This window comes from Rhinolophus hipposideros (genome assembly GCF_964194185.1).
Source record: "Rhinolophus hipposideros genome assembly, chromosome: 5".
Classification (NCBI taxonomy): domain Eukaryota; kingdom Metazoa; phylum Chordata; class Mammalia; order Chiroptera; family Rhinolophidae; genus Rhinolophus; species Rhinolophus hipposideros.
In genome coordinates, this window is record NC_138051.1 from 30,521,419 (window position 1) to 30,592,877 (window position 71,459).

Consider the following 71,459-nt stretch of genomic DNA (forward strand, 5'->3'; position numbering starts at 1 on the left):
TCAATGTATTATGCTTTGAAAGATTAGGGAAGAAGGGGTGTGAGGTGGGGGCGGGGGGGCGTATCAGTGAGATTAATGCTGAGTTGAATTCGGGTCTTTGCTTCTTACAAGTTGGATCAGTTTCCATTCTTAACCCTTTTGCTGCGATGGTTGGATATATCCAAATGAATATTTCCATCCACTGACTGCGGATGGAAACTTCCAGAAAGGAAATTTAGGAAAGCAGATGTACATTTTTCTATATTTTTGTGTTTTTCAAGAATGACTAACAATAGGAAATTTTATACATAAAAATAATGTCATTTATATACAAAGCAGCCCAAATTGTTATTATTAATGCATAAAATAAGTCAAAATATCAACTTCTTGTTTTTTGTGTGAATTTCTGACACATTTTGTAAAAAGAACTTGAAATCAATTAATGCAGCAAAAGATTTAACTCTGTAATCTAGAAGTTCAATCATTCCCCTTCCAGTGTTCCTGGGCCTTTTCCCACAAGCGCCCTCAGCACAAACCCTTTTAATTCTGACTGACCCTATTCAGATCTAGTACTCACGTCACTGGTCGTAGTGGGGATCGGTAGTATGTGGATCTGAAGAGTAGAGAGTCTGTGTTCTTCCCCTTTTCGTAGAGCCAAGAAGTCTGCAGCAGTGAAGAAAGGAACAGATGTGGGAGGTACAGCACTCCCACATGGTGGTTGGGTAGAGGGGACAGGCTTACTGTGTGAACCCGTTTTTATATCTTTTCATCTAGAATACTTGGGTCCACTCTGAGAATAGCCTGGAGCAGAGGTGGCAGATTTCAAAGACGGACTTCTGGGGAAGTCATAATGCATAAAATAAGTGAGGCCCTGAGAACAGGTGTTGAAGAATAAAATCCCACCAAGTAAGTTTGAAAATTTAATTGGCTTTATTAAGCAATTCATGAATCAGGGAATATGCTATCTAGCAACTAGAAGGGTGCTCCTATGAGTTGTACAAAATGGAAGTTTTTTTATAGGCAGAAAAAGGATGGGACTAAGTTTAAAGAGTGAATAATTTCAAGCCAAGACACCTCCTTTTAGGGGAAGGGAAAGGGTCTTATCAGGTAGATTACCTCATTAGTGTTGATCAGGAAATTCCAGACTGGTTGAATATGCCACTTCTAGGAGTGGTTGAAACTGAAGTTCCATTAATTATTAAGTTTTATTTTGGTGCTGTGGCTTAGCAAAAGTGACTCAGATTTCACTTATGATTTTTCGTATTTAGGATTTTTTTACTTTATGATGGTGCAAAAGCGATCTGCATTCAGTAGAAACTGGTGGGGCTAAGTTTGATGTTCAATAGTGTTAAAAAAAGAAACAGCTGTCAAAAATGGAGTCACTTTTGGTGACCGTGTGAGATGATAGATATGATAATTAGTTTGATTGTAGTGATTATTTTACAATGCATATCAATGCTAGATATGGTTGTACATTTTAAATATAAACTATATATATTTCATATGTATATGACCAGGTATTTATTATATTATGTATTATATTATATTTATACTAAAATAAGACCGGGTCTTATATTAATTTTTGCTCCAAAAGATGCAGTGGAGCTGATTGTCCGGCTAGGTCTTATTTTTGGGGAAACACAGTATATGCTGTAATTCAATATTTTCAGTTTAGTCCTTTCACACACACACACACACACACACACACACACACACACACACACTCACAAACATACTTTCCTTCTTTAGCTGCTAGCATCTCTGTTCCCAATTTATTTCTAAATATTCAAAAGGAGAAGGGAGGGCTGTGAGAATTGTCTTTGAGAGGAATCATTCCCTCTGGAGTAAATGAGACAAAGGCTTTTGTGTTGCAGTCATCAATCTGATAGGCTTTAGTCTTGGACCAGAGTTTATGAGGATATTAAGGTGTATGTGTTACCGTAGTTAGGAAGAATAGTGCCACGAGGGAGAGAGGAGAAAAGGAAGGGGGAGGCAAGGTCAGCAGCTAAGGAGAAAGTACTACTATAATCTGGCCAGAATTGGATTTCAGTGGCTTAGAGAATCCAGGACGTCATTTATCACTTTCCATCTAACCATTTTAGTGGATTATAATAGATTATAATGCTATTAGCATGGCACTCAAAAAATATCTGTACCCCCTGTGTCACCATGACACTTCCAAGAGAGCCAATAAGGACAAAAACACCCCCCTCCTTGTTAGTAGAAGTTAGAAAACGTAGGAGAAAAAGGAAGGGTAGAAGGGGGTCCATGGTACCTACAGAAAAAGCTCATAGATAGCTGTGATTAACTGCTTCTGCCACTATCTGTTTTTACAACAACAGATGACAAGAAGTGGTCTGGAGAAAGGTAAGGATCTTAGTCAACAGACCTCCACTCATCTTAAGAGGTCACAACCTCCTGTGGAAGAGCATGTACCACCTTTTCCCGCCAAATCAATATGTAACTCCTTTACCCCACCCAGCAAACTATCAGTCCTCAGGATAAGGGGACCAGGGGCCTATGCCTTTCTCTCCCACCTTGGCTATGCCTGTTCTTTTCCCTGAGAAGGTATCACTAATAAACCCTGCATGCATATTAATCAGCTTGCTGACCTTTGAATCTTTACTTTGGCATAAGGAAGAACCAAGAGACTCCCGTATCATCCCGCCAGGAAGGAGTGGTCAGCAAGAACCTGTCTAGAAATGCCTACAATGCCATCCTTAAATCCTGAATATTTCAGCCTTTCATTTTTAGTGTAACAAACTGCCAAACCCCACTTCTCTTCGGGGCAGCTGCTCTTCTCCGAGGCTGCCCATTCTCGCCATCTCACCAAGGAGAGAATACTGTCCTTTCCTCATAAATCTACTAGCTTGGCTAACCCGATGTGTCCTCCAATTCTTTCCTGCAACTAACACCAAAAACCCATTTTCTGGCAACATACGCATGTTTATAAACTAGAGAAGAATTAAAAGAAGATAGAGGAAAAGATAATACCTCACGCAAGAACCAAAGCACAGTCTTCACAGACACCTGAAGTTTGAGTTCTTTATTATAAGAAATACATGAAAAATCTTGCAGTCAGGAAGATTGAGTGAATCTTAATGATCTAGTACATTCTTAATATTGTGATTTACTACAGTGATTCAAAAGTCTGGGAAGAAAATAAGAAAATTCCTTGTATAGTTTCTTGATCTTATTAGACCCAAACATAAAAAAGTTGCCAAATTATACAGATAGAGTTCCCATTTTACCGGTATATATTTCCAAATTTTTAATGCTTCCCCCAACAACTGACTTTTGGGGATCACAAAAAGCAGATACTTTTGAAACACTCCTTGTGATGAAGTGGGAAAAGCCCTGGATTAGTAGTAGCTAGTTGAAGTGGAATTTTGCCTCAGCTTTTCCACAAACTTCATGGTTTTCAGCAAATCCCTTAACTTTGGGCTCCTACGTATAACAACATCAGCATCACAAGGGTGCTGTAGTTTTAAAATGAGATAACTGAGATGAAAGAACTTTGAAATGTTTGAAGTGCTATAGAAATACACATAATGACTAAATTTCAGAGGCTAGGATCTGAGAGAGCTAAGCTGACCAGTATTATAAACGGAAGCAGGAGAGTTTACAGAAAAGTTTATTACAGAAAAGCCCAGTCTCATTATAGGTTTATGTCTCCATTTCTCTTTGATGCAATGTATGTAACAAAATAGGTTTATGGAGAAAAAAATAAGACATAAGCAGAGGAGACAGAGTCTGGGACAGCTCAAATGCATTACTCATTGCTATTTAAGGAGTAAGTTAAAGGCCAACCACTGAGCCATAATACCTGCAGGGTGGCCTCTATCTGTCAAAGTGCACAGGCACCTCCGGATCACCCTCACAGGCAATGACAACACGCCGAGTGCTGGCTAGGGCCCGGTATCTGCAGTTGGGGGCCCTGGAACTTCCTGTATCCTTGCAGTCTGTGACACTCACTACGCCCTCATGGCAGTTCATGTTGCCATTCTTGCACGGGATACTGGTGGTGCTGCAGATACTACGAATGTTCCAGATGTCTTCATGGATGAAGGTGTTGAATTGCTTGCAGTTATACGTGGTCATCCTCCGTCTTTGCATCATTAGGTTGCAGTAGCCATCATTGCCACCTGTCACTGAAGGGTCCACATGTTGCCGCAGGAATCGTTGGTACATGCGACCCTGGCCATAGGAGGGCTGCATCAGCCCCGGCAGGGTCAGCAGTAAGAGCAGAAGCAACGAAAGGGTCCTCTGGAGAGCCATCTCTACCCTGGAGGTGCCTAGAGAGAAACCAAGGGACAGGAGAAAGGAAGGTAACAATTGGGCACCAGAGAGAGGTGTTGAGAATGGCAAGCTGGTATTTCCTCAACTCTATAGTTTCCTCATACCTCCTTGTTATATATACCATCTCTTCACTCTTCTCTGCTCACAACTTCTCTCAATACTGCTTCTCCAAGAGTAAACAGTTTGCAAACATGATCTCTGAAAGCAAGAGTCTTTCTCTTTTATGCAGAGAAGTGGCTGTAGTCAGTACAATGACTCAGGGTAGAGACTGATTGGGTGGCTGTCCAGGTAGATATGGCCTTTATGGTTAGGGTGTGAAAAGAGAAAAAAGGCAGACCTAAATGAAATGGGACTTGTCTGTCTCTTGAGGGAATTCTCTAGTCATGTGATCTTTGGAGAGTGCTTGGTTCCCAGCAGACTCTGATTCCCAAAAGTTTGGATAGACTCAGGATATGTAAAAAAAAGTTTACGAACTGATTTTAATTCCTGATATGTGGGAATTGAAGAAGGTGCAGAAAAAAGTATAGAGTAACATTTAGGTTTAATCTTTCCTCTCAATGTATCTATTCTTTAAAAAAATTAAAAATGTTTTTCAATTACAGTTGACATATTAGTTTCAGGTGTACAACTTAGTGATTAGACATTTATACACCTTATGAAGTCAGTCTGGTACCTATTTGACACCATGCACAGTTATTACAATGCTATTGACTACAATCCTTATGCTGTAACTTTACATCCCTGTGACTATTTTTATAACTGGCAATTTGTACTTCTTAATTCCTTCACCTTTTTCACCTATGTGGCTATTCTTCCTTCTAATGGTATTAAAATCAGATCCTTTTGGAAATCATGTTAATCCTATAAAAAACAAAGTCAAAAACAGAATACTCAGCCACCGTGCTGGGAAGATAGTAAATATTGGTTAAATGAACAAATAAACAAAACGAGCGAGGTAATGAACACATGAAATGAAATAGGTATAGAGAATGAAGGTGTTTCTCAGGCTTGTGAAGTTGACTGACAAGAAAAGACTTGGGGGTGGCCGGTTAGCTCAGTTGGTTAGAGAACGGTGCTGGTAGCAGCAAGGTGCTGGTTCCATCCGCACATGGGCCACCGTGAGCTGCGCCCTCCTCAAAAAAACAAAACAAAACTATGAAACACTTAAAATATAAATCTAAGCAGCACAATCTCCACAAAAGAGGACTTGGATGGTGTCTTTTTTCCTTGCTGTTTCTATGCACAACCCGAAAAACTAGGCGCTGGTGATATATTCTATTGTCATGCATATATCCTTGATGCTCTATATTGTCAGTAGCTGTTGGTAGCTGTTGGTCTTCTCTAGTTGCAGAGTCATTTTGTTGGTACTTTTGGCAGTGGAAAATAAACGTGTTTTACAGACTTAAAAAATAAACAAACACAAATCTCCAGAGCTACAATCAAGAAAGCATTGCCTCATAGTTTCAGAATATTGCTTTTGTTGACTGAGTGAGGGAAGGAATCCAGACCTATCTGACCCTAAAATATGTGCTCTTTCCACCTCCTCTCTCATTTCACTCCCCAAATATTCGGGATATTAAAGACATTTATGTTCAGAGTTGCATCTCCTTAGCGACAGAGTTTAATCAGGGCTGGAGCAGGGTAGGAGTAGAGGTGGGAAATCATTCATCAATACTAACTAGCTAGATGCTGCCATCTGGCCGTCACTCCTGGGATTGGCATGAACTCATGAATCTACTTGATCCTGGCATTGAGGCAGGGCTGACTCACTAGAGCAAAGAAAAATCATCTCTTCTTCAACAGGAAGTGACCAACCCAAAATAGAAAGGACAATTTTTTGAAGGTCAGACAGGTCCATTTCTACATCTGCAATCCAAGGGCTGACCCCAGCTGATCTCCTGGTTTGATGTATAGGGGTACTACTGTCCTTTGTTTTAAAAAATGCTGCTTCATGATGGCAGATCACACTGAGTGACGGAAATGGCTGATAAAGGACCTACCTACCAGTATCAAACCTAACTTCATTATTTTAAATCTACCTCTATATTTAGAGCCACTTTTTGCTCATTCACAGAAAAATAGAAAGCTCTATGTCACATTTCAGTTCACACAGCTGTAGATATGAGATATGGAGTTAGGAAGAGACAGAAGTGGACGGGTTGTGGGAAGGCTAGCAGGGAGAAATGATGCTTGATTTACTTCTCACCTGTCATGCAGGGACTCTAGTCCTGCTCCCCGCAGAAGAAGGCTTTCCCACTGCACCACATTGATTCTCAACAAGAACTTCTTTTGGTACTGTGATCCCAGAGCTATGCCACACTAACTACCCTGTTTCTCTGAAAATAAGACCTAGTCGGACAATCAGTTCTAATGCGTCTTTTGGAGCAACAATTAATGTAAGACCCCGTATTATACTATATTATATTACATTACATTATTATATTATATTATATTATATTAAAGACCGGGCCTTATATTGTAGTAAAATAAGACCAGGTCTTATATTAATTTTTGCTCCAAAAGATGCATTAGAGCTGATTGTCCGGCTAGGTCTTATTTTGGGGGAAACATGGTATATGACCTTGGGGAAATTACTTAACCTCTCTCAGCATATTTCCTCATAAGTAAATGAGTATAATAATAATACTTACCTATTAGGGATGTTGTGAAGAATAAAATCCATGTTCGTGCTTATTACAATGCCTAGCATATGGTACGTGCTCAGTAATTGTTGGCAATCACCATTTTTACAATTTCCGTTTTTCTTGGTTTCCTTTGCTTCCTTCAATCTGGATAAAATAATGAGTAACTGCTCCTAGCTGCATATATTATTGATCCCTTGCCCTCTATTTTGTACAGTACCCATATTCCCACCCCTCAACCCCATTAGAAGGCTGTTTTTAAGCTGAACTACCTCCGCTACTAGAATTTATGCTGTGTCCCTAGAGAAAATTTTCCTCTCCACATTGCTTGAAATTTTCTTCTGTGCATGTCATCATTCTTCAAAGGACTTGATATTTTGAAGTTTTTCTTCCCAAAGTTAACAAAGCACAGCTGACCAGGACTTGCATTCCTCAAATGATTTTCTTGAGATAAAGACTGATGTGCCTGCCACTTGATATTTCATTCCAAACAGCTTTTGTTTGTGAGAGAACAAGAGACGCACAGCAAAAGGTACTACTTTCAGCTACCCAGCTGCTGACTCTATCAGCAGGTCAGGAAACACCCCCGTCAGATTGCCATGTCATTTCCTAGGAACGGCATTTGCCCTAACACCAGAGCAGGGCATGCAATGGTACTATTCTAAGCAGATGTTTGGAGAAGACACAAATTTTCATAGTTATGGCATGCTTAATATAATAATGGTCCATGCCTTTGACCTTCCCCACCAAAATCTTGAGTGTGGCGATGATTGGTACGGAAGTCACCTTGTCTAATAACAAGGAGATGGTACTGGCTGGAGAACCTGGGTCCAAATATCCTACCCAAAACTGGACATTTCTCACTTCCTAAAGGGTTTCTGAGATTTTAGAATGAGGCAAATTTTCTAGTAAGCGAGATTTGGGAAACTCTTCTCCCTACTTTCTTAGGAAATGACAGTGATTTCAATTTTGAAATAAATTAACTCAAAGTGAGGAGATTCATGTGCTGAGTGTGCACCAGTAACCTACTTCTCCACCCCTTCCTCCATAAATTTAAACACTTTCAGTGATGCAGGGCTCTCCCAAGTGGCACCTGGACACTGATCTATAACCTGGGTATTGAGGAATCAGGCCTTTTGACCCATTTCAGGGCAATGTAGGCAGCAGGAGAGGCCACCATCAGGAATATATAGTCATATATTCATAAGACAGCAAAACTAATGATTTATAACTGTAATTTATTAACAACTACTTTGTAAATAAGATATCCAGGCACCCATTGATAGAAATTAGGTAACAAAATTAACAACTAAACCTGTGAGTTGATTAGTGTATTTTACAAAGAGAGTGTTTGTTTACCTAAGTTTGTGTTTACTTGAAAACAAATGTAGTCAAAGGATAAGGAATAAGCTTGGAATCTTGCTATGAATTCCCTGAGACTTCACAGTTGCCAGACATCAGTTGATAAAGTAAAAGATTAAAGAGAAAATAATGTAATCAATTTTTGATCTTTATATAAAATAACCATGAGAATATCCTGGGAGAATTCCATTCAAAGCAACATCAAAACTACCTCCTGCCTAAGACAAGAGGTGGCTACCAGGAATGAATTTGGGTATTCATGCAGGATTACACACAGTATTTGTGTGTGTGTGTGTGTGTGTGTTTGTGTGTGTGTGTGTGTGTGTGAGAGAGAGAGAGAGAGAGAGAGAGAGAGAGAGAGACAGAGAGAGAGAGAGACAGAGAGACAGAGAGAGAGAGACAGAGAGAGAGACAGAGAGAGAGAGACAGGGAGAGAGAGACAGAGAGAAAGAGAGAGAGACAGAGAGAGAAAGAGAGAGAATGACAGAGAGAGAGACAGAGAGAGAGAGAGACAGAGAGAGAGAGAGACAGAGAAAGAGAGAGAGAGACAGAGAGACAGGGAGAGACAGAGAGAGAGAGACAGAGAGAGAGAGAGACAGAGAGAGAGAGGGAGGGAGAAAGTTTAATTAATCTGTTGGTATTTAGTCCTACACTCTTCTCCTCAAAGTTTAACATTTGTAAAATATTGGCTTATATGACAGCAAAATAATTTGGCCCTCCTGAAAATTCTGCCCCGAAGCCATGAGCCCTGGAATTCCCAGTTCTCTCTATGAGATGAATTTAACATCCTTACTTTCACAGAAAAGTAAAGTCCACCTCCCTGCTTACTAAGAAGGAATTAACTGATAGGGAAAAATGTATTTCTATTCCATCCAGTACTCTCAGGGCTCCGCTGAGTAAAGAAAATGGCCAAAATAGGCCAACAATCGCTGAGAAGACTTTGGTTCTTATTGATTTCAGAGACATTTTTATTTATTAATCATATTATAAAACAGGAAACATAAGATCCAGGTAGCTCATTTTTCTGGGCTCCTGGCAATGAATGTTGTCATCACTGTTCTAGAGTGGACAGGGGAAATGCAAGGGAAGGAGAGCAGAGCTAACTCTGGGCCAGTGGCCTACTGGTTATGGACGGAAAATGGATTCATCAAGGTGAACAGGCCAGCCATTTTCACAGCCAACAACAATGTTTCTGTACCCTCGCGTGGCTCTGTACCAGCAGGGAGGATGGGGGGACCCTCCTGTATGCTTGCAAGTGGTGACCTGAAAGCGTGATTTACTTATTCTAAAAGTTTCTTTGTAAGGCTCTCCATTTTTATCACAGATGGCCTTGATGTTGTTCTTGGTGTCATGAATAAAGGTGTTGATGTCTTTGCAGGGTTTCGTCAGGCGTCGTCTCGCCATCATGGTTTCACAGTATCTGTCATTCCGGCCACTTGGTTGGGCATCATAGTGCTGGTTCAGGAAGTGGTTGTACCTGTAGTTATTCTGAGCCAGGGTCGGTGGGATCAGACACAGACCCAGCATGAAGACCAACACCAGGGGACCCAGGCCCATCATCATCTCTTCCAACAAAGGCTCCTGCTAAGGGCAAAAGGAGGTGTGGTAGAGCAAATCTGGCTAAAAAAGGACAGGGACTTTTCTCTCTGACAGGGCATCAGCAGTCAGGTATCTTCAATCACCTAATTATATCTTTCTTTTCTCTTCCTTATTAATTTCACATTTCTTGTCAACCCATTCCTTTGGAAATTCGATCTAAGTTTCTTGAACATAACTTCCATCCCCAACCATTCTTTCGTATCCCTTAAGGATCACTGAGTACTTACCTTTTTCTATCAGTTGTAGCATTACAAAATCTATTCACACTGTTTAATCCATTTATTAATTAATTTAATAACAAACATTACATAAGCTCCTACTGGGTACAAGGCACTGGGCTAGGTCCTGGAACACACAGACCATTAAGACACACCAAACGCCTCCCTAAAAGGCAATGTGGCATCCTTAGGGAAGGGATGGGAGCTCGAGTTCACTGAGATGAGACAGTAAGACAGTAGGTGAGAGCTATAAAGAAGAGGAACTTTTAGGGAACCCTGAGCCCAGGGAAGGGTCAATCAGAGGATTGTTGAAGACAGGATTCCAGGTACTGAAATCAGTAAGTCAGCTGGCTGTGAGGAGAGCAGCTGAAAGCAGTTTTATTCTGAGGTGAAGGGAGACAGACCTAATTCCCCAAGAAGTAGGTGGTTCGTGGCCAAAGATGGAATTATTGTGTACTATTATATATAGAAAAAACAGAGAAGAGCATGGAAGAATCCATGTAATGCTTGGAAGTGGGTCTGAGGTCAAGTTTTACGGAAGACTGGAGGAAGAGGGATTCAAGCTTATTCTTAGGAGCTTCTCTCATTGGGAACAATGTGGATTATTCTTAGAGAATATTTTCTAGTTTCCCCTGTAGATGTACAAAGACTGTTACACAACAGGCAAATAATGTTACCAAGTGGAAAAAACAAAAACAAACAAAACAACTTCTTAGACCTTTTCATGAAATCAAAGTCCTTACAAATTGTTTTAATTTCTTAACGTCTTCCTCAAAAGAAGAAGAAGAAAAAAGAAGAGGATTGCTGTCATCGTCTCTCAAGTGCTATCAATCTCAAACTGTAAAACTCACACACCCCAGGGGTGGTGTGTCACAGATACTCAAACACACCCATAAAGTAAATATGGTGTTTCTTCCTGGAGCACGATTAAAAAATAAAATCAAACAAGTATAGATAATAACAAAGTAGAAAACAAATTTCTTATGAGCTTTTAAGATTTTATTTCTTCAGAAATTTGCAGATTTGAGAATTGAAAAATATTTGGTGTTTACAGCAGGTACCATGTTTCCCTGAAAATAAGACCTAGTCAGACAATCAACTCTAATGTGTCTTTTGGAGCAAAAATTAATATAAGACCCGGTCTTATTTTACTATAAGACCCGATATAATATAATATAATATAATATAATGTAATGTAATATAATATAATATAATATAATATAATATAATATAATACTGGATCTTATATTAATTTTTGCTCCAAAAGATGCATTATAGCTGATGGTCCGGCTAAGTCTTATTTTCGGGGAAACAGGGTAGTTTCTGACTATACTTTTAATTCGCTGGAGAAAAATCTTAAAACACATTCAGAGCCTTTAAAAACCATCAGAGTCCTACCCCATTGTATCAAATATATGTGAATGTCCCCACATCCAATAATAAAAATAACTTTTTACTATAAACTTGAAACTGATTTTTATAATTTTGCTTTTCAAATTGTCTATGAGTAACTCATTTACTTTATAATTGGCTATGATTTCTTGGCAATCATCACACATACTGAGAAATTCTTACAATTGGAGAAAAATTTGACCTTCAAATTATTCTTAAATGTAATTCATATAAATCGTAAATATAAAAACACATGGTATATTTTCATAGACATTAAATTAATTATGAATTTTTATTTTGCGCTTTTCTTGTGTGTAAGTCAATAAACATTATTTTCATATCCAATTCTTTATAGCCCTTAAAGATGCCACAGGTCCTAGCACTAAGCCTGTAGTGTTACTAAACAGCCCTGGGAGTGTGACTGTAAATCTAGAAAGACAAGGGAATCCAGGGTTCTGATGGTACATGAGAAGGCATGTAACAGAACGAGCAATGTGAGCTCTTTCTCAACAGCATTTGGCATTGATCCACCCTGTCTGTTTCATAATAACTATAGACAAAATTGGCACATTGCGGAAGAATACCAAATTATACACTAAGAAAATTTTGGGTCATTCCACAATACTGAAATAAATAGCAGCTGAAAAAGTTGCCATTTAGCACACAGATTATAATTTGTAATAAAATCAAGCAGAAGTGTTGTCTTGGGAGTTTAGTAAAAATGTGGTACATGATTGTAGAGGGGAGAGCCACCACTAAAAGAAAAACGAGTATTCATACATGGCCACTGCTTCAACACAGCTGCTGGCTTGCCATGCACCCCATTTACCAAAGTCTTTACATTTACATTATGCTCTTTAGTCTTTTGGGTGTGTTTTCTCTTTCTAGTTTTTTGGAAGATCTCATCAAAATTTTATTGATTTGGATTCAATTAGGTCTCTTGCTCTGCAATGGACAAATATTGCCTTAACGTCAAAGGTAACTGTAGAATCACGGGCTCCCAAGATCGAATAGGACCTCAGAGGTCACAGAGTCAACACCTCTCTGCCTGGGATCAGAATCCCAGAGTTCAAAATTAGGAAGAACCAAGAGCTGGTAGTACTCAAAAGAGTCATTAGGTGGCAGTGATGGATAGAAATGTTGCCAATGTCTTCCATACTGTAGAGGACACACAGGGTCCTTGTAAAAGGTGCCAGCACCATACAGGTTGTGGAGATATTGTTGTTCACAGAAGGGAGTCTGAAGTGGCAGGCCTGTCTAGAGTCTCTGTCCAAACACTTTATGCTTTAGATATTAAGACCCAGGCCTTCCCAGTAGAGACAAGTGTCAAAGCAAAAGTCACAAGTTCAGGATCTGCCCACAGGAACAGAGCAAAATAGATACCGTATTTCCCCCCAAAATAAGAACTGACCGGAAAATAAGCCCTAGCATGATTTTTTAGGATGCTCATAATAGTACAAGCCCTACCCCCAAAATAAGCCCCAGTTAAGATCGTCAGCCAGATGGACGCATTTAGTACGTCCGTTGCAACACACGATGGACGTATTGAATTATAAAATAATAACATTAATACATAATTAATATAAATAAATAATATTTTTGACATTAATACTTAAAATAAATGAAAATATAAATTATAATTAAGTAAATACCCAAGCCGGCGCCTCTGGATGAGAGGTAAACGCTTATGTAAACAGATGAACTCCAGACTTACTGGCGAATGACCAATCAGAGTACAGACACAATGCACGAATAATGTGCGCACTTGATAACTAACGGACATGGTTGTATTTAATATGAATCTTCATAATTCAATACATCCTGTATTGTAACGGACGTACTTAATGCACTCATGTGAAATAAAGAAACGTTTTCTGAATTTTGGTGCCTGCAATTAATTTTTCGTCCGCTTTTGTGTGGACTATCATACTTAACTGTCCTTGTTTTTGTTGCCACTCTTGTCTCGTAAGCCTTCAATTAACACTTGATATAATGGTAGATTTAAAGGGAATGATATTTTGACCCCCACACAAGATGAGTGCAAAAAGAAAGAGCTATTCCGTGGAGTACAAGAAAGGAATCGTGGAGGATTCCCAGGGCAAGAATCTTACGACTTTCTGCAAAGAGAAGAAGTTGGATCTCCGAATGGTCCGAAAATGGCGAGCAGAGACCATAACCTCAGTCAACAGGTGGACGAGGGAAATGCTAAGAAGTGCAAGTGAGGATCAGGTCGGTAACCATTATTTCCTGAGCTGAAAAAATACGACATCCCCTGAAAATAAGCTCTAACGTATCTTTTGGAGCAAAAATTAATGTAAGACCACGTCTTATTTTGGGGGAAATACGGTACCTATTGTCAGTTTTCATGGGTACTATTTCCAAGTCTTTATACATGTACTCTTGGACAATTACCTGTTTACTTGTCAGTGTTTCCCACTGGTGTATAAGCAGAGTCCATATTATTCACTTTGAATCACACTGCCTGCCTCATAGTAGACCCTCAATAACTTTTTTAAAAAAATAATTGACTTTATTTTCCTCTCCAGACCTAAGTTTATTCATTTATAAAATGAGAAAGTTGTTAACTCTAAATTCTGAAATTCCATAGTTCTCATTAAGCGTAAGAGAATCGTGTCTAGTTTCACTTGCAAAAGTAGAGTGACTGTAGAATTACAGAGACAAGTTTGTATAAGTTTAGTTGGTGGCACAGGGCACCAGGTGGAAGATGATAGGATGACCTGTGGCCCAGTCTCACTGAGATGCATCATTTCTTAAGGCTCAGCATGTAAGCCAAGCCCATGGACCACCTCTAGTTAAGGCACTGGACTGACACTGCACAGGGGCTTCACATCCTACACAGCCACTTGCTGGTTGGAGGCTGAACCCTCACATCCCAGTCTGGAGAGGTAAAGGAGGATTTTTGGTTCTAATTTGTAGAATTTGCACATTCCTTCCGTAACAACTTAGCTAAATTTTGCTCAGGCTTTTTATAATCTTGACCCCCTAAGTCATGCAGAAACCAAATCCCAGCCAGTACACAGCATGGCCACCAGTATCTAACATCTGCTCCCCTACTCACATCCTCATCCATGTATTCAGTTATAAATTTCCAAAATAAAGAGGTACAATGGAATTGGGAGAAAACAAGTACGAGACAGATTATTTGTAGTGCAGAAGTGAATCTGCCTAGGCCAGGCGTGCACAGCCTCACATCTGGTGGTCAAAGTCATTCACACATATCCTCCCATATACAAGCACATAACTGTCAGTCAGCTTTTTGTCAGTGCAATTCGTCCCAACTGTTCTTTATATGAACTTTATCCTCTATCTCAAACCAAGCCCTTAGTCTTCACAAGAATCAATATTCTCTTGCTGTCTCCACTGACAATGTTTTATACTCACGAGATCCATCCAACTTTACACACCAGGGAGCTAACTTGACAGTCTCTGACGAGTAACTGTGGTTATAATTTCCATAAATGTAGTTTCACACTTTTTATATATTCTAGGGCAATGCCCCCCAAAGCGAAAGCATAACACTCTTTATCTCCTTTCCTTCTTTCTTCCCTTCGACCTGCAAGTGTACCTTCTTTTGATCTTGGGATGTGTACCACTTTGCTCTCACAGAGCAATCAAAACTTTTTTAAGGAAAAAAATTAGTAAGGAAGGTTAGAAGAAAACAGCTAAAAGCATACTTTCTGTTTCTTTCCTTGTTCCATCACATATATTGCCTGTGCTCAAGGGGGCTCCAATGCTCTTCAGCAAATGGCTTCCCCGGGTTTTTGAAGATTTTATCACAGTTCAGGAATCCCTCTGAAACCTCCACTTACTCCTGGTCTCACTAAATGTCCCTTTATCCACATATAGGCTAGCCCAAAAGAAATCTGTTTTCATTTTAAACTTTAGAATTTGATTCATTTTCTCCTTAATTCATTAGCTTGGGCCCAGAGGCTTTAAAAAGGAGGGAAATGGCCTCATTGCAATGGATAGATGGCTAGAAATAATATATATATATATATATTATTTATAGGATATATAAATAATGTTATATATATATAAACAAATAGAACAATAGATTATGCAGGGGTGAGAATAATCTTACAAAAATCTGGAAATTTCCCTCCAACTGAAGGTGGCTTCCAGCTGTTTGTTCCAGGAGATGGGTTCCAGCTGCGTGAACCTAGAGGCCCCTATGGTTCTGATTATATAGTGATCAGATGAACTGGGTGGGAAGACTAGTTCCAAAGATCCTCAATCCTGGCAGAGATAGGAAAACCAAGGACACTTCTCTTGGACAAACAAAGAAAGTCATTCACCTTTTCCCTGGGTATGACTGGGTCAAATATTCACCCACTGGAATGGATTAGTGGATAAACATGGCCCATTGTCCCAAAGCTGCTCTTTTTCTGATGTGCGTGGTTCTTACTCTTACCCATGACAAGACCGAGGTTTCGTTGTTCACACACAAAGATCTGGCTCCAGAGGATGTTCCTGATCTCTGGACCAACTCCAAGAACTGCCTTGAAAGAAACCTGCAGAGCAAATGTGGTCTCCTAGCAGGATGCTGTTCCAGTGTACTTTGTATTTACCCACATAATTTGGTTTAATGAAAGGATGCCATGCCAATAAGTAGGTTATTCCATAGATTTCACAGAACCAGGAAAGCACTTTTAGAGAAGGTTATTAGTATCCTGACAGCTATTAGTACCCTGCCCCTGACCTCAACCTCCCAGCTACTAACTAACCCTCTGAAATATCCTTGCCATATTTCCTGGACTTCTCCTTCCTTTCATCCTTAGCTGTGCACTAGAGACTAACCCTGAGCACTCAGTCTTCTATTGCTTGTAGCTCAGTTGCAAAACTGATGATCTCCATCATCATTGCAATACTGATAACCATCACTCCTTTGGTGGTTAATTGATCTTCTGTCTCTCCATTAGATAGAACCCTTTGAGAGAAGAATAATTGTCTTATTCATCTCTACAGTCTTAGTTTCTAAAACAGTGATTGACTTCTAGGGCCCAAGGTCTTTTTGTTATCCCTCATGGTTTAGCAATGCTCTCTCTCTGATCTCACTGTGGAGACTCCAACCATGCAAAGTCTCCTGGCTTTTCTTAACCTTTTCACTGCGTTAATTGACTTCCAGTTTGTTCTCTAAAATGTGTCAAAAATCCACACAAAATAATTACAGTATTTATATTTTTAAGTAGATACAGTTAAGGTGCTACATTTATTAAAATAAATAATTACTTTAAAGTATAAAAATGTCCTATTATTATTCATTCTTGAAAAACACAAAAATATAGAAAAATGTATATCTGCTTTCCTAAACTTCCTTTCTGGAACACTGAGCTCGTGGGGTAAAATCAAACGCCGCAATCAGCAGCGAAAATGTTAAGGCTCACCAACACAATTGGGTTTGGTAGGAGTTACCAAACAAGGCAGGACTGATTCCCAGGTAGAACAGGGTGGCTTCCAAGGGTCCCAGGAACGCTCTGCTTTTAGCTTACTGATAAATCCTGAAAGCCCACTGCTTATCTTCGTTTTTGAGGTATTGGTCCCTGTCCCAGTGCAAAAATCCCTAGGCGAGATTAACGCTTTAGACAGCTATCAGTGAGTCATACACCCTTGGGCATGTGCTCTACAGTCTATGTTAAGAACAGCTTTTGGTAACTGGAAGGGCCTGAGGCTTTGAGGAAGAAAAATGGGCAGCATGGAGAACCTGAAAAAGAACAAACTTCACCTGCTTTTCAGTTGTGTTGGGACACAGTACTGCCTGAGCTTCACGTTTTACCCCTGTCCTCTCCTTTCTGCCCTGCATCCCCAACCGAATCCTGAGCTAAAAGGGAAAAAGTTGGAGGTAGTGAGAAGAGTACCAAGCAAAGTGCCACAAATTGCCTTTCCCTTAGTACCTGGTGCCTCAGGGTTACTGAGGTCTTTGGAAGGGAAGGGACAGGCCTGTCTCTGATCAGTTGTTCTGCCAAACATCCAAGTTCAAAGTCTTTTTGGAGCAAAAAGAAATAACAGGACATCGGGACCATAGAGTGAGGCCTCTGTCGGGATGGTTTTTTCCTGAGAGCACAGCCGCTAGAAGCTTTCTGTCCCCCTCCTCCTCCGATATCTTATCTGAGCAGTTTTCCTGCGAGCACAGCAGTTAGAGGCTTTCCCGTCAAAACAGTATTGAGAGATCACAGCTGTTAAGGACAGACCTCCCCGACACCCTGGCCAGATTTAACCAATCCCTAGGGCTGCAATAGCAATGGCGCGAATCCTCCCAAACCCGGAGCCCTAACCTTATAAAACAAAGCGCCCGACCCCAGTAAGTGCTCAGTCTTTGGGAACAATCCCGCTGAGCACACCGGCGTAATAAAGCTGTGTTCTCCCTGATCTCTGTGTGCTGCTTAAATCTCTCGGTCTCCGCCGTTTTCTGCAACACCTCTACTGGCATCTAGCAGAGTGCCCAAATGCTCATTTTCCTTTTGTGGGCAGACAAACTATTTGAGAGCAGTGCCTATTGTAAGTTAATCACATATCACTTTTTAAAGAGACACTGAAGTGAGTTCTAAAAAGCTATCAACCAGTTATTTGTTAGGGAAGACAGCTGCCAGGACCATTGCAACACCCCACGATTGCCTCAGCAGTCCCAAAAGATGGAATAAGCAGTCAACTCCCACAGCCTGTGGGGATCAAAATGACTTGATCAACACAACCCTTCTCTGATAAATGACCTAAAAGCAGAGATAAAGTACCCCATTCCAACATCGCACACACACACACACCCCACACACACACACACACACACACCACACACACCCCACACACGTGCATGCACACACACCACATACACACACACACACACACACACACACCACACACGCACAGTCCCATGGCCTGAAACACTAGTTCAAGCACCAACTCACACAAACAGATCAGTCTCTGATTTTAGAGTTGTGCAGTGGTGCTGAGTAGCAGCTTCCAGCCTCTGAACACAGCCACATCCCTTCTCTGCCTCTAGGATTTCACTGGACAACCTTGGGAGAATTCACAACCTGTCTACATAGTTGACAATGCAAAGAGTCAGGGTGAATGGGGAATGGTTGCTTTCATTCTAATTGTTTTTATTCTCAGCTTGGCACAATGAAGTTATGATGAAACAGAAAATAAAGTTTTTTTGGGGGAAAAAGTTTTGTAATTTCATTAAAATGCATCTTAGTGCTTACTCCTTTGTATTTCAAAATACAAAGAATTATAGTCTATGATTAATGAACATTATATCTTTGTCAGTAATTTTAATAGGTGTGAAGCAATTGCCAATTGAAAAACATACTCATATATTTTTAAAATGTTCTGACAGCTTCAACTTGAAAGTTATTCCCCTTCTTCAGAAATGTTTTTCTATGTCTCTACTTCAAGCCAATAGTTTCCTTGCACACAGATACAGGAAGCATGGGTTCTCCTTCTAAGGACTCTCATGCTGGTGTACTTTCCCCTTATACAAAGTACATGTTTACTTCTGTCCTAAAGACTAATTGTAAAATTAGGTAATGGAGGGAAGGGGTTAGTTTTTAAGTTCCTTTATAATTCTTACATATTTTAGGTCTATAAGCATGAAACTTATTTAGTAACAGAAGTACTGGTTAAAAGAGAAGGAAACTCACATGATAAGAAGGATCATGCCTCCACCTCCGGGAAGGGGAAATACTATTGACAGAGGGAGAATGAGGACAAAATCCTGCTGACATGGCTCCATTTCCAAAAAAACAACAATTAATCATTCACTTTTCAACAAACTCTGGGCTTTGTGCCCATTCTCTGTTTCCCAGCTATTTCAAAATGTTCTTCTGAGAATAACTGTTTACAGAGATTGTTCTTTGCTCAAATGCAGTATAATGAATACTCCTAAAGAAGGGTTTTGCTGGCCTGCTTTGGTCCACTTTCTTAGTCCTCTACTTTAATTTATGAATCACACTGGAAAATGCTTCCAGCAATAACTGGACAAGCCTCTTACCTTTGCCTGCTTATAACCTGGCATCTGCACTTTTGACAATAGCCAGAGTCATTCCTCTTTTCCTGGAATGGTTTTCCCCATTCTCTCTGCCAAATGAGAGTTCTTCTCCTCATTACTAGAGTTTTTTTTTTTAATAAGTGTCCTGTTATAATACATGGCCACTCGATACAATCATAGAATGAGAAAGAGAGGGACCTCAGAGACCATCTGTTAACTCCTCATTTTACAGATGTGCAATCTGAAGAATAGAGAAAGAGAACATGCATTGCTCAAGGAACATCTAGCATTCCTAGGACTGGAAGCTTCCCAATGCACCGCATAGCTTTCATACTCTATACTAGTAATTCTAGAAAATCAAAGCTAATTTTAAAAGTGCTCATGAAAATTGCTGTTTAAGAGAAAACTACTGAATATTGAATATTTCCATAAATTCCAAAAATGCTTTTACTCCCCCTTTATCTGTTAAAAAAATTTTGCTTGAAATAAAGTGTCTGTAACACAATTATCCTCTGCACTAACTAGTTAGTAGCTGTATAGCTAAGTAGCTCTTTGAATACTTGAGGCTACTTCTAGGAAGTTGGTCATGTGCTGTTCAGATAATTGTATCACTTGGGTTTCTGGTGGTTACATTTATGATTTGATTATAAGGTTCTTAATGACACAGAGGGAAGGTCTTGGCTCATTTTAGATTTCCCTAATCCCTAGAATGGTGCTGAAACTGTTTTTACTGTCCTTCCTAAATAAAGATGTCCTGTTATGCCCATGTGCTGTTATCACTTGATGTGTTGTCTCAGAGCGAGAAAGCTGAGGATCCCAATGTTCCACTAAGAAAGCTTCAAGAAGAGGCTGTTGGCAGTGTCTGCAAGAACTTCACACACTGGCTGAGGGTGGGTGAAGGGTGAGGAGACAGCGGCGAGCAGACAGAAAATGAAAACACCAGTCCCCAAATGTCAGTTCCGCTTGCAAAAACTGGACAAGGCCTGCCTGGTAAATCTGCCGCTCAATCTGGGTACCCAGCAAAGAATCCTTACTAGTTTGAGCTAGTGCAGGCCTCCCCGGGGTCTCCCTGGGCTTCGCCAACGCGGTGATCCCCTCCAAGCTTACGTTCTAGGCAACAGGCATTCGTGCTGCCATCTCTGCCCAGCTGCAGAAAGTAAACATGGGGTGTGAATGTAGAATCGCTAACTCCACAAGCACAGCACTTTTATCTTCCTTCCCATTTCTCAGCTCCTCCGGTCCGGTTCCAAAAACTTCTCTCGGAGGAGCCCCCCCAACAGCCTCCGCGAAGAAGAGAATCCCTCGGCCCAAACACCCCTGGTAAAGCTACAGACGAGGAGAAGGGGGAGCCCAAATGTGAACCCGCCTAGGAACAAAGCTGCAGAAACGCGCAGGACAGGGGAAAGAGAAGTTTTTGTTTCTCACCCGCTTCTTCTCCTCTGTATGATGGTGGGGAGCTGGTAGAACACGCAACAATGATGTTTGGAGTCCTGCTTTGGATCTGCGTCGGGTGAACGTGAGTCCACTGGCGAGATGCGGGTGCGGCGAGGAGGGTGGGGTCGGCGGGCTAGGTCCTGGGTAGTTGGGGCCGCACCCTGTTTCTCAGAGGAGACCCCTAGCGCCTGGACCCGCCTCCCGAGCAGGCTCCACAGCAGCCCCCGCCCCAGCCACAGGGGCGGGTCCCTGTTTAGGGCCTGGCGCGCGTCGCGCCAGTGCAGACTGGAGACAGCCTGGACCCAGCGGCCTCGAAGACGCGGCCTGCCGGGACAACCCGCCGACCGCGCCACAACCGCCCCGGAGCCAAGGCACGACCCGGGCCCCTGCTCCCAGGAGCTACCAGGCCCCGAAAGTCCACGAGGCCAGGCGATTCCGTCCCTCACAGGCCGTCAGCCTCATCTGCCCTGCGGTTGTGAAGTGTGTCTCTTTTGCAGAACAGTTCGGAACGCGTGAAAGTTTGCACGGAACTTTTGGGAAAATTCCCAAAGGGGGCGCAAAAGAAATTCAGAAAGTTAGGGCTTGTCTGGGATTTGAACTGGGCACCTCTATCACACTCAAAGCGAGAGTCCTACCCCTAGACCAACGAGCCACAGCAAGCCACCCTCCACCCCTGTTTACCCTGGATTTCATTTTCCGGTCAGCAATTGGCCGCCAGGCTATTCTAGAGTTTTGTTTTTAGTTGTGAAATTACTTTTTGCCTTGCCTCGTTCTTCCTTCCAGCTTCACGAAGTCTCACGTCTAACTCTAGCTCAGGCCTCGCTTATTCTCCCAGATCTACGTCCCGGACCCTTCCGGACGCTAGATGGGGTGAGGAGAGGCAGCTTTTTCAGACGTCAGACCACATTTCTGAGTTCCACCAGACCCCGCCCGCACGGGTGTAGCCACGTGCTCGAATCTTGAGGGAACCGGATTGTTGGCCGAGGGCCGGAGCGCGGTTCGGTTGCAACACTGTAGGGTCCTGAGCCCCAGGACAGACGCACAGGAAGTGTGTCGGTCTCCTGCTACCAGCACCTCGCGCGAGCAGAAGCTCCTAGGGCAGGACTGGTCGGCAACAAAATACCGGGAGCTGGAGTCAGGTGGAGGTGAGCCAGTCTGGCGCGTTTGGGGCTATTCCAGGCCCCTTGCAGTTTTCCTGAATGAGAGTCAAGTTTTCCATCTCCCCAAATTTGCTTCAATTGTTTGCTGGGTCCGGAATTCTCTCCCCAGTCTCATCCCAATTCACGTCAAATCCTGTCCCTCCCGATCCGGCTCGAAATCTTTTCATGCAACTCTAAAAATATATCAACAGCTAAATACATTTTTAGACCTCTTTTTGCATGGATGTGTGTATAGTGTGGGTCAGACACTCGGGCTGAAAGACCCAGGTGAGGGGTTTGTTCCGCAAATTAGTCCCGAAGGCCGCAGAACACGCACGAGGACGTACATTTATACAATAGTCTATACCAACGAATGGTCTTGAGTCTCCGACCTTTGAAACTCAGGCAGCTGGGTTGCCAACCAGAAACCAGAGCAAATAACGTCTTAGAGAAGGAATCAAAACCTTGCCACTTGGTTAGGAGAATTGTCGTACACTTTAACAACCATAACCGACCGGATCAACTTTTCATGAGGTGATTGTAGGGTCTGGAGAAAGCGACTCCGGAAGATAGAGAATGAAAGAAACCGAACGCAACGGCTAATCCAAAACATTAGCTCCTCCTTCGAGCCGGAATCGAACCAGCGACCTAAGGATAACTAGACAGGAATGTACTACAGTCCTCCGCTCTACCAGCTGAGCTATCGAAGGGAGAACTGAGATTTACGCCGCGTAATCTCCTATTCAGGATATCGATAAACAGAGGTGGGTATGAGATAGCCCTGTGGTTATTGGCTAGTGGACGGAGTACCCATCTCGTGAGAACGTCCTGCATTCGCAGTTCATTCGCAGTGCTGGAGACAGCTCTTCTAGAGGTGGATTCTCCTGTTTCACCGAGGGGCTTCCAACCAGAGCCAACACGTGGGCTCTTCACAAGAGCGGGTGGATCCCGAGGCTGCCCGCGGAGAGTGGGTGTGGGGGGGGGGAGGGTCTGTTCGACCCGCGGGCTATTGTCTTCACCGAGCGCGCAGACCCGGGCCCTCCCTGGCATGACGTGTGTCTACACTGGGAGCGGCCACCCAGGCATCAGAGAACTGGGGGCTGGGGCTGTGGGACACAATTTTGACCGCGCAACTCGGAGCTCAGGGAGAAGGGCGCGGGCCTCCCCTCATTGCCTCACTTCCTGCGCTCGCCTCCGAACCCAGGCCAGCTGCAGCTCCCTTCCGCTCACACGTCGGCAGACTCGGGGACCGAGAGGATGTGGAATAGAGCACATACCGGTGAGCCCAGTGTTTCGGTGAGAACTGACTTTTGGTGAAAATACTTTTAGGGTTTTCCAAACAGGAAGCCACGGTTTCTTTGAGTCAATAACAAATTTAGTGACCCAACCTGAATTTTCCCCGCTGAGATCCTGCATTGTTCGAAAACCCACGGAAACAGGAAACCTTGCCAGATTGCCCACGTTCTGCCGGACGGCTGACGCCCGCAGGAGACTCTTGTTCTGGGCTGCAAGCCTGCGCAGGGCGCGTGTTGAGGGCTCGATCCCATTCTCTTGCCCCTCTGTCCTCCTCTCCGCTCCGGTTCCGGCCGCGCTCCCGGCTCTCGCAGCGCCAGAGTCCGCACGGGCCCGCAGCGATTCCCTGAGCTTGTAACGTTCTCGGTTACAACCCAGGTAGCAAAGCACCACTTGCACACTGGCAACAGGAACAAGAGAGGAAGCCGTTCTACTCAATGGTGTTTATTGAGGAGGTCTGGAGTGCGGAGAGAAGATATAAAGAGCGGAATTTCCACAGGCGTGAAGGTTGCCGGAGAGACGAAGGCGGTGGGTGAGAAGAATATTAAAATAATAATGAACACCTGCAAGGCCCCAGCGAGATTTGAACTCGCGACCCCTGGTTTACAAGACCAGTGCTCTAACCCCTGAGCTATAGGGCCCGACGGCTACCGCACTCGATTCTTTCCTGAAAAGGAAGACTTTTATGCTGGGCTTTCGTTAGTGCGTCTGAGTGTTGGAAACCGACAAGGCCCGAATGTCATTTCAGTCTGTTTCCCAACTATTGGAATTCAGTCTGCAGGTTCTTGCTGGGGATCGCGCAATACTGGGGTCAGTGACAGGACCACCACTATTTTAAGATTAGAGAAATCTATCCAACCCAAAACAGTCTAACAAAGTGAAAAACCTTATAATGCTAAGTGAAATAAGTCAGACAGATAAAGCAGAGAACCCTATGATTTCACTGATATGTGGTATATAAACCAAAAAGAACAAGACAAACAAATGAGAAACAAAAACTCATAGACACAGACAATAATTTAGTGGTTACCAGTGGGTAAGGGGGTGGGGGGTGGGTGATGAGGGTAAAGGGGATCAAATATATGGTGATGGAAGGAGAAGTGACTCTGGGTGGTGAACACACAATGGGATTTATAGACGATGTAATACAGAATTGTACACCTGAAATCTATGTAAATTTACTAACAATTGTCACCCCAATAAATTTAATAAAAATAAATAAATAAATAAATAAATAAATAAATAAATAAATAAATAAATAAAATAGTGGTAAAGTCAGAAGAAAAAAAAAACAAAAAACCTTTTTGTTTTGCCCTCCCAGCAGCTGTTTGTGAAAACTAAGCGAAACCCGGTACAGAGAAAGTTGCCTACCACAGTTCTCTGTCTTAACTTCCTTAGACAGAGGGACCTTTCTCACAGCTCGAGTCTCAGCGCCAGAACAACTAGCTATTTAATTCATCCCTTTATTCATCAGACACTGAATTCTAATTCTGTGCTAGGCTCTGAAGTAGGAACAAGGCATCCAGATAGGGTCTTTACCTTGAAGTCATTGTCATGGTTTTGTGGAATAAAAGAACTTTAGTTTTCATGAAAGAGAACAAAGGTAGCTGTGCCAGGTGTGAGGGGACGGTGGACAGTGCCAAGATTTACAAATTTACCGAGAGAGCTATGATAGACACAGGCCTTCAGGAGAGGATGGGCTTGAGCGGCACTTTGAAGGGAGGTTAAGACTTACACAAGTTTAAGGGCAGTGTGATCTCTGGTAGGAGAAAAGGTATGAGCAAAGTTTGAAAAAATGACTGAAGCATTTAAGGGGCCAAGGCAGAGAGCATTGGCTGGGGCAGATAACTGCCCTCCTGAAAGAGAGAAGGTAAGAACACAGGTTAGTAGGAGACAGAGAGATTTCTGGAATGAAATTTTGTCCTTTTAAAAACTGAAAATGGAAATTCACCAAGCATAGATATACAGAATGAATTGAAGGGACGAGAAACTAGAGTCAAGGGAACACCAGAGATTGGCCATGGTGCAAAGGCTCAAACGTAAAGCTGCAAGAGGGCAACAGTTACCGACTGGAAAGGAAAAAAATGAATGGAGGAGACACAGCAAAGACAGATTCTGCTGAAGTTAGACATGAATACAGAAGAAATCAGAGACAATAAAGAGGAAAGAGCCAGGGAGGACTCTAAAACATCAAAGCTTGAAGAAACAAGAACATCATTGCAGAGGGAAAAAAAAGTCTAAAGGAGACATAGGTATCTGGAGAGGGCAGAGGGGTATGAGGATTTAGGTAGGCTGAATCTGAGGTGACTGTTTTTCCCAATGGTTAAGGTGTCAGATTCTTGGGTATGGGATTTCATAAATCTGTAGATTTTTGTCTTTCTTCAGTTCTGGAAAATTCCCAGCCATGTTTTCAAACGTTGTTGCTCTATTTTTTCCTCTCCATTTATAAAACTGAAATTAAACCTATATTAGACCTTCACACCCTGTCCTCCATTTCTTTTAACCTCTCTTCCACATTTTCTGTCTATTTGTCTTTCCATGCTGCGTTCTGGATTACATGTTCTTACCCATAATCTATCAATTCTCCCTACAGCTGTTAAATCTACCCACTGAATCAATTATAATTATAAATTATAATTTTCAATTCTAGAAGTTCAATTTAATTCCTTTTTAAAACTACTAGACCAATTTTTTTTCTGGTTTTATTGAGATATAACTGACATACAGGCATGAGGTGATATCCCATTGTGGTCTTGACTTGCATTTCCCAGATGATTATTGATATAGAGCAAAATTTTTCATGTACATGTTGGCCATCTGTATGTCTCATTTGGAAAAATGTTTATTCAGATCTTCTGCCCATTAAAAAAAAAATTTATTGGGGAATACTGGGGAACAGTGTGTTTCTCCAGGGCCCATCAGCTCCAAGTTGCTGTCCCTCAATCCAGCCGTGGAGGGCGCAGCTCAGCTCCAAGTCCAGTTGCCGTTTTCAATCTTCAGTGCAGGGGGCACAGCCCACCAACCCATGTGGGAACCAAACTGGCAACCTTGCTGTTCAGAGTTTGTGCTCTAACCAACTGAACCACCTGGCCGCCCCTCTTCTGCCCATTTTTAAATCAGATGGTTTTCTTTTTGCTATTGAGTTGTATGAATTCTTTATGAATTTTGGATATTAGCCCCTTATCTGCTATAAGATTTGCAAATATTTTCTCCCATTCACTAGGTGGCCTTTTCATCTTGTTGATGGTTTCCTTTGCTGTACAGAAGCTTTATAGTTTGATGTTGTCCCACTTGTTGATTTTTGCTTTTGTTATTTTTGCTTTTGGTGTCAGATTCAAAAAATCACCACCAAGACCTATGTCGAGGAGCTTACCACCTATGTTTTCTCCAGGAGTTTTATGGTTTCAGGTCCTATGTTCAAGTTTTTAATCAATTTTGAGTTAATTTTGTGTATAGTATAAGATAGTGGTCCTGTTTTATTCTTTTGCATGTGACTGTCCAATTTTCCCATTGTATATTCTTGACTCCTTTGTCATAAATTAACTGACCATATATGAGTGGATTTTTTTTTTTCTGGGCTCTCCATTCTGTTCCATTGATCTTTGTGTCTGTTTTTATGCCAATACCATACTGTTTTAATTATTATAATTTTGAAATATAGTTTAAAATCAGGGAATGTAATGCCTCTGGCTTTGATCTTCTTTCTCAAGATTACTTTGGCTATTCAGGATCTTTTATGCTTCCATACAGATTTTAGCATTGTTTATTCTATTTCTGTGAAAAATGTCATTGGAATTTTGATAAGGACTGCATTGAATCTATATACTGCTTTGGATAGTATGGAATTTTAACAATATTAGTTCTTCCAATCTGTAAATATGGAATATCTTTTTGTTTATTTGTGTGTTTAATTACTTTCTTAAATATCTTATAGCTTTCAGTGTGCAGGTCTTTCACCTTCTTGGTTGTATTTATTTCTAGGTATTTTATTCTTTTTGATGTAATTGTTAATGGGATTGTTTTCTTAATTCCTCTTTCTGAGAGTTAATTATTAATGCATAGAAACACAACTGATTTTTTGTGTATTGATTTTTATCCTTCAGCTTTACTGAATTCATTACTTCTAAGAGTTTTTTAATGGAGTCTTTAGGGTTTTCTATATATATAATATCATGTGATCTATAAATAATGACAGTTTTACTTCTTTCTTTCCAATTTGAAAAGGCCTTTTATTTATTTATTTTTGCTTAATTGCTCTGGCTAGGACTTCCAACGCTATGTTGAATAAAAGTGGTGAGAATGAGCAGTCTTTTTCTTGATATTAAATGAAAAGCTTTTCACCACTGAGTATGATGTTAGTTGTGGTTGTTTCATTTGTGGCCTTTATTATGTTGAAGTACATTCCCTCTATCCCTACTTTGTTGAGAGTTTTTGTTATAAGTGGATGTTGAATTTTTGTCAAATGCCTTTTTTGCATCTACTGAGATGATCACATGATTTTTATCTTTCATTTTGTTAATGTGATGTATCACATTGACTATTTACAGATTTTGAACCACCTTGCATTCCCTAGAACAAATCCCACTCGATCATGATGTTTGATCCTTTTAATGTGTTGTCCAATTTCGTTGGCTAATCTTTTATTGAGGATTTTTCATTCACGTTCATGAGGGATATTGGCCTATAATTTTTTTTTCGTGGCCTCCTTGTCTGGTTTTGGTATCAGGATAGTGCTGGCCTTGTAAAATTAGTTTGAAAGAGTTCCCTTCTTTTCAACCTTTTGGAAGAGTTTGAGTATTAATTCTTTTTAGAATGTTTGGTAGAATTCACCAGTAATTCTAACCTGGTCCTGGTTTTTTGTTTGTTCGGAGATTTTTGATTACTGATTCGATCTTCTTACTAGTAATTGGTCTGTTCAGATTTTCTATTTTGTCACTATTCAGTTTTGGTAGGTTGTATGTTTCTAGAAATTTATCCATTCTTTCTATGTTGTCCAATTTGTTGGCATATAATTGCTCATGTCCATAGTAGTCTCATATGATCCTTTGTATTACTATGGTATCAGTTGTAACATCTCTTTGAGTTCTGATTTTATTTATTTGGGTCCTCTTTCTTGGTGAGTCTAGGTAAAAATTTGTCAATTTTGTTCATTTTTTCAAAGAACTAGCTCTTAGTTTTACTGATCTTTTTTATTGTTGTTTTGGTTTCTATTTTTATTTATTTATGCTCTAATCTTTGCTATTTTCTTTCTTCTACTGACTTTGGGCTTCATTTGTTATTTTTCTAGTTCCTTGAAGTGTAAAGTTAAGTTGTTTATTTGAGAATTTTCTTGTCTTTTGAGATAGGCATTTAGCTCTATGAATTTCCCTCTTTGAGCTGCTTGTGCTACATTTAGTTTTAAAATTTAAAAACATGTATGGCTCAAATGTGATTTACTAGCTCATAGACCTTATGGTCTCTCTTTTTGCTTAGACTTTTCTTTCCCACAGCTCAACAAACAAGAGCTTCAGTTTCTAGTTTAATTTTTTTCAGCTGAGCTCATCCAATTCTACCAGTCTTTAGCTCCACTCCTTCCTCAGAATATAAAGTGATGGCATTTCTCATACCTCATCCATGCTTCATTTAGGTATTTTCTTTTCTCTAAAAAGGAGTATGTCTAGAAAGAATGGAATTCAGCCAAACTGAGTTCCAGGGGGACCTGTATACTGTTCCTCTCAGCTCAAGATTTAACTGGTGTTCATCTCACAAGAGCAGCTGCTTCTTAAGTCGGGGTTCAGAGAATTTTAGCTCACATAATTTATTAGGCACCTAATGTGTGCCAGGCACTGTGCTTTGTGCTGGATATACAGAGATCAAAATATAATTTCTGCCTTAGGAGTGCAGAGTCTGGCAGGGGATACAGATGAAAATGCAGTTACAACACAATGGATTAAGTATTGAGACTGAGATCAACAGAATGTGCCACAGTTCAGGTCGGAGAATGGGAAGAATGGTGGCATTGAGAGGGGTGGATAGGGGAAGTTACTCAGAAGAACTCATATGCACCAGAGTAGATTGAGTTTGAATAGGAGTTAGTCAAGTTTTTAGTCAGGGGCATAATATGGAATACAAATGGAAAAATGTTAACATTGGTTCAGAATTCTAAAGTTTTAAGTGTATGGTATAATATATGCTATTACTAGAGGATAAAATACAAGGCTGGGAGAAGCAAAAGAAACTGGAGATAATGCAGGGAATCTTCTCCTATCTTATCACACCCTTGCGGCTCCTATCACTTCCTAACCTAGAAGCCAGGGAAGGAATTCCCAGTACCATTTTAAGTCTTCAGGGAGAAGATACTATGTGTTACCTGGGAAATAACATTTCCTCTGAGTGCCATGTAGGAGAAAATTGGATGATGACTGTGGCCTTCCATAGCTGGTTAAACTCGATTCTTTCTCTTATTCCCACTTCGTTGCCCCAGTACTTTTGCAGGGCTCTGGCTTGTGGTGGTTGACAGATAAAGGCAGATAAAGGCATTCCCAGTCACCCACTCTTGAATGAAGGTTCAGCCTCGTTTACAGATTTATCAGTCAATTTCCATGGAATCACAGATCTCCCTTGGTTCTTTTAAGAATTATTTTCTCTTTGTCTTTCTTACTCTCTTATGGTTTTATATCCTCACCATTTTTTCTAGCAGGCACTACTGCTAGCTGGGCTCCTGATGTCTGGATCAACCAATCTCTGTTTTGGAGCATCTCCATTGGAAGCTCAAGTTATGCATGAAGGATCCTACCTTTGAAAAGAGGGATTGGTTAGAAGCCAATGATTTCTTTAACCATATCCTTCCCTGCACTCCGGCTAATGCCAGGAACCAGGGAAGATGGGGTCTAAAACAGGAAAACTGAGAGTTTATACATAAAACACATGAACAAAAAAGTGAAGACCTGGCTTTGAATGGAACATTTTTTAACCATTAGAGATGAAAAGAACTGTAGGTAAGTGCATTATGTCTTTTCATAGATAGATGAGTGGTTTAATGCCTTCCTATTCAGCCCTTGCCTTTCAGCCCTATGTTGTTCTTATAGTGACTTAGCTTGTGGCATAGTCCTGCACTGGAAGCGTGCCTATTCAAGCTTAAGGCAGTGATCACATTGCCAAAGACACTCCTTCTAAAGAGGTGAGAAAGATGGGCCCTGATGGTTGACTTGCCTATAAGCTGAAGAAGGGGCAGCATGATGCAGCCTCCTTAGAATCAGAAAGCCCCTTTGTTTACAAGGCAGAACAGCAGCATCTGAGGAATTATACCTGGAAGAAAAGCCCAAAAGAAGCAGATTATCCCATTGCTGCCTGTTTTCCTGGTCCCCATTGAATGGCAATCATATTGTTCATAAAATCATTTCTCTGATATTTTTGCCCCACTCGGGTGCACAGTGATACAGTTATTATAATAATGAAGTATCACCATTTAAGATCTGAGAATAGGAGATGTGAAGATGGAGGCTCTTGGCATTTTCATACCTAAATTTTAACTACCCTTTGTGGAAAATCTTTACCAGCTCCAAATTCAATTAAATGAGAACCTCAGATCTTTCAAATATTAAGAGGATTTGTGATTGGAGAAAGTGAGGATATGTGTGCCATATCATGATCAAATAGGTTGCAGGATTGTTCTGGAGAAGACCTGTCCTCACCAAAATTACATTCATTTTGTTGCTCAGGAGGGGAAGGTAATGGCTCCTGCTGGGAACCAGAGCGGTGCTGTGACAGAGTTCATTCTGGCACGTGTCCCGAATTTCAACAGCACAAAAGCAGAACTGTTTTCTATCTTCCTTCTTGTCTACCTGGTGACTCTTATAGGCAACATGTTGATTGTTGGGGTGGTAGGAGCTGATACTCGCCTGCAGACTCCCATGTACTTCTTTCTGGGTAACCTGTCCTGCTTAGAGATCTTACTCACTTCCATCATCATTCCCAAGATGCTGAGCAATTTCCTCTCAAGGCAACACACTATTTCCTTTGCTGCCTGTATTACCCAATTCTATTTCTACTTCTTTCTTGGGGCCTCTGAGTTCTTGCTTTTGGCCATCATGTCTGTGGATCGCTACCTGGCCATCTGTCACCCTCTGCACTACCCCTTGCTCATGAATGGTACTGTGTGCTTTGAAGTGGCCTTGGCTTGCTGGCTCGGGGGACTTCTCTCAGTGCTTGGCCCCACAGTGGCTGTGTCCTTGCTTCCTTTCTGTGAACAGGATGCTGTGGTGTAGCACTTCTTCTGTGACAGTGGTCCACTGCTCCACCTGGCATGCACCAACACCAAGAAACTGGAGGAAACTGACTTTATCCTGGCATCTCTTGTCATTGTGTCCTCACTTATGATTACTGCTGTGTCCTATGGTCACATCGTCCTGGCGGTCCTGCGCATCCCCTCTGCTTCAGGCCATCAGAAAGCCTTCTCTACCTGTACCTTCCACTTGATGGTGGTGACCCTCTTCTATGGAAGTGCCATTTTTCTCTATGTGCGGCCTTCACAGAGTGACTCTGTGGATGCTAACTGGGCAGTGACAGTGGTAACAACATTTGTGACACCACTGCTGAATCCATTCATCTATGCCTTGTGCAATGAGCAAGTCAAGGAAGCTTTGAAGGATCTGTTAAGGAAGGTGGTAGCAGGCTTTTGGGGCGATTTTACTTGCTAAGAGTTTCAACAAGAAAACAATGAGGTGAAAGTGAATGGATGTAATAACTAGTCTTAACTCCAAGTTTTCTCCATTGTCACTCTCTTATTGTCATCATGGACATCACCAATTGACTGAGTTCTGGAACTACTACAGAACTGGAGTCATCAAGTCTATCCTTCTCTTTCAGGCAAAATTCCTTGATTTTATCTCATACATAGATCCATATTGTTATTGATATATCATAATCAATACCATCATTACATCATAAGACCCTCCAACCTGTGAGATCTTAACCTAAAAGTCCATGGTCACTGGGGAGTCTGAGGATGGACTTCAGAAAATTTATAAGCCCCATTGGTATGTGAATTTATGTGTTTGAACTTATATGTATTTGTCTGGGAAGGGAATCTATAGCTCCAATCCAATTCTCAGAGTGATCTATATGTGACCCTCGCCAAAAGTGACAAACGACTAAAATTCTCAGTAGAGTCTTCCAATTGTTCATGAAAATCAAGAATTAAAAAAAAAATCCGTATAGGACCAGCCTGGTGGCTCAGGCGGTTGGAGCTCTGTGCTCCTAATTCCGAAGGCTGCTGGTGCAGTTCCCACATGGGCCAGTGGGCTCTCAACCTACATTGTTGCTGGTTCAGCTCCTTGACTCCCACAAGGGATGGTGGGCTGCGCCCCCTGCAACCAAGATTGAACACGGCACCTTGAGCTGAGCTGCCGCTGAGCTCCTGATGGCTCAGTTGGTTGGAGTACGTCCTCTCAACCACAAGGTTGCCTGTTTGACTCCTGCAAGGGATGATGGGCTGTTCCCTTTGCAACTAACAACGGCAACTGGACCTGGAGCTGAGCTGCGCCCTCCACAACTAAGATTGAAAAGACAACTTGACTTGGAAAAAGACCTGGATGGAAGTACACACTGTTCCCCAATAAAGTCCTGTTCCCTTTCCCCAATAAAAAAATATATATATATATCTAAAAAAATTATCCTTATAATCAAAAATGAATAAAAAGAAAACTTAGAGATTATCTGGATATGTTTGTACATACTTTCTCCAAAAAATGCATTTACTGCCAGGTGGTAAAAAGGTAAACTTATTCACTTCTCCACAGAAATCCAAGGTGCCTTTGGAAAAGCAGATCAAAGAGAAATTTCATGAATAGTAGCATTTAAAGTGTTTTTCTAATTTGCACTTTATTACAAAGATGAATTAAAGACATCTCTACTCTTTTGTCACTGGATTGTGTTCCTTTCATTTGTCCATATTTTTACATTCTTATATATCTGCTGTCGTTAATCTTTTTTTGTTTTTGATAAAATTGGGATTGGGATGAAGACTTTTAATATCAAAGAGCTAAGCACTACAGATGTCTGAAATAATTCAAGATCTGACCATACAAAAAAAGTATAGGGGAGTTCTGTGCCCCCTAACATTCCCTAGGTGATGAAGATGAACTGGTAGTTCTCAGCCCCAAGAATTAACAAAATTACTTATTAGAAGTGTCAGCAGCAGGACAGTGGGATGGCTCAATTGGTTACAGCATGGTACTCTTAACAAGGTTGACGGTTTGATTCCCACATGGGCCAGTGAACTGTGCCCCCCACAACTAGATTGAAAAACAACGACTTAATCAAGTCCCAATTCCTGCCACTAAATATGCCTGCTGAATATGCTTGCTGAATCTTCAGCCAGATGCCCTCTGTCTGGTTCCCAATGGTCATGATTTTCTTTAAGGTCAAAAGAGCTTATTTTGGGTTTTGAAACACTCACCCCTCTACTACGTAAGATCATCCTAAACTTATTTCTGCTTTTCAGAACTAGTTTTCCTTCTTTCACCTTCCTTCTCAAAACACAAGATATTTAGTCCCCCTTTAATTTGCTCCTTTGTGCCTTTGTTCAAGTGCTGCCAAGTTGTCCCGGTCTTGATTGTAGAGCCCAGCCAGTATTTCTGCTTCTACCATGGTAATAGAAGGAGGAATGGCACCATTTTCATCTGCAGTGGTGATAAAAAAAACCTTAAGAGTCAGAACATATGTAGGCCAACGAGCTCACTCTTGGTAACCCAACACACCGTTGCCCAAGTTTCAGGGCAGAGAAAGAAAGGATCCATTAAGTAATTCTGGAGCTACCCAATGACCTCAGAGCCAAACATATGTACTGACCAAATCCTGCCCCTCACAGACAAGCTCCTAGAAAAGAATGATTTACTATGTTCCACACCTTCCCCTTATTCTCCAACCCACTATCGTCTTCCCTAAATTTTCTGCTTTAAGTGCTGGTAATGATTGTCAATAATGCCTGAGTAACCAAATCAGAGCCTATCCTTAAATTCATCAGTGCCTATCCTTAAATTCTTTCTCCATGAATGCTCTTCCATGTGGGTTCTTATCCAAACCAGTATTAACCACTGCCCTGTGTTTTTCTTAAAAGTCCTGTCTTTAATTTGGATCTTTCTCATGAACCCCAGGGCTCTACATCCAGCTTCCTACTTTGCATCTCCGCCAGTAGACAGTCATTCAGCAAACACATCACAGCCCAGGCTAGGTATATCACCTTTCTGATGGAACAACCAGCCTGGAAGTCAGGTCATCCTGGCAGATTCTACCCTCTCTCTTCCTTTCCTCCAATCACCAAACACAAAACTATTCTTGCCGGCCACATAACTTTTCCAAGAGAGGACCCTCCAAAAGGACAAATATGATTGGGTCAGACAAATTCTGTCAAAGACTCCCCGTGTACAAGTAGTTTAGGAAGATAAGCAAGTTTGAAGGCCTTATCCCAGCAGTTCATAAGTTTGGGCAACCTCTATAATACAAACCAGAATCAACCACACTTTATGGTTACAAGTAGACGCTTTATACTACAGCCGGATGTTTTTTCCAGGTGAGTAATGAAAGAACACTAAAGTGGATTCTTAGAGCTACCCTAAGACCTCAGAACCCAATCTCAGAGTCTAGTGGATTCTTGCCAGAAATGGCAAGACGATTGTCACTATGTTATATTGCGTTTTGGAAAATAATGCCTGGAAATAATTCAATTGCGCTCCCTTTGGAGGGAATGAATGTCCACCTTTTGAGCCCGAGGGTTCCCAGAACCCAAACTTCGCATTAGAAAGACTGGTACAGCATTTGCGACAGTAGGGTAGACGGACCAGGACCTCATAAAGAGAGTTCTGTCCCTGCATTGCGACCCCAACACTCCAGGTACCACTCTTTTCCGTGTGAAATGCCCTGAGAAGTGCACTTGTATTTTCCGCGCGAAGTGCTGGGGTAAGAACTACTGGAACAAGCTTTTTTTTTTTTTTTTTTGAAAGTATATTTGCATGCTACACACTTAAAGTACATGTTCCTGTTTGCTGATATAGTCATTTGGGCTTGTGCCAGTCAAAGGCTGCCCGATTATTTGACCCGATAACATCACTTTGATTAAGAATAGTTCTACAGTGTAACTTTCCCTCTAAGTTTCGATTAAAATGATGTTACAATAGGGTATTCTCCAACTCTCTGCCACATCTTTTCTTCCATTTTAGTCATTGTTTCAGCATTGCTTTATATGTTGCACATGCAATTATCCAGGTTTTTCTTCTTAGGAACTGTACAACAGAGATGGGGGGAGGGGTGAAGGGCACAGGCTTTCTTGCACACCGTTAGGAAAATGCTTTGCGATGAGCTTTTCTTTGTACGCCCTAGAAAATGTCAAATTTCATGTTTCATTGTAAACTCAAACTTCGCCAAATATTCAGAGCAGAAGGGTTACCGTCTGAAGCCTGCAAGATGCCTCCCTGGGTTTGGGGAGCCTGAAATCGCGTTTGTAGCCCCGGAGCGGCCCCAGAGAGAGACCTTCGAGGGGAACCCAGAGTGTCTGCGGTGTTGGGCAAAGAGGCGGTTCGGGAACCGGCGTCTGGGATTCGAGTCCCCTCGGGAAGCTGCCGGCGAGGGACCCGCACACCCAGAGTCCCAACCTTAGCGTTCACTAAGGCCTTGCGGGGAGGTGGAGTCCAACCGCCGGCCGGCGCCCGCTCCTGTGTCCGGGTGGCGGAGCCCAGTCCCCCATGGGCCGGAGGGTGGCGGGAGGGTGAGAAGGGCGGGTGCGCAGGGTCCCCGGAATAAGTTATTATACACAATAAAAGCCTGTCAGAGCTGCACGAAGGGCCCTGATCTCCAACGAAGCCTTTGGCCCACAGTAGCATCATCGTTGTCCCTGAGTGGGACAGAAGAAGCCAACTTACAGCCTGGGCAGAACTAGGATTGGTGGTGGCGTTGGCTTCGTTTGGCTTTTGTAGAAAGAGGGGCTCCTCCGGGATTTGAACTCTGGATCTCTCTCACCTAAAGCAAAATGAAACCATACCACTAGATCAACCTGCTAGCCACCAACACAATTCCTCTCTTTTGAATGTATGGCTGTTGAATGTATGGCTATATCTCATGGACTAGGTGCCAGACTCCTGGGCGGGCTGAGACCCGAGGAGAGAAAAGAGGAAGAGGAGCTCTCCCTTTCCAACCCTCCTATGTGTGGCCACTTTCTATTTGTTCTGGACTTAAGGTTGAACATATAGAAGAGTCCAGAGGTCCAGACAGAGAAAGCTGCTGCTCGGTTATTAGTTATTAGCAAAGTATGTTAAAGAACCAAGGAAAGGGTCAGTCCCCTTCTAGTCAGCTTCTGCTTCAGGAAATCTGGAGGAATCTCAGGCTCGGATTGGCTGTGCCTGAGCTGGACTGTGCTGATAGGGCAGGGGGTGGAGGTGGGGGGAAGCCTGGATGCCCTCACACCCTCACTGTTTTATCCTCCAAGGTCGAGGGTTACATCCTGTGCTTGGAGAAAGCTGCCTCCCTTTAAAAACAAAACAAAATAACAAAACGTAACACCAGTCTTAGTCTGAGACAGCTGTAGCACTTTTATGGGTCCGAGCAGATTGGTGACAATGACACTAATGACGTGTCTTGCATCCTTCACTTCTGTAAGACACCCACACCCTACCCCCACCTTACCCTCGGGCTTTACTCATGGCCCTGGTGTTGCCTGAGCTCGGGTCTGAGGCTGACAAGCATGTACTGAGGGCGCTAGTCTTCCAGCGATGTGGGAAACCGTGCCGAAGTGCTTACTGGTATTGTTTTGTGAAATGTTGAACCTTTGACTTCCTTGAGCAGTTTGTGTTTCCAGCAAGGCAAAACTTGCTATTTTGAGAATACAGAACCAGACAAGGTCAGGGAGTGCTGAGCTGGCCAAAACACATGCCCTTGTTTATCCAAGCATTGTAACTACCAGATTGCAGACAGTTCTGTTACTTCCTGATACCCAGTGTATATAAACTGCAAAAATAAACTTGGGGTACTGTAGTCTACTTAGGACTGTCTGCCCTCCCGATCCCATCTTTGTCTCTCTTCTTTTCTCTCAAATCCTCACTCCCCACTTCAGGGACTGTTCCTCTCGTTGGCAGGCACCGACAAGTGGCGCCTGAACAGGGACCTGAATACTGGGGACAAGAGTGAAGGACACTGCACGGAGCTGAGACGCATCACCTAAGGTAAGGGGTGCGGTGAGATACCACAGTCGGGAGTAAAAATCATGGGACAGGGTAACAGCAAAATGTTGTTTACTCAGATATTAAAAAGTATGTTAAAGGCCAGAGGAGTAAAAACTAGTGAGGCGCAGTTGCTTAGGTTTCTTGATTTTGTGGAAAAGGTTTGTCCATGGTTCCCTGAGGAGGGGACGCTAAATTTAGAGACATGGGAAAAGGTGAGAGAACAGTTACAAGGACATTATGAAGTGCATGGACCTTCTAAGGTGCCTGTGGATGCCTTCTCCCTGTGGAACTTGGTAAGAGATGCCATTGATCCCAGGCATGAGGAAGTGTGTTATAATGAACATGTAAGAGAAAGGAATAGTAAACTAGAAAAGGACAGAGATGGACCCACTGACGTCTCTCCCTCTGCTCCTCCAGAGCCAGTTAATCTTTATAGCGGGGTCGAAGATGATGACAGACTGGACCCCCAAGATGAGGAGGGCCTAGAGGAAGCTGCTGCTCGATATCATGACCCTAAAGATTTCATAGGGGCGGTTCAGACAGAAACAGGTGCTAAGACAGGACATCTAGATCCTCTCCAGGTAGAGATTGGTCGATTGCAGTCAGCAATCACCTCCCTCTCTGTGCAAATGCAGATGGTACAATCGAGGCAGGCAGAACAGACTGCTGAAGGACAGTCGGAGTGGAGACCCAGATTACAATCTAGCCGCACACCTAGTGTTGTTGCGGGATTGGATCCACCCCCTGAGGTACTGGTGGTCACACCAGTGACCATCCGGCAAGTGTCCGGACAGACTTGCCCTCGTGATTCCCCTCTGTGTAAGGTCCTGCAAACCGCCTGCAAGTTAGGGGAAGATACTGGAGATTTTGGGTTGGCATTTCCGGTGATAAAAAGACAGGACGCACAAGGAAATCCCGTCCGAGACCATGTGCCTTTTCCCTTCAAAAGTTTAAAAGAATTAAGAACGGCATGTTCTCAATATGGTCCTAATGCCCCGTTCACCCAGGCCCTGCTAGAATCACTAGCTACAGAAGCCCTGCCGCCTAGTGATTGGAAGCAACTTGCTAGGGCTTGCTTATCAGAAGGGGACTATTTATTATGGAAGTCTGATTTTGCAGAATTCTGTCAGAGTACTGCGGAGATAAATCAGACACAAAACATTCCTATCTCCTTTGATATGTTGGCAGGTGAAGGACCTTATAGAGACTTGCAAACACAATTAAATTTTAACCCGGCTGCTTATGCACAAACAAATGCTGCCGCCAGGCGTGCATGGAAAAAGATTCCTATGCTAGGAAAACGTTCTGAGGACCTCTCTAAAATTATCCAGGGGCCTGATGAGACTTTCCAAGACTTCCTTTCCCGATTAATGCAGGCAGCTGAAAAAATTCTGGGAGACTCAGATGCCAGCATGCTGTTAGTTAAACAGCTTGCTTTTGAGAATGCTAATTCTGCATGCCAGGCTGCATTACGACCTTACAAAAATAAGAGTAGCTTGTCAGATTATGTCCGGTTGTGCTCAGAGATAGGACCTTCCTATATGCAGGGTCTTGCAATGGCCGCTGCCATGCAAGGAAAGACTGTTAGAGAAATGTTATTCCAACAACAACAAAAGAAAATAAAGGGACAGGGCAAATGTTTTGGGTGTGGACAGCCGGGCCATATGATCAAAAACTGCCCTAAAAAACAAGGTCAGCCCCAAAAGAAGGAGGCCCCAAAACAACCTGGATTATGTCCAAAATGTAAGAGAGGTAAACACTGGGCCAATGAATGTAAATCTAAGAGGGATGCCTCCGGAAATCCTCTTCTTCCGGGAAACAGGAAGAGGGGCCAGCCCCAGGCCCCGCAACAATGTTATGGGGTGCTGCAACAGTTCGTCCCCCAACAGGGAAATCCATTCAGGAACTCTTCCGAGCAACCCCAGGCAGCGCAGGATTAGACCTCAGTAGAGCCGCCTACACAGTACTAACACCTGAGATGGGGATGCAAGCTATTCCTACAGGGGTCTTTGGGCCTCTGCCTCCACAGACTGTGGGATTAATCCTAGGAAGGAGTAGTACTACTATGAAAGGGATATCGGTTGCTCCAAGAGTTGTAGATATGGATTATACAGGAGAAATCAAGATTATGACTCATTCGCCTGAAGGCATTTCAGTGATCAATAACGGACAACGTATAGCACAATTACTGTTAATTCCATATGTCAAATCGGGTAAAACAGCAGGCCATAAACCCCGAGGCAACGCGGGCTTTGGATCATCAAATGCTTATTGGGTCCAGGCCATTCAACACCAGAGGCCAGAATTACAACTATCCATTAATGGCTGTTCCTTCATGGGCCTTTTAGACACGGGGGCCTACGTCTCTGTTTTAACTGCAGATCCGTGGCCTAGCTACTGGCCAAAACAACAAACAGTAACCCAATTACAAGGCATAAGACAATCTCAATCACCAGAACAGAGCAGTGACATATTGTTATGAAAAGATCAAGAGGGACATAAAAGATCCTTTCAACATACATAGTGGCAAGATTGCCTGTCAATCTATGGGGCAGAGATGTCATGAGTCAGATGGGAGTTTACCTGTACAGCCCTAATCAACAGGTCACTAAAATGATGTTCGATCAAGGACTTCTGCCTAGAAATAGCTTAGGTCCTTCTGGACAAGGAAGAAAAGAGCCTATCTTTCCCTCACCCTTACCACAAAGAGCTGGCTTGGGATATTTTTAATGGGGGTCATTACTCCTCCTATACCCCATGCAGATGCTATCACTTGGAAAAGCGACGCACCTGTTTGGGTAAAACAGTGGCCCCTGTCATCAGAAAAAATACAGGCTGCAAGGTTGCTGGTACAGGAGCAACTCGATAAGGGACATATAGCACTTTCTAACTCTCCATGGAACTCTCCCATATTTATAATTAAGAAAAAATCAGGTAAATGGAGGTTGTACAAGATTTGAGAAAAATAAATGAGACTATGGAGCTCATGGGGGCTTTACAACCAGGATTGCCTAATCCTTCTGCTATACCCCAAAACACATATAAAATAATCCTGGATTTAAAGGATTGTTTTTATACCATACCATCGTGTCCCAAGGACTGTAAAAGGTTTGCATTCAGTGTTCCTTCAACTAACTTACAAGAACCTATGAAGAGATATCAACAGCTGGTGCTACCTCAAGGTATGGCTAATAGCCCTACTCTATGTCAGAAATTTGTGGCAGCAGCGTTAGAGCCTACCCGCTTAAAATTTCCCACTGTTTATATAATACATTACATGGATGACATTTTATTGGCACATACACAAGAATCCTTATTGCTTGAGGCATATGCTCATTTACAAAAAGGCTTACATACCCAAGGATTAGTTATAGCCCCTAAAAAAAATATTCCTACTTGGGATATACTCTGTGGCCAAAAAAATATTCAGCCTCAAATCATTCAAATAAAAAAAGATAGATCAAAAACCCTTAATGATTTTCAAAAATTGTTGGGAGACATCAATTGGATCAGGCCACAGTTACATCTTACTACGGGAGACTTAAAACCTTTATTTGACATATTGAGAGGGGATTCTGATCCTACGTCTCACCGACAGATTACAAAAGAGGGAAGACTAACACTAGAAAAGGTGGAAACAGCTATATCATTACAACAAATTCAATATTTAGATTATACCCAACCGTGGGAGGCTTATATTCTGGCCACAGCTCATACTCCCACTGCTGTCCTTTGGCAACAAGGACCATGAAGGTGGCTCCATCTTCCTGTATCACCCTCTCGAGTATTAACTCCTTATTACGATTCAGTAGCATCCTTAGTTCAGCTAGCTAGAACAGAATCTACAAACTATTTCGGCAGAGAGCCACAAATCATAGGAGTACCCTTTACGCTATTACAAATCGAGTGGCTGTTCCAAAATTCTGATAATTGGGCCATTGCTTTTGCCAACTTCACAGGAAAAATTAACATACATTATCCTAGTAGTAAATTGTTACACTTTGCCCAAGCTCATGAATTTGTATTTCCTAAAATAGTCCAACATCAGCCCATTGGGAATGCCACATTGGCCTTTACTGATGGATCCTCTAATGGTAAGGCGGTATATGTTATTGGAAAAAAAACACATGTATTGTCTTCTTCCCCTGCTTTGGCTCAGGTAGCTGAGCTCCGAGCCGTGACGGCCGTATTTCAACAGTTGCGCTCTGTACCCTTCAATCTGTATACTGATAGCCATTATATTGCACAATCCATCATAAAACTAGAGACTGTGCCGTCTATTGAAACACAAAATAATGAAATTCAAAACCTCTTTATACAAATTCAACAATTAATTAGACAGCGTCTCCAGCCCTGCTTCATAGGACATATTCGAGCTTACTCCGGCTTACCTAGACCCCTCTCTGAAGGCAACAATGCCGCAGATCAGCTCACCAGATTTGTTGCCCTAACCAATGTTGAACAAGCTCAACAATCTCATCTTATTCATCATCAAAATAGTCAAAGCTTAAGAAGACAATTCCACCTGAAACTAATAAATAAATAAATTTATGAAAAAAAAAAAAAGAAGACAATTCCAGCTTACAAAAAAAAAAAACAGCCAGACAGATTGTAAAACGATGTCCTATATATCCTACACATCACACTGTGCCTCACTTGGGGGTTAACCCCCGAGGTATAAAACCCAATCAGCTATGGCAGATGGATGTCACACACATCCCTAAATTCAGAAAATTAAAATATGTCCATGTGTCAATAGAGACATTTTCAAGATTTATTATGGCTTCAGCCCAATCGGGAGAGGCTACTAAAAATGTTATTAATCACTGCTTACATTGCTTTTCTGCAATGGGCATCCCAAAAATCATCAAAACGGATAATGGAACTGGATATACCAACAAGGGTTTTCAAATATTTTGCACTCAATTCTCTATTATTCACAAGACGGGCATTCCCTATAATCCTTAAGGCCAAGGTATTGTAGAGTGGGCCCACAGCACAATAAAGGCTCAAATTGAAAAAATAAAAAAGGGGGAGGTCTACTCCGTCTCCCCACATACAATCCTTAATCACACTCTTTTTGTTCTAAATTTTTTAAACATGGATGCGCGGGATAGATCTGCCGCGGATCGCTTCTGGCATCCTAACACTCAACAAGATTATGCCCAAGTGAGGTGGCGGGATCCACTTACTAACCAGTGGCATGGGTCGGACCCAGTCCTAATTTGGGGACGAGGGCATGTTTGCGTTTATTCACAGGACAATGGAGGTGCGTGGTGGCTGCCTGAGAGGCTGGTGCAGGTTGCTGATGAGCGTCTTCGAGATCCTGCTGGTTGCACAGATGGCTCAGGGTGAGACATACTGGGCATATGGTCCTGACCCTCCCATGCTACACCCCACAGTGTGGAACGAGCCTGAAGTCATTGTTGGGACAAATGACACTAGGCTGTTAGGACATCCATTTGCTCCTGCCGTCCTGCAAGCTGTTGGATTCAATTATAGCGGCTTGGGCATAGGACTACCCATACGCTTCGCGAAGAATGACAACGTCACCGGATGTTTCCGTGTGGGCAGCCAGACAATTCACAGAGGCAACCATGGACAGAGTGTCACACTCCATCAGCCAGTAGGATGAAAAAACATCAGGGATAAAAACCCACCTCCACCATAAGCCCATGATCCTTGCAGTGAGGAGAACAGAGAAAACAACAGATCCATCCTTTGGAGACAATGTTATAAAGAACCCTGGGAATATAGTGTCCCTGGATTTAATAAAACTGTTATAGACTGGTCCGGAGGCCATGACACAGGTGCTGATATCCAACAAGTGACTAAGACTGGCGTGGTTGCGGAATTATGGTATACCTCCCGGCCCCAGCGACATATTTGGAAACTAGCGGGAACAATGGGTACAGTGACTATGAGTATGGACAAGGGGCGAGGCAAGGTAGGAGGCAATCCCACTGTTTGTGTCAAGGCTCCATATGTGCTTATGATTGGTAATTTTAACATCACCCCTATTGACGGGGTCCAATTTAATGTATCTTGTATACAATGTAACCTGAGTAATTGCATCACTTGGTCAAATGACAAAACTAGAGTTGTAGTTCTCCACCAACCCTCTTTCATTATGGTACCTGTTAACATTTCAGGTCCTTGGTATTCGGACCGAGGCACACATATCAGAACAAATTAATAAGGCATTAAACAGACAGACTTGAGCTGTTGGGTTAATTATAGCCAGCGTTGTGGCAGTTTTTACACTAATTGCTATGGCTGCCACTGCTGCTGTCGCTCTTACACAGTCCATTCATAATGCTCAATATGTAAACACATTGGCTAAAAATGTGACTACAGCATTGGGAACTCAGGAACATATTGATGATAAGCTAAATGCAAAACTAGATGCCTTATATGAGGTGGTACAATATATAGGGGATGAGGTGTGTTCTCTCAAAATAAGATCTAAACTCAGTTATCATGCAGAATATCAGTGGATATGTGTTACCCCTAAAATGTATAATCAATCAGATGTCTCATGAGAAAGGGTTAAACACCATCTCCAGGGAATATGGCATAAAGAAAATATGTTTTTTGACCTCGTCCAATTTCACCAAGAGATATTAGCTCTCAGAGAAGCCAAACCACTGGATGCAGATGTATCTGACATGGTCAAACAATTTATACAAGGCCTCGGAGGAGAATTCCCCTCCTTTCTAGCTTTGTTCCATTTGCTACTGCCTTTGTAATAATCATTGTTGGTGTTCTTCTATTCCTATGTTTTGCTCCGCTGCTTATAAAGGTAATACTCAAGGGCTTCATCGATCTCCAAACAAAGGTTCATGAGTTGAGATTATCTGCCCAGGTCCACCGTGTCGCTGACACCGGTGTATAAAGCCCCTACAATGGGTCGGCAGCCAAAGACGGGTAAGGATTTGGTAAGAATGTACATAACCTAAGACAAGAACCGTTCGCTAGAGGGATGGTCTCCTATGACGGGTAAATGGACATGTCTGTACCAACCACCTAAGCCAGGCGCGACCCTTGTGTTAATATTATATAAAAAAGGGGGACCTGTGGGAAACCGTGCCGAAGTGCTTACTGGTATTGTTTTGTGAAATGTTGAACCTTTGACTTCCTTGAGTGGTTTGTGTTTCCAGCAAGGCAAAACTTGCTATTTTGAGAATACAGAACCAGACAAGGTCAGGGAGTGCTGAGCTGGCCAAAACACATGCCCTTGTGTATCCAAGCATTGTAACTACCAGATTGCAGACAGTTCTGTTACTTCCTGATACCCAGTGTATATAAACTGCAAAAATAAACTTGGGGTGCTGCAGTCTACTTAGGACTGTCTGCCCTCCCGATCCCATCTTTGTCTCCTTTTTTCTCAAATCCTCACTCCCCACTTCAGGGACTGTTCCTCCTGTCGGCAGGCACCGACACAGGGACTTACATTCCAGTTTGGTCCTGATCAGGAATGTTTCTTTCTCACATATAAGGAGGTACTTTTTTCAAAACAAGTTTCTTTTAATTATTTGTTAAATTTTGTTTAGACATATATACTATTTAACTGAAATTTTAAAAATGCAGGTGATTCAAAGTTAAATAGCAGTAGCCTGTTATTTGATCCTGTAGTTCAGGGGTTACCGCATGGGCCCCAGAAAGCAGCTATCAGGAGTTCAAATCTCACTTGTAACCTGAGGAGAGTGCCTCGGTTTCCCCTAGGCTTACAAAGAAAGCAGTGTACTATATTTTGGTCCATGCGTTGAAGCAGTCTTGAAGAAAAGAAACACTGTGTGATCTTTCCGGGAAAATCAGGTCCTGGAGCTTTGGGACGAACAACCATAGAATCGGGGCTCCTATAATCCCGGAAAAGAAAGTAGGTGTTTTTGCCTTTCAGTACATAGGGGAGAAACTAGATTTCTCAGATCTCTGCGACAGGACTCCGCGATTTGGTGGAGTCCAGGGACCTCTGCGGAAGAGATCAAATTAGTCTCGGCTCACTGATAGTCGTGACCTCCCACCCCCACACCTGGCAGACACCAGAGCTTGGAGTCCAGAGCACTTTCCTGCTTTGCAGCCTGCCTGGTGCCTCAGGTTCTACGGCGCTCCTGGAGCGAGAACTGGATGGTCTTCCTCTGGGGGAGCCTAGTCCAGAAGCTACGCAGATACGACCCAAACTGGGTGGTTTCTGCTCTGTGATTTCGTCCTCAATTCCTCAGACTCAGACTGTGCGTTCTGTGCCCCGGAGCCTGGGGCATAGGACGATTTACTATAATTTCGAAAATTCTTAAGTTCCAATCGGAGTTCAAGCCTCAAACACAAAAAAAGTCAAGCCCCGAGTATCTGTTATTATGTACACAAAAATCTCTACTAAGCCTCACAGGTCATGCCCTTCGATAGCTCAGCTGGTATAGCGGACTGTAGAGCTAGTAGTTGGCTACTGGTATTATTAGGTCGCTGGTTCGACTCCGGCTCGAAGGAAGTGCTTGGAATTTTGCTGTTGTCCCCTACCTACTCAATTTCCAGAAGATTTTATCCAACTAGCCCAACGACTGTGAAACATTTGTTTTAATTCTGTGCTCAGGCAATAGCAGAATAGATTTTTGCCGACCATAACACTTGATTTTACTTGTCCTGTTTGTGATTATACAAATGTGGTTTTGTTTACTCAGATGTGAATTGATGGCTTTCATTTTAGATTTGAATGTTAACTCCTAATCTTTAAGACCAGCTAGCGCTGACTGAATATTGGGTAACACCCCTCAAACCCACCTCCGTCCATACACTTTTTCATTACCTTGAATAATTCATACTGGCCAATTCAGGGTTTAAAGAAAAACACTGTAGAGGCCCGCCTTTGGAAACAATACAGAGAATAAGCAATGCAAAAAACCAAATATACATATGGAAATGTTCCTTTATTAATAAGAAAGAAATACACATTAAAACAAGGGGAAATTGATAAATGACAAAAATGCTAATATTTAATACTGGCAAGAATACAATGAGGACATTCTTGTAGAATGTCACTACTTTCTGGAGGACAGTTGGGCATTAAAAATCAGGAAACTTAAAAATAGATTGTATTTGATTAAGTATTCTATTTCTATTTTTAGAAATGTATTATTCATATATGAAAAAAGAAGATATGGCAAAAAATGTTTATCTGTGGTGATTTGTATTCTTCATACTTTTATGCGTTTTTTTCAAAATATGCCATGTGTATGCTTTACATTAAAGAAATAACAACAGTGTTTTAACCTTAAAAAATAAAGTTAAAAAAACCCCTGTGTCACTATGGAAGACATTTTGGCAGTTTCTTACAAAACTAAACATACTGTTACCATATAATCCAGGAACCATGTTCCTAGGTACTTACCCAAATGAGTTGAAAATGTATGTCCACATAAAAACCTGCCCATTAATGTTTATAGCAGCTTTATATATAATTGCCAAAATTTGAAAGCAATAAAGATGCCCTTCAATAAATGAACAGAAAAAAAATACTGTAGTGCATCCATACAGTGCAATATTGTTGAGCACTAAGAAGAGATACCAAGTTATGAAATGATATGGAGGAACTTGCAATGCATATTACTAAGTGAGAGAAGCCAACTGAAAAAAGCTACATACTGTATGATTCTAAATATATGACATTCTAGAAAAGGCAAACGTATGGAGATAGTAATAAGATCAGTAGTTGGAGTGGGTATGAGGTGGAGGGGAGGGAGGGATGTATTTGTGGAGCACAGAGGAATTTTAGGGTAGTGAAACTATTCTGTATGACACTATAATGATGGATGCGAGGTCTGACAATGAAGTTTGCGAACTTGTTGCAATGATGTTGCTAATGTTTTTTTGCTATCAGAGGGATTGTTCATTATGAATTTGTACCAACTGGACAAACAGTTAATCCAGTTTACTCTTTGGAAGTGCTGAAAAGGCTGCCTGAAAAAGTTAAACGACCTGAACTTTCCATCAACAGTTCATGGCCCTTGCAGACAATGTACCAGCTCACACAGCACTGTCTGTGAGGGAGTTTATCGTCAGTAAACAAATAACTGTATTGGAACACCCTTCCTACTCACCTGATCTGGCCCCTAATGACTTCTTTCTTTACCCAAAGATGAAGAAAATATTGAAAGGAAGACATTTTGATGACATTCAGGACATCAAGGGTAATACGACGACAGCTCTGATGGCCATTCCAGAAAATGAGTTTCAAAATTGCTTTGAAGGGTGGACTAGGCGCTGGCATCAAAGCATAGCTTCCCAAGGGGAATATTGTGAAAGTGATCATAGTGATAGTCAACAATGAGGTATGTAGCACTTTTCCTAGGATGAGTTCGCGAACTTAATGTCTGACTTTCATATATGTCTTTATATGTTTGTCAAAATCCTTAGAATGTACAACACAAAGAGTAAGCCCTAATGTAAACTATGGACTTTGGTTGATAATGATTTATCATTATCCCTAGTACAGTGTTGATTCATTGATTGTAATAAATGTATGACCCTAGTACAGATGTTAATGGTAGGAAGGTTGTGGGGTGGAGAAGGAGGGTATGTAGGACCTCTGTACATTCCACTCAGTTTTGCTGTAAACCTAAAACTAGTTGTCTTAGTTTAGGCTGCTATAACAAAAATACCATAGACTGGGTGGCTTAAACCAAACATTTATTTCTCACAGATATGGAAGCTCGAAGGTCCAAAATCAAGGTGCCAGCATATTCAGTGTCTGATGAGAGTCCACTTCCTGGACAATCAGGAAGTGGCTTCTCTCTGCATTCTCACATGGCACAGCGAGAAATCTCTCATCTCTCTTTTTATAAGGAGGGCTCCACCCTTATTACCTCCCAAAGGCCCCGCCTCTAAACATTATCACTTTGGGGATTAAGGCTTCAACATATGAATCTTTGGTGGGGGGGGTGGGTACATTAAAATTGAGTCCACAGCACTGCTCTGAAACAGGGTCTATTAATTAAAAAACAAACAAACAGTGACTTAGTAATTCACAGTTTAGTTGAAGGAACAAAATAGATAATGCTGTATTGATATATTGATTGTATTAGTGAACATTTGCAAAACAATATGGGAGCACATTCAGGACAACGAAAAGGAGTGATCAGAATGGAGGGAAAGGGACTAACCAAAGAGAGCTTTCTTAAGTTGAATTTTAAGCTAGAATTTGACAGAAATATTGGTTGAGTGAGGGTGCTTTTAGGTATGTATGTATGTATGGTGAAATGACAAAAAAAATCTAACAAAAGTGACAGGTGTATCAGGAGGGGTGGCAGGATGAGTGCTAGAAAAGAGGGGGGGAGGAGGTATGGCAGGTGTGGCAGGGTGTGGCTGAAGGAGTGGCAGAGGATGTCCAGAGAAATTAGAGGACTGGCAAGCGGATAGAAGGAAGGATGGGGTTCAGTTTGGTGGCAGCAGAGGTGATGGGGCAGAAAAGGGGTAGGGGGTGGCGTGAGTGAATGGTGATAGAAGCAAGCCTCTTTCCATCAACAAGGAGATGGAATGGACTGGAACTAAGGGCCTATGAAGGTACTACAGGTGAAAGAGGCAAAGGAGTAAAACAATGCAAATGAAAACCCTCCAAGGCGGAGCTCTAGCAAACCTGGGAAATGCTAGTGTCATTGGTGAATGTAGAGAATGCTGGGAAATGGTCTGATTGGGGCGGAGCTAAGTAGGAGACGAGTGGGAGGGGATTTCAGGCTAACTCTCTTTTGGTTGGGGATCATGACCCAACTGGAGACATTCTCTAGGTAGCTGAAAATATACAACTAGAGAGATCAGGTTTCTGGGAGTCATTAGAGGGAGATGAACAGAAGTATAAAAATTAAATGAATCTTGGGATAATGCACGGAATTAAATTTCAGGAATAAGGAAAAACAAACATTGAAGGAGACAGAACAATTGCCCTGTAAAGAAAAGGACAGTATATGGTAATGAATGAATTTATAGTTAAATTTATAGTTATATCAGCAAATCCAATTTATCCACAGGTATAGAGGCTTTTTCCCCCTACAAAGCACTGGGAGCAAAGCAAGCCTGATTTCTCAATTTCTGAGAAAAATATGGCCTCTTTGTGAAGACCTCCAAGGCCCAAAATATTTCTTGGTGAGAAGTGGGTGAAAAGGAAGGGAACTAGTCTGGAGGAGTCATAAAAGTGAAATGGGAGGGGGCCTGGGAGAACATGGAAGAGAATTTTGAATGAGGGGTAAAGACATTAAAAGTAAAGTGTAATGAAAAAATGACATGAAAAAATCCAAGACCTTGGTTCTTGCACAGTCTTAGTTCTCTGCTCCTTTTCTTTTATTCATTCCTCATGGCACTGCAGGTAAATTCTTTGTCTTCTTGAGGGAGCTGCCCAGCCAAATCCATTAACACTACTGTAGGTGACAGTAGACTGAAAAGTGCAATGGGACAAGACTTGGGAGAGTACAGAGTACACCACTAAACAGATCTGGAGTGTATCTCCTCCTCTTTCCTGCACTGAGTTAGATATGCACAGGCATTGCAATTGGGTGGTTCAGAGACCTGGACAGTCTCCAAGATAAGTAGATTCAATTGGAAGGAACAGGAGAGTGGCTAAACCAACAAAATCCACAGCACGCTTTTCTGGGCCTAACAAACGGAGTCAGCCAAGAATGAACTTGGAAGTGTTTGGAATCACAAACCCACCTGCAAAGTCAAATTTAAAATAACTGTCTACCAACCTCCTCTGCCCCCTTTCCACCTGAGGCAATACTGCCTGTGAGAGCTTGATGCCTGGTAAGTACCGGCTTCATTCATTCATTCATTCATTCATTCATTCATTCATTCATTCATTCATTCATTCGTTCATTCATTCTATTCAACTACAAAAGTAATGTAATTGAAACCCAAATCGGGGCTGCGCAGTTATTTCGCTAGTTCCAGTGCTGATGGTAGGCTAATGGGGGCAGCGGGGCACTTTCTGGGAAGTCTTCTGGACCGGATGCTGCCTAAACCAGGTCAAGGGAACGATTCAATGTGAGCAAGGATTTTTAGAAGGGGAGAACGAGAAGTATTCTCCATTGCGCCAACACAAAAGCCGGGCAAAAGCTCGACATAAGTAATGTCAGTCGGGTGCAAACAGTAAATGGCAAGGAGGGGGATGGCAGGAGAGGAGCAGGAGGATTTTAACCAGAAAACCAATGTGACTTGATTTACAAATAGGGAATTCGAAGAGGAACTGAGAAGCCCAGTGACCAGGAAAGAGGATTTCTAGGGTACATGCACACCCTAAAACTTCTCTCTTAATCAGAAATGTAATGCTTCGGACTTGTACCTAGAGTAAAACACATTGCTGGCGGTGGTGGGATCCAGAGAGAGACTGGAGCCTAAATCCAGCGCCTTAGATCGCTTGGCCACACTACACAAAATGCAGATGCATTTTATGTCTGAGCTATTTTCCTCAGCGGTTCCCAGTAGCGTTTCCATTCATTCCTAGGAATCTGAGCAAAGCGGGGAGAGGAGGAATCACCGCATTCTCACACGCCTGAGAAGTGAGCTAGAAGGCAGTCAACATCTTTGAAAGACTTCTACCTGGTTTTTAACCCAGGCAATTAGAGCCAGAAAGAAAAATAAATAATCCCAGTCGCGATGTATGGCAAAGGATTGCAGAAGACGGAATAAGGAGTTCCTTGCTGTTGGGTCGTTGATTTGTGGCTGTTAATCTCACTCAGAGCGCCAAGGGGGCGGAATTCAGATTCAGTATGCGGCGCCCTTTCGTTCACAGACGTGACAGACCTGGCAAAGCTGTCATCGTGTCCAAGGACTCTCCCGGGTCTCCCCCTCCAGCAGGTTCGGTCAGAACGGGGAGGTTGGATTTAATTGCTAGCCTTCTTGGCGACTAAGCGAGAAACAAGCGCTGTAGGGTAGACAAACGCACACCTGAGCCACTTCCCTTACATGAGGACCAAAGCGATTCTCTGGGGTGTTGAATTCCAAGAGCGTCTTCAGCCCACAAAACCGTGGGTCCCCCGCTTCCCTTGTGTCCCAGCGCCACTAGCTCCATTCCGTTTCTTTCGAAGGGAGTAGAGGGAAAGATAGGAAAAAGCTTCAGAAGAGATACCCGCGGTTTCCAGCACCCAACGTAGGATCTCGTACCTGTCCACGAACGCTACTCGGCGCAAAACCCTGGGTGATGTGATATCTGTAGTCTTTTTTACTGCTCCTGATTGGCCATTTCTGGGTCTCTGCATCCAGAAATTCTCCTAGCAGTCGAATTAAAGTTTACTAACTTACGCTGCCCGCTCCTCCTCCCTCCTCCATCACTCCGAAAACCACAGCACCCCCTCTTGCCTGCCTGGTCCAAGGGCTCTCCGAGGTCTTCCCCAAGTCCTGAGTCATCGGGGTCGGGAGGTGCGCACACAGAGACAAAATTGTCTTTCACTGGCTCTTCACTGGGCGAAGGAAGGTCCTGCTAGTTCCCTGTCATCACTGCCAGGGGTGGGGGACGATGAACACAAGTTCTAGAAAAGCTGCTGTGAAATAGGGTTCAGGGAACCAGGGGTGAACGTAGACCAAGGCAGGGAAGCTGGGCCGGAGAAGGCTGGGGCCGGCGTGGCAAGGGGACCCAACAGTCCCAGGCCCGAGGCGGGTTCTCCTCAGAAGCCCCATCAGCACCCCACCCCCACCCTCCACCGCCACCTCATCTCACCCCGCCCCCAACACCCCGCGGACACCGTGTTATGGGCCCCCTGGTCGCTCCTGTTCGCCCTCTGGTTTCCTCACTCTTGTCCCTGTTCACGGGTGGATCTCCCCGTGAGGAGCAGGGTGTCCACTCGTCGGCTCCAACCAAGTTCTCTTTCTCTCCAGGAGCTACCGGAGCCAGGAGAGGCCAGCGTGCGCCATCGAGTCTAGAGGAAAGGTCAAAGGTGTGTGTGGTTTCCGCGCCACTGGAGGAGGAGGGATTCAAAAACTTGGCGCCAGCCCCTTGGGCTGAAGGGTATGACTTCTAAGAAACTTCCCTTGGCGTTTTTGCGCGTTTTGAGAATCCGCAGAAAAAATCGAGCCCGAGCTTACTGCCTTTGCAGTACACACAAGTCTTTGCCACATGCCACAGCACTGGAAAGACTGATGTTAATATCAAGTTGGAGACAACCTAGAAATCATGTACAACCACCTAGTGTGTCAGATGAGGAAACAACAGTTTGAAAGGGAGAAAAGAGCCTAGGAGACTCTGTTACTTGATAGGACGGGGGAAAGGGGGGTATTAGATGGAAGGGGAGAGAACAAATATTTAATGTATCTATTGAGCTATTATGTCTAGTATATGTATAGATAGTATCATGTAGTATGGTATAGTATAATACAGTATAATATGCCTAGTATATGCCTGGTATTGAACTATTATGCCAAACAATAGTCTCATAGTCCATGGCTAGGTATTGGGAAACCTCATGTTGAGGGTTTTGATGAGATCACCAATGAGATCATATAGTCTTTATGTTCTGTGTTTGTGCTAATTTAGTAAACATACCCATTTAAATAAACCACAGTTTCTGTAACTATGTTTTAACTTCTTTTTAAAATTCAGAGATTCTTGTAAGATGGAAGAGACCTGAGCCCTTCTTGATCTTTTCTAGTGCTAGATCAGGCAATAAAAGGAACCAGTCAACAGGAGAGAACCTGATCATTATGGCAGTGCTCCCTTTTAGCCTGGGGTGATTCATGTTCCCCTTCCCCAAACTTTCTTCAAACCACTTTCTTATCAAGAGAGAAAGTACCACTCTCACTGGCTGAAGTTCCTTTACTAACCAGTGGGCCTGGGTTCCCCTATTCAACCACAGGCTGTTGCTTGAGCACTCATTGCCTGCCTTGAACTCATTGATTCCTTCAATGGAGGAAGGACCCTTGGTTTATTCTCAAGAAGTAGATCACCTATTGGATTGCAGTTCATACAAGCAGTGCCCTGAACCAGCAAGCCAAGTATCTCAGCTTTACTAGTGGAGCGCCAGCTTTGCCAAATTCTTAATTGTCCAGTAACCTAAGCAAATAGATAACCATCCTTTGGAAAGATACCTAATACAGATAAATGCAATATATTTGTTTGGCACATGCCTACTCCTTCAGTCTTCAGTGAGAAATGCTAGTATTATAGGCTCTAGCATTCTGCAGTATTGCTGGAGAAATTAATCTTGGCTTTTGTGCTATCTATACCTTGTTAATAATCCAGGTGATGAAAACGTATATATAAGCAGGAAATTTACTTGAAGGCCTTGATACTCACAGTGTGGTCCAGGGACCAGCAACATCAAAATCTGGTAACTTATTAGAAATGCAGAATCTTGGGCCTATTGAATCAGAATCTTAACAAGTTCCCCAAATGCTCTATGCTCAATTTAGGGCATTTGAAAGTTCTCACCTGAATCTTTCTGAATCAACAGAAGACTTGCACTACATTGCAATGAAAAGCGCTGTCCCAAGCTCCAGTAGAGAGCCATCCAGATATTGATTGATTGGCCTGTGGCCTCCTTCTACATGTGCTATAAAATTTTTGCTGAAAATTAAATACTAGTAAGTAATATGTTCCTTTTGATGGATGTATCAGATAGTCCTTTCAGCATTTATTAAGCTCCTATTTAAATATTTAGCTCCTATATGGTCTCATATGTTTATCACATTGACCATCACAGTAATTCAAAGTACTGTGATGTAGTGATATTTACAAATTTTCTAAAGTAAATATTCAAAGAACATTTCTTGATTCAAATGTTGGTCAGCTTCTCAATGAACACACAGTGTTTATAATGGATTTAGGCATTTAGGGTTAGGCTGTGGGGAGCATCTGCCAGGAGGCCTTTGGGAAATAGGATCTTCCTTTGGCACTTCAAGATAGCACACAACCCATTTCACATCCACCAAATAAATCTGTGCTGACCATTTGGTCATGTTTTGGGAGAAAACAAACAAGGTTATTATCTCTGCTTGTTGGGATCTTGTAGTTGAATAAAAGAAAATATCTTCTTCTCCTTTTGTAATACATACAATATAAACCAAAGAGTGAACACACACATACACACACACACACACACACACACACACAAACACATACACACAGTACAGTTAGGTGACAAAACAAGTAGTAACTGATAATCACCAGAGTGTAGCCTCAGTTTCCCAAAGGTGAGAAGTCTGTAGAAACTAAAGAACATAAATTTGAGAAAGCACAAATTGAGGCAATCACCTTTTTTTTCTTTTTGATTAAAGTTTTGCAAAGACATCTACCTTGATATTCTAGATAAATAGTCCATGTACCTTAGAAACCAGTCTGCTTATCCATAGGTGTCCTTGGATGTTGCTAAGATAAATAATTGATTGGTCTCTGGTAACTGTGCCTAATTTTCTGAGATATAAATGCCTGGCCTTTTAAGGTACTTTATAGTCAGCAAAGCTGAAAAATTAAGAAGATTAATTAAGAGATTAAGAAGTCTCCTTTGTGAACAAAAGCTTCTTGAATGGTAAGTAATGCATTTTCATGCAAATAGATAAAAGAATCTCATTAGACTTCATTCTTTTTCTGCTCGGTTACTAGAAAGTAAAATCTTCCTAGAGCTTAGACAATTTATCCTGGAAAATTATTGGGTTCTTCAGACTATGTAGTCTAAAACCTGTATAGTAGTGTTCTTGACAAAAAATATTTAACCTGAATCTAATCAAGAGAAAATAACCGTGTTAAACTGAATCTAATATGAGGAAATAATCAGACAAATCCAGAATGTGAGATTTCTCATAAGACAACTGCCTTGGAAGAAGAAAAGCTGAGAGGATGGAAGTTTTCTAGATTAAAAGAGAGTGAAGAGACTCTCTTGAATAAACACTGTGTGAATCTAGATTTTTTTTTTATTTGGAGGAAGCTAATTAGGGAAATTTGAAAATATGGACTATATATCTATTAGATTACATAGAATTATTGTAAATGTTCTTAGGTGTGATATAGTACTGAAGTTATGCTTTTATTCTTAGTTCTTATTTTAGGAGATGCATGTTGAGGTATTTAGGTGTGAAAGGTCATGCGTATGAGATATACATATGAGATTATTATTCTTGTTTGTTGGAAGGTTGCACTTGAATAAAAGAAAATATCTTCTCCTTTTGTCATACATACAATATAAACCTAGAAGAAGGAATATGCACACACACACACACACACTCTATGGTTAGGTGGCAACACAAGTAGAAAACGTGGCAAATGTTAATAATTAATGATTCTAAGTAAAAGGTATACAGGTATGATTGTACTATTTTTTCAACTTTTCTCTAGTGAGAGATTGTACATACAAATGAACAGTGATCAGACCATATATAACAATAGGACTCTGACCTAAAACATACAGCAAACAGCTCAGGAAACCAACCCATTATCTACAGTAAACAACCCAGGATACCAGGCTACTATCTTTAATTCAGACTTACAGGAACTCAGAAGCCAAACAATAAACCCTGTAACAATCAGCCCCAAATAGCCAGGACTTAATTAGATAGCTTTCCTAATACTTACTACTTAGGACCAACCAGAGCAAGTCAAATATGCATCCCTAAGCAATGACATAGAATGCCTGGCCTTTAATTAGCTCACTTACAGCTTCCCCAGGCCAACAGCATCCTTTCAGTTGAAAGCTTCCCTTTTCCCACTCTAAAGCTTTCCCACTCCTCTGTCTGCCTTTGAATGGCTGCCAAAACTCAATCATTGCTGACTCCCTTGCTACAGCAAGCTCTGAATATATAGAATTTGTTTGTTCTTCTTTAGTTGGTCTTAATTTATTTTCACATTAGGATAAAATTTTGCAAAATAAAAAGTTGAGGAAAAAATGATAGAAACACAGACAAACAAAAAAGTAATTAAAAATGTTCCTAAGATCCCTAATAGGGGCCAAGTTATTTGAAAGAAGAGCTTCAGATGGGCCAGAGCACACTGGAACATACTCATTTTTGATATTGCTCACTGACCCTTGAACAGTTGACCCTTGAACAACATGGGTTTGAACTGCACCAGTCCACTTATATGCCAATTTTTTTTTCAATAAATATTGTAAATGTGCTTTCACTCCCTTATGATTTTCTTAATAACATTTCCTTTTTTTAAGAATACAGGGTACAATACATGTAATATACAAAATATGTATTAATCAACTGTTTATGTTATTGGTAAGGCTTCCTGTGAACAGTAGGCTGTTAGCAGTTAAGTTTTGGAGGAGTCAAAGCTATACGCGGATTTTTGACTGCATGTAGGTTGGCACCCTTAACTTCTGCACTATTCAAGGGCCAACTGTAGTGGAAAGGGCACTTGGGACTGCCTGGAGTTGGAAGACCAAACAAAGTGCCCTGTGGGCAGTTTGTGGCTGGAAGAATGAAAGAGATTGACATAAGGTCTTGGGATAACCTTCGGCGGTAGGAGGTAGGTGGAATGTAGATAAGGTCTATTGGTTTAAAATTTATTTGTCTTGGTAGAGGAGTGAGGACCCTGCCTTGGAAGCAAACCTCTGTCTCCAAGAGACAAAAAACATCACACCCTTGGTTGTTGCCCTGCCTTCTCTTCTTAGCACACTCCTTTGAGCGTTTTAAATTCCTTTTAGATGGGTAACAAGCTGTCTATGGTTAAAAGAGAAGAAATCAGTCCATGTAGGGAATAAATGTGAGCTTGCTGAATTGTGACAGGGTCCAGATAAGGAAACAGATTCTAGGAAAAGGTAAGAGGAGCCAAAATACAACCAGAGAATAGTTATTGGAGAGGCAGTTTCCCCTGTTTAGTAATTTTGCCTAAGGGCTGTCTCCCTGAAAGTAATAACAATAATAAAGATGATAACGACAATGATGATAATGAATCCTCACTCATTTCCTAAACTAGGACACTGGGATTCTCCAAGTTTGACCACTATACTACATACTTAGTGTCTATACACACCAACATGACAATAACTCATGATTCAAAGTTTGTTTTGGTTTGATTTTCCTGTCCCAGAAAAAAAGTCATGCACCTTGACCCTTCCTTAAGAATTATGATGCCTATCCGTAGGTCCGAAAAGATTACCCTACTGATTCCTTGGAGGTTTCCTTTAGTGAAATGCCTCAGAGAGGCAAATGAAGTACAGAGACCTGATTCTTGATTCTGGCAGTCGGGGAAGTCAGTTAAAACAAAGTCTTGTAGTTCTCTTGGGGGTATGAAAGACATTGCCTGGTGTAGAAAGACTAAAAGTTGAACACCAAGGGAGTATTAGGAGAGGCAGCTCTTATCAAGCCACAGAAAAAGCTATTTTCTTCTTCAACCTTATACATGGTCATCAAACCTTAGGACAACATTGGGAGGCTTCTCCATGACTCATCCCTGAACCAAAGATATCTGCCACAAATTCCTTACTTTGCCTATCTAAATAGAGAATTTCTCTTCCTTAAAATTGTGTAAGGTCAGTGGCACCACGTATCACATTTACACAGTGAAAATTAAAGGACACAATGAATCTTATATCTGTATTCTTTCTGGACACTAGAGGACACAGAGTCTCAGGAAAGCATCAAGATGGGGGATGAGAAAGCTTGGTAATGGCTCTGCTCAAAGCAGTCTTTTTTTAAAAAATTTATTGGGGTGACAATTGTTAATAAAATTACATAGATTTCAGGTGTACAATTCTGTATTACATCATCTATAAATCCCATTGTGTGTTCACCTCCCAGTTAGTTCTCCTTCCATCACCATATATTTGATCCCCCTTACCCTCATCTCCTACCCCCCATCTCAAAGCAGTCTTTTTGAAGGGTTGAGAGGCCATGGAAAGATTCCGATTTTATAGGCGAATGTTCTGATTTTTGCTCACGTTAAAATTCTGTTTGATGCCTCTGGATAGTAGGCTTACTATATATATCTGTAAGACAAGACAGGCAGTGTAATTTCTCAAATAAGGGCTCCATAGCTCAGGGGTTAGAGCACTGGTCTTGTAAACCAGGGGTCGCGAGTTCAAATCTCGTTGGGGCCTGTGGTTTCCTTTTCTCCAGACTCAAGGAGTCACGCAGCGGTGCTCGGCCAGATCTCCCTCATCCTTGGCACCACCTGAAAAAACGTTCAGGCAAAGTGGATGTTGGGTCTGAATTCACAGATCAGCTGAGAAATAACTTGCCACCTTGAGGCTTTGCTTCATGGATAGACAAACATAAATTCCTGTCCATAGAAAGCACTCAAATAAACAATTATTTAGGAGACGACTAGTGACATGTATAAACCTTGGGACAACTTTAAAACGTGTTGTGTGTTGGCCTAAGAGTATGGCTCTTGCTTAAAGAGCGAGAAGTCCTGGGTGCAAACCTGTGGCAAGCCCTTGTTTTTTCCTCCAATAAGTGGTATAAATGTTTCTGTTACTACATTTTGTTCTCTACTCTGCTTTGAAAACTTGCAACCAAAGACCGCCAGAGATGTGAAATAGAAACGTAGAGACAGTCCCATGTTATCATTTGAATTCTGCCTGACAGTGTTTTCCCACTCCCCGGGCAGGCGGGCAGGGAAGGTCCCAGAGCAGATAATTCTCTTGGCCTCTCAGTGCATCTGTTCCCTTTCCTTACCTACTTCTGGGAATCCTGTTCAGTCAAATAAAATAGCATATGGGAAATTGCTTGGAAACTAAATAGTGCTAAATATAAGGAGCTGTTTTCTGGGAGCTGACGCATACTAACATTATCGCCATTTTATATGTGATGTGTTATTCACCTACTTGATGTCTTACAATATTTTAAGACCGTTTTGTACGGCTTGCTTTTCCAGTTTGGTCTGTGAGCTTGCCTCGTGGGCAAGTATTACGTTTTGTTCATCTTTCCTGTATTCCTCAACAGAATAGTGCCAATAACAAGGGCTCAAAATATGCTCTTCGGCTGAGTGAAAGAAGGCAAGCAAAGCTTATAGGCTATGGTATTCAAGTCCTAGCACTTTACCTTTGGGAAACTATGGGTTCAAAGGCATCATGACGATCTTGCTATGGTGTTGTCTTTCATTAAGAACTTTGAATTATGAAATGCTAAAAAACACGAGGAGACGCTAAACAGTGCGGTGCGTACACAGATTCTACAGACGAACGGTTGGGCGCGTAAGGATAGGTGGGGACTTGACGTCTTCGCTTGGCATGACTAACGCAACCCGTGCATTCATCGCGGTCTGATCAAAAACATGTGGCAGCGGTGGGATTCGAACCCACGCCCCCGAAGAGACTGGAGCCTTAATCCAGCGCCTTAGACCGCTCGGCCACGCTACCGCTTGTGGCAAAGCGCTGGAACATATTGTGTATCCTTTACTCTCCTTCTTGCACTTTCACCCATCTTATGGTTTATATATTTGTAATTTTATAGGGTTCATTATATCTCTTCCTCCCCCCATTTCTTCCTGGTTTGTTTTTCTTCCTTTCTTCTTTTGAGCCACAATGCTTGAGATGGGTGGAAAGCGCTGATATACATCTTGCGTGGAGTCCCGAGAGACAGGACGACTTTTGTGAGGTCAAACGTGTACGGAGCGCCTGCTCAGGCTGGTCCCCCCGGAGATCCCGGCCCTCTCCTGCCTCGGACGGCTCCCCCGGAGGCAGCCACGCAGTGAGAGCTTTCGCTACGCGTAGGATGCTGAGTCTGGGGTCGTCCCGGAAGAGACGCGGAAAGTTTCCGGGAGGTAAGAATCTAAGGCAGGGCAAGCCGAGCCCAGGAACGGGTCGATCAGTCTTGTGCCCAGGCTAGAAGAAACCTCTCTACACCGCCCCTGCTCTCCCGCCCGCCACAGGCAAAGCGGTCGGTGCCGGTACTGGAGACGCCCTCTGGGGAGGTGCTTCTTCTCCCCTCCCCACAGCCACGGAATCACCCCGCAACATCCATGAGGCGTCCATGATGCGATTGCCTTCCACCATGCCCGCAGCATCTTTGGTCCACTCGGAAGCGAAAACGTGCAGCGACATTTTTTCCCCCTGAAAGATATCTGTAGTCTAAGGGAATCGCCTTCTGGAATTTGAGCAAAGGAAACTGTAGTGATTTGTTCGTCCACTAGGCGGTACTCCACACCCATAATTATTTAAAAAAAGATTTTTACAGCCAACTGTGGACATGGCTAAAAGTTTTCTTCAGTAAAGTTTGAAGAGTGAAGAAACGGTAAGTGTGGCTCGTTGGTCTAGGGGTATGATTCTCGCTTAGGGTGCGAGAGGTCCCGGGTTCAAATCCCGGACGAGCCCTAATTTTGATTCAAAATCAGTTGCCTTCCCACTGCCAGTAAAACCGCACGTGTGTTGATGTTAAGCACCATCACAAAGCAAACACTTTTTGGAGGTATTATTACTGTATGAACACCATTTTATTCTCCACCATTTCAGATTTGTACACTTAATCCTTAGACAAATGCAAGTGTGTTAGTAAATCACCAGGATAAATAGACGGTATTATTACCCGTGACTTACATTTCTTTTACAAAATCATTATTTCTAAAATCAGCCATCGTTTGTACTTTTTGTACATCTTTTGTATTTTTCGATTACCCAGAAATTGTTCATTTAGGACTTAGGGAGGCATATTTTATATCAATAGTTTCACATACCCTCAGTTTTCCACCACTTGTAGGCAGGGGTACTTCCACTAGTCAGTAAATGTGGCAGGTGTCTTGTCACACAAAGCCAGTCTGGACTCCCTCCCTCATTCAAGCCTAACATTCCAGGGCCAGTGTGGTCACAGTGTGTGTGTGTGTGTGTGCGCGTGTGCGTGTGCGTGCGTGTGTGTGTGTGTGTGCGTGTGCGTGTGCGTGCGTGTGTGTGTGTGTGTGTGTGTTGGTGTGGGGGTGTTGGTGTGAGGGTGGGGGTCTCAGGTGGTGTAGCACCTTGAGAATGAACTTCTCAACAGGGACACTCAAGCCTGCCTGAATATTAGACGCACCTTGAACCTTTTAAATCATTCACTGTGGGGTCCAGCCCCAGGCCAATTAAACTGGATTATTCTAGGATGGAGCGTCACATGGTTATTTTTTTAAAAGATCCCCAGGTGTAATTAGGTTTAGCCTGGGTGCTAAACTGGGTATTAGGTGCTACCCAGTTGCTTTACAGGCCACAGCTGGAGACCATGCTAGTCTCCCAGTAACTAGGCATTTTGTATCCCACTCCACCCTCCTGAGAATCACCCTCTTCCAGCTGCTACTTCATCTTACCCAGTTAAATTTAGTTCTGGGTACAACCATGAGCTAAACTTAGGTTCTCCCTGTGATCCTCCTTACTTCCCCAAGCCACAGAAACAGACTGTGCTAAGAGAAGGAAACTCCGAGGGGAAAAAGACAGCCTAGTGTTTCAGTCTGCTTTGAGGGTGTGTGTGTGTGTGGCTATGGGCATGGAGAGGGTGGCTTTCATTCCCTACACAGATCACACTCTTCACCCCTGTTCCCTCCCTTCCTCCTTGCTGGGTATTCAGTGCTCACATTCTCCTCTTTCAGTCAGATGTGTCCTGACTCACCAGATGAAGAGCCAGAAACCACACTGAGGAATTTTTGACCTCACTCTTAGCTATGCTGCTATATAACTTCCAGTATCTCTTCAGATATTTGGAAGAACCGTGAAACAAATAACCTTAGATTCATCCTGTAGTCCTCTTTCTTACAACCCACATTCAATCCTTTAACAAATGATGTTGACTGCACCTTTAGACTATTTCCGAAATTCAAACACTTCTTACCATCTCCCCCACCACCCCTGTAGGTGGTGCACCGAGGCACTACCATTTCTCACCTGCACCATCGCAGTAGCCCCGTAGCAGGTCTCCCTGGTTGGCCCTTGTGCCCCTTCAGTCTATCCTCAACAGGGAAGACAGAATGATCCTGTTAAAACCTCAGTCAGAGTTGATCATTGTTCTGCTTAAAACCCTTTGTGCATTTCCATTTCATTCAGCATAAAATCAAAATTCCTTGCCACGGCTATAAAAATCCCTATGTGATTCTGCCACTTCTTGGGTTCCCCTCACTTCTCCCACCTCATCTCCTTACCACCCTCTCCATTTGCTGGCTGCATTAGCCTCTAGTGCTCCTCAGAAATTCCCACCTCCGTGCCTTTGGATGTGTTCTTCTCTCTGCTTTGAGTCTTATCTCCCTCATACCTGCATGGCTCAATCCCTCACTGCTATTAAGATTTCTATCAGATGTTGCCTATCAGAGATGACGTCTCTGACCACTCTGTCTGAAATGGCACCCACTCCCTTTGCTCTTTATTCCCCTTCTCTAATTTCCTTCTTTGCACGTACCACCACGTCACTTTTGCTGCTGCTGCTATTTTTATTCATTCTTCCTCCCCCACCACTAAGTTGGAAGCACTGTGAGAATACGGTGTTTTTTACTGCTGCAGTCTCAGAGCCTGGAATTGTGCTTAGCATCGAATAGATAATAAATATTTGGTTAATGAATTGTGTGAATTGTTGTTTTTAATAAAAAAGTTATACAGGCTTTTTAGGAATACCTGATCCTGTGTCACTGGCAGAGATAAGGAGCATGGAGGTATGGGAGGTTTGACTAGAGGGCTCTTGTAGTATGGGGAATGTGTAATTCTCTAGGAAAGGCTGAGGGGGGCCATGCCTGAAAAATACGCTGTGGCAGCTCTCCCTTTGGGCCACAGTATGATTCTATAAATGCTTTTAAAAAGCATTGAAAGGTTCTTCCAACTGGACATAAAGCAAGGCACCAACTAAGCTCTCAGGAGCTATAAGGAACATCAGTGTGCCATTGGCTCTTTTGCAAACTTGCTTCAGGCACAGCTGCTTACGTGCAGGGCTGCTTCAGGCTTTTATGGCTTTGAGCAAATTCAGAACCACATGATGTTTGGGAGTCACATTGTAGGATTGCACATAGCAGAGCTATCCATCCTGTAAGAGTCTGTAAAATAACTGATTCCATAAGCTGAGGAACAAAAGTCCCCAATAGGGAAACAAGAGAGGAAAAGGAAAACAGGTTAGGAAAGGACCTGTATAACCAACAGGACTTCATCAACCTAACTTGACGAGGTTTTGTAACGAGGGATCACTGTGAATATGAGCCCTAAGGAAGCATTGCTGGCATCTGCGGAGGATGTCTGGAGGACGATATGGAACAGGGGGTGAGAACCTCTGCTGGTCACAAAATATTTATAAACAGGCAGTGTCTCTGCTCCCAGAAGCTAGGAGGGCAAACTGCCCCCTTGTGGACAAGTCGAGTACTGTCATGGATTTTACCTTCACGGTTTTACTGAGAGAATGTAGATTAAAAATTAATTTCAAGGGACCCCACTACTTTTTGCTGATCCTTCTGCGTGCATGATATGGAAGTGGAACTAATAGGGGAGAGAGCTGTGTTATTGTCCAGGGATATGGTGTTCATGGGATTAAGTTAAACTACTTATTAAGGTTGATGGCCTCCTGTGGATATGGAGAGAAAGCAGAAAAGGTATCACCCACTAGCAAACCTCTTGAGTTGGTCTTTAACAGCTGAAGTGAGGGGTTCAGAGGGACAATCATAGATTAAGGCCTTGAGAAGTAATTAGAGATGAAACAACATTTTCTTTCTTTTCATTTTCTTTCTGATCTTATGCCCATATGATGCTGCAGGCTCTCACCAAAGAAACCCTTAAAAAGGATTCTTGAGTTTTACAAAAAATAGCTCTTAGACTATGGTTAAAAAGCAAAATATAATTCTTTTATGTCATTCACTTATGCATTCTTCTATTCAATTAATGTTTACTGAATATCAATTGTGCAAACGTGTTGAACATCTATTGTATTCCAGGCATTGTGCTTAAACAGAGATTACTGCGGGGAATCAAACAAATGAGGTTTCTCCCTCACAAAACAATCAGATAATTTTTTAAAACCAAGAAATACAATGATTATTATGCTAGCAACAAGGGCCACAAAGGAAAAGTACAGAGTGTTACGCAAGCCAAACAGAGGCTATTCACTCCCCCTGGAGGTTCTGGGAAGGCTTGTCTAAGGAAATGAGAAACACACAGGATTTAACCAGGCAGAATGGGGAGGGGTGAGTGGAGTAAGGAACTTTTCATAATGAGAAAATTAGATGTTAAAAACCTCGAGTTGGAAGGAAGCCTGATCAGTTGGAACTGAAAGGAGGAGTATATGGAGGGATAGAGAGAGAGGAGAGTGGTTTGAGGTGAGGCTCTCTATGCAAGGCTTGGTAGGCAGAGGTAAGGACTGTGGTCATTATTTTAAGACTTACGAAAGCCATTGACACATTTTAGGTGGGAATGGGGTGGACAGCACAGGCACAGAACTAGATTTGTGTTTTAGAAAGATTACTGCGGTCCAGTATCGTTGACAAAAAGCCCCAGGGATCCCTGTTTCAACTTTCTAATAAGCAAGCATAGCCCGGCATCAGGGTGTGTTTTATCAATTCTCAGTTGTTACTTGTTTTCACCTCGTGCCTTCCACTACTCTGCCAGCTCCCAGCCACTTGAAAAGGAGGTCAGTGAGGCCCCTGGAATTAAGCTCAGGGTCACAGAGCTAGTTAGTGGCAGAGCCAGTGTCAAGACAGGAACCTAGCTTTCATGACTACTGGGCCACTGCTCATTCTGCTCTAGCTGGGTGATTCCAAGAAAAGGAAAGGTTTGTTTTGTTTTTAATGCATCCAGAATCTTTAGGGCCTGTGTGATTATTTGGGGTCAGGGGACAATCATTTATCTTCTTTTAAGGAATCTTATCTGACTTTCAGGGAAGCTGGAACCCAGAGAGGAGAGCAGAGCCTGTGAGTGGTAATGACAGATCCGAGTGTCCTTGGAGGTGCTTCAGGAGAAGGCTGGATTAGTGGTCCTGCCTCAATGAGGATTCAAAGGAAACTGTTGAAGGCTCAGCCTGGGGACACACATGAGAAGCCAGATATGCTATGATCAAAGAAAGCATTCTCAGAAGTAGAAAACCGAAGGGACAGGGGCCTACTAAAATAGCTGTTAGAAAGACTTGCTTAGGGCAACCTCCCCTCAACATTGCCTCCCCTGGGTTATCACCTGGTGGCAGTCATTTCTGGGATACAAGTAAAGTTACAAAACAAGAAATGGCTTGGTTTGCCCCCAGGGGAGAATTGGACCTTCCTCCCGTGTTCATAGCCTGGGGTTGTAACTGCAAGGCTGAGACTGACAGGCTCCAGTCTGATTCTAAACATGTTCTGCCCAAAGCAGGAGCAGCTTGTTCTTCGATATTTGCAAGCTCCAATCTGTCCACCTCACCGAACAAAGGGACAAGTGAGGTCATGGGATGGCAACTGGCAAAGTGACCAGAGACTTGAAGGTGTTGTATAAATCCTGCAGTTAATAGCTTGTCTAGCTCTGCAGTTGCCAAAGGTAGCCAACAAACCCCTCCAGAGAAGGGGTGCTTTGTGCCCTTTTTTGTTTTTCCAATAGTAAGTGTTCTTGATTTAGGGAGGTGTCCCTTTGACCAGAATGCCAATTCCCTAGGCCATTTCACAAGGCTACTTCACCACACTCCTGAATGAGGGCTCCATCTCCCTCTTCTGAGTCTGGTGTCCAGGATCCAGCTCCCATTTCCCCATTGTTACCCTGACTCCAGGCTGGGAGGCAGACACAACAGTCCTACTTCGCCCCCCACCCCTACTCCCACAGTGTCAGGGGAAATAGAAGTGGTAACCAGAGGATTGTCATCTTAAGGGACTAGCCATTGGAGTCACTTCAATTTAGCTCAGAACCTTAGTTTGTGATAGCAGAAAGGAACCTTAGAGAAAGTCCAATTCTTCTCTTCCTACCACCTCCATTTTAGAGATGAAGAAACTGAGACTCTGAGAAATGCCATGGCTTTCTAAGATCACTCAGCTAGTTAGCAGCAGAAAAATGAGATCTGAAGTGTTTCATCCTTTTGTTCACCACAAACTTTTTGTTCTCTTGTGAAGTACCAGGCAGTGTGCTAAAGCAAACGAGTACATTGTTCTGGCTCCCCAGAAGCACACAGCATGCGAGTGAGAAAGCCAAATAAACCCTTTGCTTCACCTCATAGTAACTGTTAAGACTAAGTCATGTACAGGAAGCTTGGAGGAGGGCTTTTTACAGAATCTCAAAAAAGGAGATGGAGGTGGTTCATTTAAAGAAGGATTCCTGGAGGAGTTGATAAAGTCTCATGCCTTTTGCCCTGCACTTAGAGATATTTCTTGACATGTGGGCTTACATTGGATGCCTGAGAGTTTGTGAGAACCAGCATAGATTTCCTCATGGGCAAGGCGCACTTTCAAGGTTAGAAAGAAACTTGAGATACATCTGATTGTTCTCCATTCCAGGATAGTAAGTGAAAATGGTTTGGGAGGGCTCCTTAGTGAAAATAAACAGGAGGAAAGAAATGGACCCCGACTTAAAAGTAAAAGACTAAGACATGTGCTAAGAGATGGCATCAGAGTGATAGGGAAGTAGGAAGCGAAGGTTAGAGAATGGTGGGGGGAGAAGAATACCTTCTGCTTTCAATGACCTTCCTGAATCTAAGGTGTGCCCAGCGTTTTCACTGCCAGTCATCCCTGCCCTTGCTACTTCCAAACCACAGACGTATTCTCACTTTTCCTTCGCCCCTGCCTGGCCCTGAGACATCTCCTCCTGGTGGAACCCAGTTCACTCTGCTCTTCTCTAGCATCCCCTATGAACTGTTTTCCAGAATTGCTGAAAGAACACAGGTAATTAAGGACTATAATTAAGAAATATAGACCAATCCTTCCTCCTCCAGCGGTGTGTTTGGGAGGCAGGCCCTCCCAGCGTCCAGGGAGGGAGCACTGTGTTAGTCACGTGATGTGAGGCAAACACACACCTTCACCTTGTGGAAGCTGTGAGCCACGGCAGGCATCAGATGCAGGGTTTCACATGGGGTATTGAGTATTCCACATAGTAATGTAAAGTTGGTTTTATTGTGGGGTGGGTGCCATTCTTTAGAAATTATTATACTTTGTGTGGTATATAAATGTCTAATGCTATGTTGTTTTTTACACCTGAAATGAATTTTAAAAAGAAAAGAAAAGAGGAAACAAAAAGAATGCAAGTAAAAATGAAAAAAGAAAAGAAATTATTATGCTGTTTACCAATTCAGGGCTCATCTATTGTGGTGATCCCTAAACATCAGTGTGCATTATAATCACCATAGTCGTGCTACTGGTTACAAATGCAGGTTCCAGGGCCTCATCCCTAGAGTCTTTGATTCTGGGGTAAGGCCCAGGTTTCTGTATTTTTAATTAGTAGCCAAGAGACTCTGATGGATTTCACTTAGAAACCACCTCCCACTATGTTAAAAAAAAAAAAAAGAAAGAAATCTGTAGGAGCCAGGCAGCGGCAGACTAAGGAGTGGTTGAGGGCTGGTGGTGAGGTCTTTAGTCCTCCCCAATGTCCTCTGCACTCTGCTTCCACTCCCAGTCTTTGATACGGGCAATTCACATTTCCTCAGTTGTGTGTAAAGGACTCAGAAAGTGCATCTTCAAGAAGAGTACCCCACCCCCCTCTTGAGAATGGTCATCGTTTCCTGGGGCCCAAGACTTAAGGAAAAGGGGATATAAAGCAGAGGGTGATAGGGAGACACAGCCCACATCCAAATGGCCAAGGAAAGGGACAATTTGAAAGGGAGTCCTTGTGAGGGGCCTGCAGTGGCTGCTACGAGTAGTAAATATGTGAGTTGGCGTTAAGATTTTTTTCTCTCCTGTAGTTAATATTTTTCAGAAAGTCTGTTAAACCTCCTATCCTGTGTTAAGTGTGCATTAGCATATCCAGACTTTGGGAGGAGCTTGAAGCAAACCACAGACAACTGTCGCATCATGGAGAAGCACTGATCAGAAACCAGGATCAACAGAGAGGAAGTCTGGAGGACTGGCTGTGGACAAGAGATAAAAGCACTTCTCAGAGAGCACCTGAAACATTTCAGGAAAAGAACTAGAATCCTACTAATAGTGAAGGATAGGCTTGAATTGTTAGCATACGGATTTTAAAGGGAGGGCAGTCACCATTGTCTAAAAATCTGGACCTATTTAGACTCCATTCCCTTTTGCTTGTTGTTGCCTTTGTTCCCACGCAGGTGCCTGGGTCCGAGGTTACCATTTATGGCTCCTAGTCACTTGCAGTGTTTCCCAAACTGGTGTTCCATAGAACCCTGCTCCTTAGGATGTACATACTGGTGCCTCTCAAATGAAGTTCCATGCTCAAATCAATTTGAAAAATTCTGAATCAAATGAAATTAGTTAAGCTTCTCTAACCCTTCTCTTGCTGGGTTTCTCAGAATCTTGTGCTTTGTGGAGCTTTTGACTCTGCAAGGGCAGAAATATAATTTCTCAAACAATATTTCTCAAACTTTTGATCATGAAACTTTTTTCTTAAAGTACATTCATTAACATTTTCCAGAACAACGTTTGTCTGAAGGCAAGTAGAAAAAAATGCTTCTATGTAGTTGTCCTCCAGTGTTTATTCTCCCCTTCTTCCTTTGTAATTGGAAACTAGAATTTTAGCTGAGTACATGCCCACCCAGAATAAGCCTTACATTTCCCAATGTTCCTTACAGTTGGATGCGACTATGTAACCAAATTATTTCCAGCAAGATGTAAATGGAAATAGTGTGTGAAACTTTGGAAACTTTGGAATGTGTCCTTAGAAGGCAGTGCCATGTCCTTTTTGTGCCTTTCTTCTCCCTGCTGACTGGAAAGCACTTATGATGGCTAGGGTTGGAGCAGCCATCTGGACCATGACGTGGAAGCTACATACTGAGATAAAAGAAGTCAGCACCTTGAAGCACCTCACCAATCCTGGACTAAGGATCCCAGGCTTTCTTTCATATGAGAAATAAACTTCCATCTTCTTTAGACTACTGTTACTCTGGGTTTGCTGTCATTAACAGCCGTTTGGGAAATATGTAACAATCACTTCTTTAGATAGATTTCTCTTCATACAATGAAATGTTTCTGCAAGATGATATGCAAATCGAAATTTGTTAATTGGAAAATTCATCAATTTATTATGTACTTATATCTGTGTGGCATTGTGCAACACATATCCAAAACAGAACAGTTTGAATTCTGAACGGACACCCAGAATGAAAGTTTTTGGAAAGTAAATAATAACCTCTTTGTTGTTTATTATCATGGCCTGGAATTGTACTTTTGTTGTATAGAAAGAGACACATTCTTTGAACCCCTTTTCAGAATTCTCTATCCTTCCTAGACCATTTTTCACCCTAAAATGTATTCCTTCTTACCCATTACAAAGACACAGATATGTACAGAGGAGACTATGGAGCTGTCTCTCCAAAAGAGAAATCATTTTAGAGGAAGTGATAAAATTAAGTCTGTTTTCCCATTCCTATATCAAATGACCAGGAGATGAAAGCAACAAAAATAATTCTATTGCCTCCATACCTTGATCTTTTACCAAGTCCTCATCCATTAATTTTTCATGTAGGTTTCCATAGTACACCATAGTTCAATAGTTCCCAGATTTTGCTACATATTAGAAACACTGGAAGAGCTTTTATTAATCCCCAAACCCAGGTCATACCGAATACCAATTAAAGCAGAATGTCTCAAGGTGGCATTTAAAAATGCCCAGGTGATTCTAACTTTCATCAGAGTTTGGGAACCATTGCCATACTCTCCTGGGCTTTATCAAGACTAATGCTAACATTAGGGAACTGTTTCTGCCCTGTCCTAGACACCACGTGGGAATTAAATTTGCTGAAACTGGAGTTCAAGTGTCAAATATTGAGAAGGTGAGACTGGTGTCACTCTTATCATCTCCCATCTCCACCTGAACTGTTCTGCAATTAATTTCTTCATTAATGAAATGAAGATAATAGCTCCTTCACAGGTTTGAAGTAAGGACTTACTGAAAATTTGGAAAACAGACAGTACCGTGTCTGGCACATCAGGACTTTAATAAATGTTTTGAGAAGGACACGTTCAGGACCTGCCTGACCCAACTCTCCCTCAGAAGGTAACGTCTCTTCTTTCTCAGTGGCACCCAAGCACACTCCTTTACAGGCCCCTCCCTTTCCGCTCTTTTTACTCTGGCCCTCCCCACACTCCACTGGCTCCGTAACAGTTATTGTCAGGGAACAGAGAGACACAAAGGACTTTCTCAGACCCATGATCACAAGGATATGTTACTTGTCAGAGCTACGGCAAAAAGGAAAGGTACGAGGAGCTAGCACAGAGCCAAATAGGATCGGCAGGAGGAGAGATTGGGAAGGAATTGGGAAGAACAGATTAGAAGACAGTGCTAAAAGCATGTGGCATTGGGTGGAATTACAGTTGAGACAATGATGGGAAGGAAGTCATTCAGAAATAAGAATGAAACAATCAGCCATGGGTACTTCTGAGCACCTCTCTATGTTCAGCTGTGTGTTAGGCACTCTGATGGAGTCAGGGGAACTAGGAGATTCGATACCTGCTATCCAGGAGCTTGTGGAAGCAAAATGAAAGGGAATAACTAGAGAACAGTTCAATACAAAACTCTGAGAGCTGAAATGGTCAGAGAGGACTTTCTTGGAGAGCTGTACCTCCACTGGATCTTGTAGGGTCAGCATGATTTTAATTAACAGAGTAAAGGAAATAAAATATGCTAAGGATGGGCAAGCAAAGTCAGGGGATGGCGCTGGAGGAATCGGATTACTCTGCTACTTTCTGTCTCCTTTACTCTATAGGAGTTAAAGCAAAAGATGTGAAGGGACTCTTACCTCTGATGATACTAATGGTAATAATTTTCCTGCTGCTTCTGTTCTGGGAAAACGAGATGTATGAGGAAGAAGTGTCATCAACCATAGAGCACTTGCACGTGGACTACCCTCAGAGTGACATTCCTGTAAGGTACTGCAACCACATGATCTTCCAAAGAGTCATCAAGGAACCCGACAACATCTGCAAAAAGGAGCACGTCTTCATCCATGAGAGG

General features: G+C 42.4%; 6 protein-coding genes across 10 annotated transcripts in view; 3 read left to right on the forward strand and 3 right to left on the reverse strand.

Moving 5' to 3' along the window:
- EDDM3B (epididymal protein 3B) overlaps nt 1-643 on the reverse strand; it is a 4,798-nt gene extending 4,155 nt beyond the window's left edge. Inside the window, exon 1 of the mRNA XM_081050503.1 lies at nt 557-643. The gene's annotated coding sequence lies outside the window, so the exon portion shown is untranslated. The remainder of the gene's footprint in view (nt 1-556) is intronic.
- Nucleotides 644-3,010: 2,367 nt separating this feature from the next.
- Nucleotides 3,011-21,785, reverse strand: RNASE4 (ribonuclease A family member 4). 5 transcript variants are annotated; one of them, XM_081050507.1, is made up of 4 exons: nt 20,922-21,004; nt 6,930-7,067; nt 4,383-4,577; nt 3,011-4,274 (listed from the first exon to the last, which is right to left on the reverse strand). In XM_081050507.1, the coding sequence occupies exon 4, from the start codon at nt 4,255-4,257 to the stop codon at nt 3,820-3,822; it is 438 nt and encodes a 145-aa protein (XP_080906633.1). In that variant the 5' UTR covers nt 4,258-4,274; nt 4,383-4,577; nt 6,930-7,067; nt 20,922-21,004; the 3' UTR covers nt 3,011-3,819. The 5 variants fall into 5 exon arrangements, with proteins under 5 accessions (XP_080906633.1, XP_080906631.1, XP_080906632.1 ...); XM_081050505.1 differs by lacking the exons at nt 4,383-4,577; nt 6,930-7,067 and adding an exon at nt 20,531-20,643 and having other exon boundaries at nt 20,922-21,785; XM_081050506.1 differs by lacking the exon at nt 4,383-4,577 and having other exon boundaries at nt 20,922-21,161.
- ANG (angiogenin) lies at nt 8,146-21,769 on the reverse strand. The gene is made up of 2 exons (XM_081050509.1): nt 20,922-21,769; nt 8,146-9,866 (listed from the first exon to the last, which is right to left on the reverse strand). Exon 2 carries the CDS (start codon nt 9,843-9,845, stop codon nt 9,408-9,410), a length of 438 nt encoding a protein of 145 aa, XP_080906635.1. The 5' UTR covers nt 9,846-9,866; nt 20,922-21,769; the 3' UTR covers nt 8,146-9,407.
- Nucleotides 21,786-30,538: 8,753 nt separating the features above from the next.
- On the forward strand, nt 30,539-32,718 carry OR6S1 (olfactory receptor family 6 subfamily S member 1). The gene is given in 2 exon segments (XM_081050510.1): nt 30,539-31,605; nt 31,609-32,718. Coding segments are annotated over 2 exon segments (963 nt in total). The 5' UTR covers nt 30,539-31,074; the 3' UTR covers nt 32,041-32,718.
- A 4,592-nt stretch (nt 32,719-37,310) lies between these two features.
- LOC308498451 (endogenous retrovirus group K member 7 Gag polyprotein-like) lies at nt 37,311-42,133 on the forward strand. Its single transcript, XM_081050511.1, has 2 exons — nt 37,311-37,358; nt 37,468-42,133. The coding sequence occupies exon 2, from the start codon at nt 37,596-37,598 to the stop codon at nt 39,492-39,494; it is 1,899 nt and encodes a 632-aa protein (XP_080906637.1). The 5' UTR covers nt 37,311-37,358; nt 37,468-37,595; the 3' UTR covers nt 39,495-42,133.
- A 28,535-nt stretch (nt 42,134-70,668) lies between these two features.
- Nucleotides 70,669-71,459, forward strand: part of RNASE12 (ribonuclease A family member 12 (inactive)) — a gene marked incomplete at both ends in the record, with an annotated part of 1,019 nt that continues 228 nt past the window's right edge. The window contains 2 exons of the mRNA XM_081048943.1: nt 70,669-70,702; nt 71,212-71,459. The exon at nt 71,212-71,459 is cut by the window's right edge and continues 228 nt beyond it. Of these exons, the coding sequence (XP_080905069.1) occupies nt 70,669-70,702; nt 71,212-71,459 (282 nt within the window). The remainder of the gene's footprint in view (nt 70,703-71,211) is intronic.

Excerpts from the sequence above, each read along its gene's own strand:
- LOC308498451 (XM_081050511.1), top strand. The coding sequence starts at position 37,596 with ATGGGACAGGGTAACAGCAAAATGTTGTTTACTCAGATATTAAAAAGT.
- ANG (XM_081050509.1), bottom strand. The coding sequence starts at position 9,845 with ATGATGATGGGCCTGGGTCCCCTGGTGTTGGTCTTCATGCTGGGTCTG.
- RNASE4 (XM_081050505.1), bottom strand. The coding sequence starts at position 4,257 with ATGGCTCTCCAGAGGACCCTTTCGTTGCTTCTGCTCTTACTGCTGACC.